The 69,934-nt window shown below is 50.2% G+C and overlaps 2 protein-coding genes across 7 annotated transcripts in view; one reads left to right on the top strand and one right to left on the bottom strand.

The window, feature by feature from the left end:
- VSX2 (visual system homeobox 2) overlaps positions 1–9,474 on the top strand; it is a 15,639-nt gene extending 6,165 nt beyond the window's left edge. The window contains exons 4-5 of the mRNA XM_046010352.1: positions 8,178–8,358; positions 9,149–9,474. Coding sequence (XP_045866308.1) covers positions 8,178–8,358; positions 9,149–9,474 — 507 coding nt within the window. The remainder of the gene's footprint in view (positions 1–8,177; positions 8,359–9,148) is intronic.
- Positions 9,475–21,069: 11,595 nt separating this feature from the next.
- Positions 21,070–37,427, bottom strand: ABCD4 (ATP binding cassette subfamily D member 4). 6 transcript variants are annotated; one of them, XR_006818749.1, is made up of 19 exons: positions 37,298–37,427; positions 33,584–33,702; positions 33,303–33,430; positions 31,819–31,958; positions 30,512–30,628; positions 30,002–30,127; positions 29,345–29,395; positions 27,848–27,942; positions 27,477–27,598; positions 27,286–27,377; positions 27,044–27,133; positions 24,944–25,152; positions 24,501–24,592; positions 23,954–23,990; positions 23,504–23,553; positions 22,816–22,868; positions 22,482–22,581; positions 21,720–21,835; positions 21,070–21,545 (listed from the first exon to the last, which is right to left on the bottom strand). XR_006818749.1 is itself a non-coding variant. In XM_046009026.1 (19 exons), exons 1-19 carry the CDS (start codon positions 37,333–37,335, stop codon positions 21,477–21,479), a joined length of 1,821 nt encoding a protein of 606 aa, XP_045864982.1. In that variant the 5' UTR covers positions 37,336–37,427; the 3' UTR covers positions 21,071–21,476. The 6 variants fall into 6 exon arrangements, 4 of the variants coding, with proteins under 4 accessions (XP_045864982.1, XP_045864985.1, XP_045864983.1 ...); XM_046009026.1 differs by having other exon boundaries at positions 21,071–21,545; positions 22,482–22,558; XR_006818750.1 differs by having other exon boundaries at positions 21,514–21,545; positions 22,482–22,538.
- Between the last annotated feature and the right edge of the window lie 32,507 nt (positions 37,428–69,934).

The raw sequence follows: 69,934 nt of genomic DNA, 5'->3' as shown, positions 1-69,934 counted from the left end.
AAGGTCACCTCCTCCCTTTCTGTCTACTCCCCACCACCTTCACTCACCTGAAACTCCTTCCTCTCACAATCAGACAGCTGGCCCTGCCCTGAGCTCCTGCTCCGGTCTGGCCTGGGATGTGGCTCCTTAAGCCCTTCTTCTCTCCTACAGAGTTTTTTTTTTTTTTTTTTTTTTTTTTTTTTTTAAGATTTAACTTGTTTATTTGACAGACAGAGATCACAAGTAGGCAGAAAGGCAGGCAGAGAGAGAGGAGGGGAAGCAGGCTCCCTGCTGAGCAGAGAGCCCGATGTGGGGCTCGATCCCAGGACCCAGGGATCATGACCCAAGCTGAATGCAGAGGCTTTAACTCATTGAGCCACCCAGGCGCCCCTTGTTTTTGTTTTTTAAGATTTTATTTTTTAAGTAATCTCTACACCTAACATGGGGCTTGATCTTACAACCCCCAGATCGAGAGTCGCATGTTCCTCTGACTGAGTCAATCAGGCACCCCTCTCCTAGAGACCTTTGCACCATAACCGACCACTGGTCCGAACTGGGATATTCTTGGCCTCAGGGCTCCCTTTCATCAGCAGCAAGACCTTTCCAAGGCCAGAAGCCCCCTCGCTAGGCAAGGGTGGGTCTGCTTAATGGTTTCTCTGGGAGATGAAGTCTGGTGATTTTCTAGGCAGGGCCTCCATGAGGCAGAAGAAACAGTGGGGTAGGAGGAACATTTCCAGAAGATTTGGGTTTGTCTTAACTGGATCACATCCTTGAGTGAAAGCTGTTTTCATCAGTAGAATTGTCCAGAGTGGTTTATGGCTAAGGCTGGGAAAATTGAGGGAGAGCAGGGTTCCCGGCTTCCTGAAACCCCTCCCAGTAAAGAAAAGCCCTTGGAGGTAGGATGTGTGTTGTGGGGAGAAGGAACCAGATAAGTTGTAGGTTGCTTTGTGTTCTCTCACTGGACAACCAGAGAACTGGAAATGAGACATGAGCTACTTTTCCAGAAGAGTCTTCCTCTCCCCTGGAAATCTATTAGGAATTTCAGCCAGTGGTTTTAGACATTGACACTAACAATAAGCTCAATTATTCATAAGCAGATTATCTCTTTGGTGCCTTATCCGTGGTGGCCTGGATCCATCAGCCCCCTACCCAACTGGGTTCCAGTGGGGTAAGCCTGGGGTGTTGATTCTGAATCCTGTGTTCATTCTGAATCAAGCCTGTGTGTCTGTGTGTCAGCCAAGGCCAATGCAGTCAATGTGCAATGGTAACCCCTACCTGGCCTGCGTTTGCACGAAGTTGGCTATTACAAGTGGCCAGGGTGGGGTGGAGGGCTGAGAGTCTCCTGCCGGTAGGTCTCCCACTGGCACTACTGACCAGTAGGAAGGAACAGCTGCTGCTTGCGTTGGGCTGTCTGAAAATCTGTTCGGCGGTGGCCGTGGTGGCGGTGGGTGGGGACGCGTGGAGGATTCTGGGGAAGGCTCTCGCTCAGCTGTTACTGCATTGCCACAAAAGCCTCAGTAGGCAGATGCCAGGCTTCTCTGAGTTGTCGGGGGGCAAGGGGTGGGCATCTGTCGGGTGGTGTCTGAAACTACAGGGGCCAGCAAGGAGGAGCTAGGGTGTGGAGTCAGTTGATTGCCCCGGGACTGTGAGGACTCTAGATCTAGGAGAACAGAGCCGAGAATCTCTTAGAGTCTTTGAGCACCACAGGGTTCTTTGGTTAAATGCTGCCTTCCAGGAGGTGTATGTGAGCTGTCACATAGCCTGGCCCAGGCAAAGTCTCCACGTGTTTCAGCGATAATCACAGTTATCATTTACAGAGCAGTTTCCACGTGCTAGGTGTTCTGAAAACACAACACCCATGGGAGAGGCAAGTAGGTACAGTGGTTAGGGATGCTGTTTCAAAGCCAGACACATCCTGGCTCCACCGTTCCTGGGACTGAGTGATTGGACAAGTGGACTTCACCCTGCAGAGCCCCTGATTTCTCACCTGTAAAATGGGGTGATGGTGAGCCCCGTCTTGGGTGCAGGTGCCGTAAAGCCTCGTGTCATGTATCCTGAGTGATGCCCGGCAGGTGCTCCTTGCTCACGCGACTTCAGTGCTGATCTCAGTTCTGGAGATGACCAAGGAAGCAGAAGGACAGCCCCTGGCCCAGGACCACACAGCTAGGTGGTGGGGGACGTGGGGCTCTAACTCAGGTCTGCCTCGAAAGAGCACATGTTCACCACCTGCCTCTTGAATCTGAAGCCTGTGTTTTGACTTGAAGCTGGGGGAGCAGAGATGGTTGGAGGCCGGCGGGGTGGGAGGTGGGGGACAACCTGTATCAAACCTTCATAAAGACACTTCCTGAGTTCCAGGCATTGTTCTAAAGAAAAAAAACCTCAAAAACTCACTCATAAAAAATTATTTTTTGAGTGGGCAAACTCTTGTACCTAAGCTCATGGCCTGGCTCCTCTGACTAGTGTTGTTCAAGTCGGCCACTCTTAAAGGGATGCCGGCCCAAGGATAGGGAACGAAGTTTGAAGGGATTCTATCCCAGAGGTTAGAGGAGATGCAGCCTGTCTCGGCCTGCAGTACTTAGTAGCATCACAGGGCTTTTTTGAAAAACCCACGCAGCGCCCCCCTGCCCAGCCATTCTGATCTCATTACTTTGGTGTAGAGTCCTTGACATCTGTGTATCTTTAAAACTCTCCAGTGATTGTGGACAGCTGGCATAAAAACCCTGCGTCAGAGACTCTGGAAAGGAGTTTCTGCATTTCATGTGTGTTCCTATGAGTGGAAGGAAGTGGAGTTTGGGGTGGGGGGCAGGGCGGGATGAGGGACAAGATGACCTGTCAGGTGTACAGGGAAGGATGCTGCCTGGGCGGCCAGGAAATGTGGGCAAAGCTGCCCCCTACTGGACGTCAGAGGCTGCAGCAAGGCCCCGCTTCTCTGAGCCTGAAGCCGAGACGCTGAAATATGGTGTCAGGAATGCTGAGTGCATGTGGAGTGTTAAGTCATTAAATCACCGCTGCAATGAGCTCTAATTAATCAGTTTCCAGCTGGAGGAGAGGAAGAAAGCTGGGTGAATGTGATGGGACCCGCCACATGGCTGACAGAGCCAGGCCTGGTGGTAGGAGGCAAGATCCGAAAGCAAGGCCTGGGGAGGCGAGGACCGGAATGTACAAAGAGCATTCGTCTTACGAGATGTCTTCTTGAGGGCGGCAATCCTGGGACGACCACAGAGGTTCTCCTGGGAGACCTTTGAGAGAAGGAGCCGGGGGTATGGTGTCCTGTGGCGATGCCAGGGTGGGAGCTTACAGGACAGGAGCTGTGTGATGACAAGAAAGGCCATCCATGGGCACAGCTGTAGCTGCTCTACCCACACCGAGAGCGAAACTGCTGGTAGGGTTGCCGGCTCTGCTCCCGGTGTGCTCTGGAGCAAGAGAGCACCTGTTTGGCGAGTACCCCTCCCCAGGTCCTGTCTGTCCTTGGAGACACAATCTCTTGGGACCCTCACTGCCAGCTGTGGAGGCTCCTGTCAGACCCGCTATGGACGGCCAGAGGCATTCTGAGTGCTTCTAGGGCGACACCTCCGAGGGGAAATGCAGGAACCCAGGCCCTGGGTTCCCAAGCTGGAAGATCTCACCTGGGAGTGCCAAACCCGGTGATGCTTGCTGTCCCTTTTGGGCTGCTTCTCAGGCACTTGGAGCCCTAAGCTGTAAGGCAGAGTTCTGGTCCTCCCTGTAGCCTTGACACAGGTTCTGCTCAGGAGTCCCAGGCCCAACTATCATGTGAGAGGGACAGTCTCCTCTAGAAAGTGGGCAGCCAGAAAAGGGAAGGCGCGAGAGACTGAGAGATCACCAAGACAGGGAGAGGCAGGGCAAGGATCTCCAGCCAAGGCCTTCTGGCTCCCGATCACAGCCAACTCGATGGGAGTCTGGGGCACCACTTGGGTGTTCTCGTGCATTTGAGCCTCAAGGGCCTGGGATACATTAGAAATGTGCTCATAGCAGCAGGGGTCTCCGTTTGGCCCTCGGGATACCTAAAGGGGAAACAGAGGCTAGCTGTATTAAAATCATGCATCTTAAAGGTTAGTTCTGTCTCTCTGCCCCTCTCCTGGAGTTATTATTATTTGTCAGTCCAGCCTTGCTAAAAGGCCTGCCGAGGAGGCCAGAGGGACAGGTAATGCTGTTGATTAACCTGCCCTCTGGGCCGACTCCCACTGGTTTTCTTTGCCTCCGCTGAAATAATAGTAAGTAGCACTTTTTGAACCTTCTATGTGATAAGTGTGGGTTCTAGGAACCTTCTAGGAAAGTTCTAGGGACTTTCACTTATTGCATTAATCCTCAGAACAACCCTGGAAAATAGACACTATTTTATGTTTGGAGAGACAGACTAAGAGAAGGCAAGGAACTTGTCCAAGATCACACAGCAATTTTTTTGCAGCTGGGAATCCAGTTCAGGACTCTCTCTGACTTCAGTGCTTCTTATAACCATCAAGTTCTGTACGTGCTAGTTGCTTCCAGGAAGAGAAGCGAAAGGCGGATATAAGGAGTGGTTAGGGTTAATGCTAATCCCTTGTCCACTTCCCTCCAAGGCACCAAGCCACAGCTTCCCTGCCAACTGTCCTAAAAAGAAATTGTTTTGGCTGTCCAGGTCTCCTCCATAAATTGGAGCAGCATCTGGTCTTCGCAGAGAGCCAAGCATTCCAAGAGCCCATAACCGAGGGTCTGCATGACTCCTGGTTTGAATGACCAGCTGGCACCAACTCCCCTGGGAATGTCTGCGGGCAAAGTCTGATCTCCAGACCAGTTATTCATGTGCCCAAATTAGGAGACCCAGGAAAATGGTTCTGTTTATGGACCCCAGAGAGCATCCGAATCCCAAGTCTGCACCCCCGTTCTTTAGTGTTCCAGTAAAGATGTGGTTTCCACATGAGAGCTCTGCCCTCCCTGACCCCCACCCCGCACCCCAAGCACCAATGTTCATGGAGTCCAGAGAAGCCAGGACAGCAGATCCTCCCAGGCATCCACACTGGGGCGAGTAGGGGATCTCTGCGTTTGTATACTCCGCAATCCTGTGTCCAGAATCCATTAATCCAAGCCATACAGAAAACACAGTTCTTTCCTGAGTGAGTCATCAGAACTCACAAGTGGCCAAACCCAGACCTGACTGTATGGTCTTTATCCCTTTTAGTGGGAATATGCATGTTTTGCCACAAAAATCAAGATGAGTGAGCTTGGCTATGGTGGGCTGCAGCTGAGTGTGACGTAATGTCGTATGCGCATCAATGCTCCCTTCTAAAATCCCGAATGTTGCAGAGTCTGGTCCCATGGGTTCCAGTTAAGGGGCGTAGGTCTTGCTATTTTACAATGCACTGTTTTCAAGCAGGAAGGTCATCTCCTGACCAGGAAGCAGATGTCTTACTTAGGTTCATAAAGAAAGCCTTCCCAACCCTCTGTGGTCACACTTGGTGCTGGGAATTCCATCCCCAAAGGCTTCCCGCTTTTGTATTCTCTGAGAGGTGGATGAAACCAGAAGTCACGTAGGTTTTTTTGTGGATCAGTCCTTCAGATTTTTCCTCTATGGGAGAAGGTAGCTTGTGACAAGTGGGTATTTATAGAGGGCCACCTAGTGCTACTGGGAAGGAAGATGGGACAGGACAGAGGTCTCAGACAAAACTCAGGCGCTGGGTTTGGAGAGCCTGAGGGACAGGCAGGTAGCGCTGGGGAGGCATCTAAACGCCGCGTGGAGACCGGCTGGGGCGATGGGACTGTTAACCCCGGCCCGCATCGCTCTTCGTCTCTGCTCTGTAGTCCCCGAGGTGCCAGACCCGGTGGTGGCAAAGGTGCAGCTCGCTGCAGGGGGCGCCACCCAGGGTGGACGGAGCGATCGTTTTCTATCGGAGGTGGCGAGGCCCGGGGAATCTTGGGGCGCGTCTCTCCCGTTTTTGTGGGTTCCTGGTTATTTACAAACGGAGACATTTCAAAACAGGGATACACACATTTCGGTCCCTTTAAAGGCGTGCGTGGACCGCGCGGTCTTAACGGAGCCGGGCAGAGGCGGTCTGCCACCGCGGAGCTCTTCGAGGGTCCTCGGGAGGCGAGGCGGGGCAGCCGGGGCGCCCCCTGCTGGAGGCGTCCGGCCGCGCTCAGTTGCACACTCGGGGTTGCCTGGAGCCGCTGGGGCTCTCACTGCGCCACATAGCGGCAGCGGCGGGAACGGCGGGGGCGCGTGGATCCGAACCCCCGCCCGGGCGTCCCCGCAGCAGAGGCAGCAAAGGGTTAAACTGTCAGCGGCGCGATGTTAAACAGGTGTCAAAGGCGCCCCATATATCTGCAGATTGAAATCAAATTCTTTGCCGTATAAAAAGATAAATTACCCAGGCGCTGCCGCGCGTCCCACTCATCACGCCAGCGCCAGACGGCAAGCAATTTTTTTTTTTAATGTGCTAACGACCTAATCAAGCAATCAAGTCGGAGAAGATTGCAGAGTGACCCGGGCAGCCATCTGCCGGCGAGCCCCGCATTCATTTCCCGCGCCCCCGCGCAGGGTGGGGGCCGGAGAGGGAGCTGCCGGGGGGAAGAGGGGGAAAAATCCTAAACAAATTAACACCCAATTTTCCCCGTCTAATTAGTTAAATGAGAAGTGTTTGGGGTCCCCCGGGGAGGGGGAGCGGCTCTCGGCGCGGCTCGCGCTGCCTCCCCAGCATTAATTAGTGCGGGTCAATGCCGCGGCTCCCGAGAGAGCAGCCGCTTTAATTTCCCGTGATATTTCAGTGCCTGAGGCCCATCGATTCAAACAGAAATTAACTTATTTTTCAATCAGCCCAGGGCTGCCCCTGGGGGTGACTCTTCTTTTGCCGCCTCCTGAATAGAGCTGGAGCAATTTTTCATCAAAAGCTGAAACCTCCGCCTCCGGGGGCGGGGGAGGGGCCCGGAGGGAAGGGGGCGGGAGACCCGGCCGAGGCGAGGGAATGGAAATCGCAGAGGAAACTAATAGATTTTCCCCGAACCCGCCTCTGTTCTCCCCCTCATCTCCCTACTTCCCGGGGCGCCTTGGGCGTCTCGCCATTCCGGAGGTCAGGGCCCGGAGGGGCTGCGAGGGGACGGGAGGGGGCCGCTGGTTGGGCCTGGGATCCTTCCAGAGGCACCGGTTTCTCGAAGGCCTTTCACCTGCCTGGGGGACAGTGCAGCTGCCCCTGGCGCTGGCTCCTGTCAGCTGCCCGAAGTCTCAGGAAAGCTGCTTTGGGAGACGGAGAAATCTCCCTTCCCCCAAGCATGGCAGGGACCGCTCCAAGCACGGGGCTGGAGAGCTGCGGACATCTCCAGGGTACCCCGGTGCCCTGCACCAGTCAGCTTTGGGGCCAGAGAAACATTCTCCAGGGTGTCCCCATGCAGGGGTGCAGGGTCCCCCACTGCCCCCTCCTAGGTCCCCATGCCCCTTTCTCTGCACACCAGAAGAATTTTGTCTTCCTTGCCAGACTGAGGGATGGCTGCCCAGATCCTCTGCATTATTATTCAGGGTTAGGTCCAGAACTGGGGGGAGCTGGTGAATGGAGGGCACTTAGAAAGGAGGGCTTATAAAGGAGGCTGACTTAGGCCTCCTGGGGGTGTCCCCCAGGGTTCCTGCTACCTGGATGCCATGCCCTTTGATGCCTGAGTCCACACTCACCTGGCTTCAAGGCCGGTTCCGCCCGTGGGGTTCTGGTGGAGAGGGATACCTGAACAAGATGCATGGCTAGTCCAGCCCCTGGAAGGAATGTGTCCCTCTGCAAGTCAAAAACGGGATTCTGTTTGTACGCTGGAGGTATGACCACTTTCAAGAGAGAGACCCGGGTGGGGCTTCTCGGCTGCAAACCAGGGACCATGCTGGGAACTGCCCATCTCAAGAGCCTGACCCAGAGGCCTCTGTCCCATCACCCTAGAACTGTTTTGATTTAAAAAAGAAAAAGAAAAAAAGGACCCATTTCACCCATCCCGTTCTTATAGGACTGGGTGACCTCCTTCTAGGCATTCTGAGCCTGGAGAATCCCCAGGGAGGTACCATGGGGCGGGGAAATTTAAAGGAGGGCACCCTGCTGGCGAAACTAGCAGTCCTGGGGATGCAGCCCTAGCAATCAAAGGAGTGGGAACCCGCACAGGGAGCCACCGGGGTAAGGGCCTGGCTTCAGTGCCCCTCAGAACGCACCCCTAGCCCTGTTCATCCTCACTTGCAGGTCTGGTTCCAGAACCGCAGGGCCAAGTGGAGGAAACGGGAGAAGTGCTGGGGCCGGAGCAGCGTCATGGCGGAGTACGGGCTCTATGGGGCCATGGTGCGGCACTCCATCCCCCTGCCAGAGTCCATCCTCAAGTCCGCCAAGGACGGCATCATGGACTCCTGTGCCCCATGGCTGCTGGGTAAGAGCCCGCACCCTCCTTGGGGCCCTGCCCCTGTGGTGAGGAAAGCGGGCTCCCTGGAGGAGGAGACAGAGCTCTGGAGCAGGGAGACCCGGCCACAACGGGCCGCCTAGCAGGACAGGCGCACTCCAGAGCAGGCCTCCTAGATCCGCTCAGGAGGCTCGGCGGGCAGGCTGGGCCCGGGGCTTGCTGTCATCTATGCCCTGGGCCCCTGGGTCCTTTTGTACTGTGAGAAGGTTGTGGCTGTTGGCCCAGGGTCTGTACCCTTCTCTTCCCTTGGCCAGAGGTGGGCTTGTGGTGAATGAAACAGCTTCTCTTGGGGGCCGGGGGGACCCCTCGGACCCTCTGGCCACCATGCTGGCTTTGCCCAAAGGACTTCTTCCTCCTGAAATCTCTCCACGTGCCATCTTCCCCCCACCTGCCCTCGGGGCCTATGTCTGACAGCGGCACCAGCTTATCTTGGGTTTCTAAGATCTAGAATCGCAGGCGGGAGGGAGGGGGGCACACGTGCAAGCTTGGGAAGGGGCAGAGCAGGCGCCGTGGCCGGGTGCGGGACCTGACGTGAAGAAGCCCTCGGCAGGCCTGGGGCCCAGCTGTGGTCTGCAGCCCCGGCCCCCGGCCACCCTCCCGCTGCCCCGGCCCCGGCCCCTGGGACTCGCGTGACTGCGGTGTGTGAAGTAAGGCTTTCTGCTCGTCCTTAATTCTGGCCTCTCTCTATCTTTGCCGTTTTCAGTTCAAGATGGCTTTCCCAGGCGCTTTTCTAAACCCGAATACCAACAATTCTTTTTAGGGATGCACAAAAAGTCGCTGGAGGCGGCCGCGGAGTCGGGGAGGAAGCCCGAGGTGGAGCGCCAGGCCCCGCCCAGACTGGACAAGATGGAGCCGGAGGAGCGGGGCCCCGACCCTCCAGCGGCCATGTCCCAGGAGGAACTGAGAGAGAACAGCATTGCCGCGCTCCGAGCCAGAGCTCAGGAGCACAGCACCAAAGTGCTGGGGACTGTGTCTGGGCCCGACAGCCTGGCTAGGCACGCCGTGGAGCCCGAGGAGGAGGAGGCCATGGACGAAGACAGGCCCACGGAGAAGCTGAGTCCGCCACAGCTGGAGGACATGGCTTAGATCAAGGGCTCCCGGATCCCGAGCCCCAGGACTCTGCTCTCCTCGGGGGCCTGTGGTGTTGGGAGGTTGTCTCGGAGGCAGGGCTCAGGCCTGGCCTCTGTCACCCTCCTCCTGCCCCACAGGACCCTCCCCTTGATCCCCCGGGCTGATTTCAGGCACAACTCAGTTCTGGCCAAGGGTTTGGGCCATGCTGAGACACCCCCTATCTAGTCTTGACCTCTCCGGCATCTTCCTCCTCATCCCAACATCCCTGCCTCAGAAGCCTTCTTGCTGCCCCAAACCATCCCCTCAAGCCACTTTCAGTCAACACCTTGGTGACTCTCAGTGTCCAGATCTACCCCTCACTCTCTGTTCTCTTGCTTGAAAGAGGCCCCCACCCCCGCCCAGCTCTATACCCGCTGTGGATTCTGCTCTGCCCAGACTCATTACCTGCCGCAACAGTACCGGGGGCTGAGGACCTGCGTTCTAGTTAGTATCAGTGTCCTGAGCTCCCCAGGCTCCAGCAAAACTGTACTCCTCGGCCTGTTCCCCCCTGAGGGCCTCCACAGTGTGGATATTACCCCCCTCCCCGACCTGTAGGCCCAGGCCCAGCCTCTGCCCCACCCCATCGAGGGGGCCCAGATTCTAGGTTAAACTTGGAAGGTGTCCTCCTGAGCCCCTCAGCCCCCCTCCATCTCGTGCCCTCCACAGTCACCCTCCAGAACCTGCCCACCCTCTCCACCCACCCCACCCCCCGGCCTGCCCCACCGCTCTCCCCAGCATGAGGCCACAGACAGTACCTGTAGAGTCCAGGGCCTGTGCCCTGCAGACAGCAGGCACCTGTCACAAATGCTGTGGTCGGGGCACTGTTGGGGAGGCCAGACTCTTACCCAGAGCTTCTGGGCCTGCGTTCTGGAGCATCCTGACTGCCCCCATATATTACCCACGACTCTGATTTGCTGTGCAAGACACCCTTCTAGAGCTTCTTGCTGTTCATTGGGGCACATGTGTCCTGCCTGTCCAACCTGATCTAGCCATTAAATGAGCACACAGGAAGCCACAGATCTTGGCTCGACTTGATCCAGGCCATCCCTCGGAGGTACAGCCTGGAGCGGGCCTGGGGTTATTACAGGCATCAAGGAGTGGCCACAAAAAGGGTACAAGAAAGAGCTCGAAGGAGAGCAAGGCAGGAGCCAGGATTAGACTCTAAGCAACAGGTACACACACCTGCCAGGTGTGTGCTGTGGCGTCTGTCCATGAGAATAGGACGGACACAGTGACCGTGGAGGAATGGGGGACTGGGGGCTTCTTCCTGTCTGCTGATGGGAGGAAATTCCACCTGGGATGTTCTCTCCGCCACTGCCCCCTCCACCCCCCAGGGCAGGCCTATGTCTCCCTCATGCCCTTGACATTTCCCTCTACTGTCCCACCCACCTTTGCAGGGAATACCTCGCAAGAGAAAGGCCTGAGACAGTGAGTTTGGATTTTAATTCCATATCAAAAGTTGATTTCTTCCTCATTCTGTTCATGGAACCCCCCTCTTCTTCTTGTCTTTGTCCCCTGTTGGTTTGAAGTGTTAGAGACTTTAGCCCCCGGTGTGTAAATACTGTACATAGAAGTGGGAAGAAAGAAACTTGATATTGAGGTGTTTGAAATATGGAAATGTAATAACTTCTAGGTATTCTAAACCTGTGATTTCTGTGCCATTTTCTGTAAAGATACAAGTAAGAATAAAATTGATGTAAAAACATCAGGGGAGGGATCCAGGAGTCCTCCGTGGGTGAGGACGGCGTATGGATGGGTAGCATAAAAAGTAAATCCATGAAGACATTTTTAAGTCAGAATTACCAGATTGCTCTTTTGACATGACTCCAACTGTAAAGGCATAGGGGCCTGTCTTTCTCCGCTGAGCTGACACCAACTTCCAATGACATTTGTCACTGTGATATGAGACCCTCCTCCACTGGAGACACAACTGAATTATCCCAGCCATGGAGCCCCTAAGTTATTACCTACGACTCCCCCCCGCTCCCCACCCAACAGATTAGCTAACCTTTCCCTCTGGCATAACTTAACTTATTAATAACCCTATTTCCTTCATGCCTCATCCCACCTTGGCCCCCGAGGGTCCGGACTCCCTCCTTTTGTGTCCACGTGTGCACTCTAGAATCTTGCCTACAGCTCAGACACAACCACCACCAGTGGGAAAGGCAGTGGTATCTGGAACTGAAGTCAAACAGACCTATGCCAAAAGCCTGTTAAAGAGAAGGGAAGTAAACAAGAGAAGGAGCGGGGAAGGACTGTAAGAAATTGCCAGCAGACAGCGGCGACCCATCGGCTCCATGGTGTGTTGGACGGAATTACAAAAGGAGAGGGAGGGAGCAGACCAGATGGGTTATATTTGAGCTTTGGGCTCAAGAAATCTCATAAGATTGTTTCAGATTGCCTCAGATGGGGAACGCCTTCTCAGAAGAGATTTTTCTGGCCGGCCATCATCGGAGGAGAGTGACAGGTGATCAGCAGTCCCCGTATATGTCACTGAGAGCTGATCTAATCCTTCTGGACCCAGAACCTGGACGGCCCATCTGGGACATCTCCAAGTGCCATGCAGTGAAAGGACAGGTCCAAGAACCTGGCTTCAAGTTCTGCCCACACATGCTCCCGTACGCCTTCCCTGAGCATGTCAGGTCCCCACAGGTGTCCTTGTTGGCTTAGCAATGCCCTTCCTCTCCACCCTGCCCATGGGCACCCCTCCAGGAGACACACTGACACTTCTCCCGCAAGTCCCTCCTCCTCCAGGGAGAGTTTATAAGCTCTGTTCTCCCCCAGCACCTGCGACATCCCACCATTAACGCATCGTGTGTATCATACTGTATGCTTGTAATTTACACGTCCATCTTCCTCACGAGACTGATTTCTTCAAGGGTGGGGATCATATCTTGTTCATCTTTTATTCCCAGCAAGCATCAAAGGGGCTGACAGTCTACTGTTGAGTGAAGGAATGAATGCTCTTCCTCTAACTTGTCCTTTCAGTGATTTAGAAACACTGATTGAGCATCTACTGTGTACCAGGCAGTGAGGCAAGGCACTGGGGATACAGTGGTCCCAAAGCATCTCACCTAGAAGGAAAGATAGACAGAATTCAAGTACGCACACAAGGAAAACACAAAATTGCACGTGTCCTAAGGCCTTGGAGGCATGAGATAGGGGCCGTGAAGTGTCCGTGGGACTTAAGTGAAGGCGTTGACCTCCATGCCTCTCTCCTGGGAATGATAACATCTGCCCCTCTGGTGTCCTTCCTCCAGGGAGGAAGCAGCAGGGATATTGGCCAAAGAGCCATGAAGGAAGGTAGCCACACCAACACAAACTTCTCAAGTCCGGCAGCCAACTTTGGCATCTGCACCCCTCGGTTACATCTGGGGGACGACTTGGACACTGAGGGACTTGGGAGATGACAACCGCCCCGGGGGTTGACCTTGGGAAGAGGCACGCTGCTTTCTGCAGGGGGACAGGCAAGCAAGCCCACAGGTAATCAGTGAAGGGAGAGCTGGGGGCGCTGCTAAGGGAACACATGGGCTGGGAAAGGAAGGGCTTGGCCAGCCACGAATCGAACAAAGGGAAATCTCCAGTGCTGCCTGCACCCCAGGAAAGACTTCTCCCCAAGGATCCCAGGACTCCGCACCTGGAAGGAGAGCTTTTTCCACGCTTCCCAGGCCCAACAGGCTGCCCGGAGAGGGCTGCACACGCCAGGAAGAGCAAGAGAGTGATGTAAGGGCAGGGGGACTGATGTATGGGGACTGCCAGCTGCTTGGAGCGGCTGAGCATGGCCAGGCATGGATAGATGACGAGTCTGCCTGGTGGCGGGAGGGGACAAGGGAAGGCAGGAGATCAGAGGGACCACGGGGATGGGTCCATCCAGCCTCCTCTGTCTTCTGTGCCCCCAGCTCACCTGGATCTCGGAGTCTTCCTCCTGCTCCCACCAGAGGGATAGTGCCTTCTCCTCCCCGACTCCCCTGGGGACCTAGGGCTGTGACACCTGGGTCACCAATGGTAGCAAAGGTACCATACTCGTGGGAGATGTGAATCATAGGGAAACCTGGTGAGGGGCTGATGGGAACTCTGTGCTACCTTCACGATTTTTCTATAAATCTAAAATCGTTGCAAAAAAATTACGTTCAGTTGAAAAAAAAAGATAAACTGGTTTGTTTTCTCGAGGGAAAATAACAGACGGCTTCTTTGGGTTAGAACAAGTGCCAGGGCTGCCCCTTTCCCTGCTTTACCCCAGGGCTCTGCTTACTGAATGTCCCTGTCCCCGATCTCCCCAAGATCACCCAGGCACCCAAGCCCCCCCTCTGGGGAGCTGAAACTGGGTCTTCTGTTCTTGCCTCAACTCAGGCAGCAACGACGTCTCTGGGTCCTCACAGCTGAGCAGGCCCAGCAGTGGTCTGCTCCCCTAACTTCTCACTCAGATCAATCCCTTCCCATGCCAACTCTTCTCAATGGGCCTCAGGCTCCTCCCCACTGAGCACCTCGCCTCTGAACAAGGGCCCCCCAGCTTTACCTGCAAGGCTCTGCTCCCACATTGGACTTCAGGGAGTCGGAGATAGGAAGGAGTCAGGGAGTGAGAAGTTGGCCTCCTGCTGAGCTGCAGAATGACAAAAGCTGTCTGTGTGCCCACAGCCTTGAGCCTTGATAACCACCTCTCAGCCTGGCCTGGTGCTCAGGAGGTCGGAGAACAAATGTGGGTCGACAGGGTGACCATGGTGAACCCATAAAATTTGCTCTATTTCCTCCATACAGCCCCGGTGAGAAGAGACCAGTAGACTGCCCAGAAGTAGAAACAAAGGATTAAAAACCAAATCTGGGCTCAGCCAACAGACCTTTGCTGTTGAGTTGACGATCCAGGAATTTGGCTGGTGGGCGCATTAATGAGCAAGCAGCTATTAAGACAAGTGCTGAGGGCACCTGGGCGGCTCAGTGGGTTAAGACCTCTGCCTTCCGCTCAGGTCATGATCCCAGGGTCCTGGGATCCAGCCCTGCATCCGGCTACCTGCTCAGTGGGAAGCCTGCTTCTCCTTCTTCCACTCCCCCTGCTGTGTTCCCTCTCTTGCTGTGTCTCTCCCTGTCAAATAAATTAAAAATATATATATATTTTTAAAAATAAAAAATAAAAATGTTTTTCCCAGGGGCACCTGGGTGGCTCAGTCAGGTCATGACCCCAGGGTCCTGGGATTGAGTCCTGCATGGGGGGAGGGGGCCCTCCTTGCTCAGCAGGGAGCCTTCTTCTTCCTGTCCCTCTGCCTGCTGGTCCACTTCTGATCTCTCTTTCTCTCTCTCTCTCTCTCTCACTTTCTCTATATGTCAAATAATAAAACCTTTTCAAAAATTAAAAAATAAAAATAAAATAAAAAATGTTTTTCTACCTTTTTTGGGGAGTGGGGGATTTGGGCGAAATTCTTGAGTTGAACCCTTATTCATTTCTAATCTTTCTTCTTTACTAATACAGACACTTAAAATCAAATCATACAGAGAGAGATATCACAAGTAGGCAGAGAAGGAGGCAGAGAGAGAGAGAAGCAGGCTCCCTGATGAGCAGAGAGCCCGATGCAGGACTCGATCCCAGGACCCTGAGATCATGACCTGAGCCGAAGGCAGAGGCTTTAACCCACTCAGCCACCCAGGCGCACCATCTCTAGGTGTTCTTAATCAGATTCTTTCCCACCAGTCTAGTCTACCATTTTCCTTTGTAAACTGTCAAGGGATCTATGATGTGAGTAATGGGATTACCTCTCAAGCCTGTGGCTTTTGTGCCTCCTTCCCCATGGCCGGGGGTCACCGTCCCACCAGTTCTCTGTTGGGATACCTCCCCCAATCCTGACATCCAGACACCTACTTGGGTTTGTTTCACTCAGTTCTTACTAACCTCCTCCTCCCACTGGCCCCTTTCCCTCCATCTCTGTCCTCTTTACTCAGAAATGCCAAGGAAGCCTTGGAGGAGGAAGTGATATGTGGTATGTGTTTGGTTAGGCAGAGAAATCATGAAAACATGAAGTGTATTTTCTCCCAGTCTTTATTTCTGGTCGGTTGCTGTTATGTGGAAACATGCATGTTCTCCCAAGGGCACACAGGCTGTGTATCTGGTACCATAGCCAGGTAGTTGGGGAGCAGTGGGGAAGGACTTACTCTTTTAGTAGTTAACTTGCTTTTAACTGAATTTTAAAATCCTCATGCGATTTTTAAATTTTAAAATGGACAGTTTAGAGGGCACCTGGCTGGTGCAGTCAGAGGAGCGAGAGACTCTTGGTCTTAGGGTTGAGTCCGAGCCCCACACTGGGTGTAGAGATTACTTAAAATGAATAAAATTGAAAAAATAATAAAATGGCCAGTTTACTACATTGCCTCATTATTCTCTTGATATATATATATATTTGCATTTTTTTCCTAAAGCATTTGAGAGCAAGCTGAGGACGTGATGTCCCATCACTCCTTAATACTCAGTGTATACACTTCCTTAAAATGAAGACACCTTCCTACATAACCACTATACAACCAATAAAATCAAGAAATTGACACTGATTCAATACTTCATCCAGGTTGGGGCGCCTGGGTGGCACAGTGGGTTAAAGCCTCTACCTTCCGCTCAGGTCATGAGCCCAGGGTCAATGGAGCCCCACGTTGGGCTCTGTGCTTAGCCGGGAGACTGCTTCCTCCTCTCTCTCTACCTGCCTCTCTGCCTACTTGTGATCTCTGTCTGTCAAATAAATAAATAAAATCTTTTAAAAAATTAAAAAAAAAAAAGATTCATTTGTGGGGCGCCTGGGTGGCTCAGTTGGTCAAGCGACTGCCTTTGGCTCAGGTCATGATCCTTGAGTTCCCTGATGGGAGTCCCTTATTGGGCTCCCTGCTGGGCGGGGAGTCTGCTTCTCCCGCTGACTTCTCTCCTCTCACGCTCTCTTTCTCTCTCTCAAATAAATAAATAAAATCTTAAAAAACAAAAAAAACAAAACTTCATCCAGTCCCCAGAACACTGAATTTTCCAACGACGCCCTTTCTAAGCGGTGGATCCAGTCCGGCACCACACGTTGGATTTAAGTTGCCAAGTCTCTGTGGTCCCCCTCGGGTGGGAACCGTCCTGGCTTTCCCTGCTTTCCGTGACTTTGACAGTTTTGAAGATTTCAGGCCAGTTTCTTGACGGCGTATCCTCAATTTGTGTCTGGTATTTCCTCGCGATGAGGTAGTAAAACCTGAAACGAATCGAGAGGAAGCGTCAGACACAGACTCACCACAGCCCCTTCCCAGCTCTGCTTTCCGCCCCCGCCGTCCCCCGCTGCCCTCCGTGGCCTGCGCAGGGGCCCAGCACGAGGGGCGTGGCGAGCAACCTACTTCCAAGCCCGCCTAGCGCCTCACCCCTGTATGCTCGACTGCGCATGCGCCTAGGGCTGGCGGTGGCCCTGTCCTTAGAACCGCAGGGACAGGGGGAGGACGAGATGAGACGCGGTGTGCAGAGTAAAGCAGCACCTCAGCGCACAAGCTACAGGATGAGGGGCCGCAAGGGCCCAGACAAGGCTGGGCAGGACAGACTCCTTTTGTTCCCTTCTCTGTTAGACATTTATGGAGCACCTACTGTGTGCCAGTGCTGTGTGACGAACGGAGCAGGCACAACCCCTCCCAGCCCCCGCGGAGTTTATGGCAGGAGACGGAGACAGAGGAATATGCCAGGCTTCCCTGAAGAAGGGGGGTGTTTTGTTGGACAGTTATCGAGAGCACCCTATGACTGAGCCTCCTGCTTGATGACCGGGCCTGATTCTGGCAGGACGCCAGAGTGGGTTTGGGATGGGGCTGGTCTCTGGAAGCGCAAGCCCAGGTAGAGGAGCAGAGCTCCCTGTAGAGGTGCCATAGGAGGCAGTGTGGGGAGCAAAGGCCAGGGTCTGACTCTGCCGCCGGCCTTCCTACCCTCAGTGCCCTCCCAGCCATCCTGAGCTCCTGGCTGCTGGACCAGTACTTGGAGGATTCCTGCCAGCCTCCAGCCTTGCCCTGCCAGAAGCAGCTGGTGGCCTTTGTACCTGGCAACCTGCCTGGCTTGGACCTGGAATGTTATGTCCACCTTTTCCAGAACCAACTCCAGTACCAGCTGTAACCCCAGATTACAGAGATGCCTTTGGCCCCGTGTCAAGCTGTAGCCCTCCAGTGAGAGCCGACTGGAGAGCTAGAACCAGCGCCAGTACCAGCTCCAGAGCTGGAGGCAGCCGCAGCCTGGATCCAGTGCTCGCTCTACCGTAGCTCCAGAGCTAGAGCCAGTAAGAGAGCCACCACCCAGAGAGAGTGAGCCCCGGCTCCAGCCCCAGCTCTACCATGAGGGCCAGAGCTTGAGTCAGCTGTCGGGCTAGAGCAAGGTTTGGGGGTACAGCCCATTCCTGGACGAGCTCTAGCACCAGTTACAAACCTAGAGCCAGTGAGCAGCTCCAACACCAGATCCAGCCCTAGTCAGTGCTAGGTGCAGACGGAGCTGTCCGCTTCAGCACCAGGGCCAGAGCCAGAACGAGCTCTCAGCTTTCCTTTGACGTTCTGAGCATACTTAAGACCGTTGGTTTAAAGCTTTGTCTAGTAAGAGTATCTGGACTTTCTCACAGATGGTTTCTGTCATTGCCATCCCCCCTCCCCAGCCGAGCCCTTTGAGTGGACAAGAATCCTGTTTCTTTTTATGATTTGCTTTTGTTGAAAACTGGACATTTGAATATAATATAGTAACTGGAAGCCAGTTCCTCCCCTTCCCCCAGAGCTTGCTGTTTTTTTAATTACTGAAGGCTGCAGCATCTTTTTGGTCACTTTCTCAAACTAGTTTTACAAGGACTGTCATCCTTGTCACATGTGGTCACTTAAAGTCTCTGTTCAGTCAGTATTTTGACAGAGATTTCCTTGAATACCAGGACCTCAAACAAACGAAACCTCCATCTCTTCCCAGCTTTCCAGACTGACTCTGTGCGGGGACTCTAACACTGTGCCAGCATAACTCTTTTAACTCTATCTTAGTCTTTACTTCCAGCTTGGACTGAGCCGAGAGGCCAGCCAGAAAGGAAAGCTCAGGATCTTCTCAGGTCTTTTCTGAGCGTGCATCCTGTCCAGGCCATGCATGCGGCTTTCTAAATTCCCTTGTATATGAGGTCACTTTTCAACACTCTGATGTCCTAAAGAAACTCTCTCCCTTATGTGAACACTGCCATGTTTTGATTACCATACCTTTGAAGTAATTTTTGAAATCTCCAAGTGTGAGTCCCCCAACTTGGTTCTTTTTCAAGATGATTTTGCCTATTTGAGATCACTTGCAGTTCTATATGAGTTTTAGGATCAACTTTCCCATTTCTGCAGAAATAGGCCAATGGGGTGTTGATAGGGATTGCACTACAACTCGATCACATGAGGTAGTATCGCTATGGTAAGCAGACATGTGATGGGGATGATAGAAGACCACTTTGCTGCTGTATTTCACAGTCCTCGCACTCCTCAGAAGGGTGACAAAAGGACAGACCGACGTTTCTGTGTACCATCGACTGGGTCTGTGTAGTTCTCTGATTGGTAGAATAAGATGGGAAATTATTTGCCTTGGTTGATTTGAAAACATTTAAAATAAGCATTTTGTCCTTATTCATACTGAGGACACATAACCAGACTTCTATGCAGGTGTGTACGGATTCGTCCAAAACTCTCAGTAGCCTCCATCTCTGAGATGAGTGATGGGCAAAGGCGGGGTCTGCCCCTAAGAACAGCTTTGTCCTGCCAGAGCTTCTGCAAGGGAGAGCCCTGGGCATTCAGAACGGGAACAGCACTCGAAACATGGCTGAGGCAGAGGAAAAGCAAATACCAACACCCCAAGTTAGGCACCAACTCGCTCTCCCGAGTCATCTGCTGGCAGCAGCCTCTGCAGGAAGGCTTGGGAGCTCGAGGGTCTAGTGAGGAGGAAGCAGGTCAGTAAGGCGATGCTGTCAACAGAAAGGCCGGGGGGAGCTTCCTATATTGAAAAAAAGTACAGAAATTAAACTGTTGGGGGGGGTGTCTATCCCACGCAGCCCCCGCAACATAACAGACACACACCCAAGGGGTGGGAGTCTGGGGTATCCTTAGTCCTGAGGGAGACAGTTTCCCCTTAACCCGAAAAAGAGCGTTCTTCAGTTAGAGGGGTCCGAGGCTGGGTGGTCCGCAGGGCTAGACGTGTTTGACTGAAGGCCAGAAGACCACCTGGGAGGATGCAGTTGGGAGACTCAAGGACGGGAGGGCTCTGGAGCAGATGCCAACCTTGATGGTCCCTCCCAGCACTGTGAGAGGGGTGGATACCGGCTGCAGGGCTGCCACGGGCCTTCGTGGACCTGATGTCCTGCAGGTCCCTCAGGAAGCTTCACCAGGGACCAGACCCATCGGACCCGGTCAGGTGGCCACCTGAGCTGTCTCAGCAAAGCACCCGGATGCACCGTGCTAGTACCCCGACACGGTGGAACTGAGGAACAGGCTCCAGGGCTTCGGGGCAGCCAAGCTGGCAGGGGAGGCACCCGCTGTGTAGACAGCACCTCCCCAGTTTCCCTTCCTGCGGTTTCCCACCCCACATCTGGCATGTTCAGCGGGACCCACAAGGCAGTAAATAACCTCAAGTCTTAGAGTGAGGAAATGATTTCCCCAGCAGTTCCCATTCCAGGTGTCTAACTTTATTAAGGAGAAAGTTCTCACTTGGGTGCCGGTATGGCTAACCCTCCCCACGACATCCCTTAACCTCCCTTTGTATAGAGAGCAAGCCTCAGGCTCAGACTCTCCAGGCACAGAATCAAACTGCAATTTCATAACATGGTTATGAACATGGTTCATTTTTACAGTTACATTCTATTTATATCAAGTAACTTCAAAAAAAAAATCAATTAGGTTTAAAGAGAGAGTTAATTTAAAATATACTAGCTAGGGCCACCTGCGTGGCTCAGATGGTTAAGTGTCTGCCTTCGGCTCAGGTCATGATCCCAGGGTCCTGGGACTGAGCCCTGTGTCAGGCTAGTCTGTTTCTCCCTCTGCCCCTGCTTGTATTCTCTCACTCTGTCAAAAAAATAAACAAAATCTTAAAAAAAAAAAAAAAAAAGGTATTTCACAGTGTGAGAAGTACAGAGATCTGGCAAAAATCATGAGCATGCTATCCTGACAACTCAACTCTGGGCAACATTGTTCTAGAATAAGGGCTTCGGGCTCAGTCGTTTTCCATCTCAAGTTTTTGTGCTTTCTGGGTTTTGTCTGTTCCCTCTGGTTGTTGCTGTTTCTTCACAAAGATTATTTTTGAAGGATCTCGGACCTTATTTTAGTTGACTGATGAGAAAGAGATTAATTTTTATTTTTACCTGGGTTAGAACAAGAAAAACAGAAGGGCCCTAGAGGTTAGTGACTCAGGTACAACCAGCAAAGGGAAACTACAGGTGTGGAGTGAAGTGAAAAACCAGGCGCAGAATGTTCCAGTACAGTGGAGAGTGCACCTCCTTCCCCTCAGGCTCCCAAATACAAGTCTGCAGATTCAATTTAAAAGGTCACTTTACAGTGGAAAAGAAAAAGGGAGAAAGTTACAATTTGTAAGAAATGTTTATTTTTTTACAAAAAGTTATAAAATTTAAATAGTCGATTAAAATTAAAAAAAATCTTGTACAAAAATGAAAGGATTTAAAAGATTTCTGGATCTTCAAGCCCAATATTCTTTCCACAATGACCCTACATTTCTCAAAGATCCCACATTTCAGGTTTTTGTTTAGAAAACACAATCTGAGGTCGTTTGTAAGCAATCAGCACTCCAAGTGCTGGGAGCTCTGGCTGAGGCAGCAAGAGGCGCCTGGCAGGACAGAGCACCCCACCGAGACCCACACCCCAGCCGGGCCCTTCTCCCAGCGCTCCCTACACAGGGCCCGGGAGGTGAGCCAGGGGTCTCCCTTGTTCCGCAGGCCTCCCAGGTCTCCCAGTCTCGGCCCCGCGCTCGGCACTTCTTCCCGTGCCCAGCCACACCCTTGGCTTCACTCTGCCTTGATTCTGGTCAGTTCCCATCTTCCTTCTCCACAGAGTTTCAGAACCAAGGAGTGAAACTGCAAGAGGCCAGCACAGATGCAGATGAGGCTGTGCCGGCCACACAACAGAAGGCTGTCCCTCCCCTGCCCTCTCCACACCCCGGCTCCCCATTTTGAAGGACCCCAGGCCCTGCCCCGGCCCAGCCTTTGGGCTCTTCCTCCTCCTCAGGCCACCTCCAGGAGCTTGGGTACCTTCTCGAGGCTCTGTCGATGCCCCACGCTGATGAAGGTCATGCCCAGCTGCTGGCCGATGCGGTAGAGCTCGCCCTCCACCTCCTCGGTCAGGGCACTGGTGGCTTCATCGAGCACTGCGGGCAGAATCCGGCGGGAAGAGATCAGCCCCTGGCCCTGGCCCACCTCTGCTTCTCCCAACCCGCTCACCTCCGGCTGGGACCCAGGGCGAGGCTGGCTGAAAGCTGCTCTGGCTTCCAGGGGCCCTGGGCTCCCATGGGGAGATTGTGGGGCGGAAGAGCAGAGGGCGAGGCCCCATCCACTTCCCAGCGGCGGGACGAAATCCCCCAGCTTCCCAGAGTCCGCGCCGGCAGAGCCTAGAACCATGCAGGCTGGGGCTTCTCAGCTCCCCCAAGGACAAGGCCGTCAGCCCCTGAAGAAGTTCACACCTGTCACCCCTCTGCCAGGCACAGCCGGGGGTGCTGCCCACTTATTACGGCAGAGGCTGAGGAGCATGAGAGCGCAAGCCTTCCAGGCCGGCTCCAGCTGCTGCCATCACAGAATGCTCGAGAACTGGTGGTGTGACGCGTCCACAGCTGCTCTGGGGACGGCACAGGGGCAGAGCCCTGCCACCCTCCCATGCAGGGACAGAGGTGGCTGGCCATGCACAGGGGTGCTCTCCAACCCGTCCGAATGCCCCGGCAGTGACACGCGCGCGCGCACACACACACACACACACGGGCACACAATACCAGGAGTGTGCATTTCCGGGGCACACCTCACCTGCATACTTGGGCTGTAAGTAGAAGAGACGGGCAAAGGAGAGCCTCTGCATCTCTCCTGGGGACAGAACGTCGTACCTGAGGAACAGGAAGGAGAGGACCCCCAGAGGAAGGAGGATGGGCCTGGCTTTTGCACAGAATGGGTCTAAGCAAGAAGAGGTTCTTGGGCAGAGAGGCTGGCCCGGGGACAAATGGACATCTCCCTCCCCTTTCAACCTCAGTCCAGCCCCGCCACTGCTCCAGAGGGCATGAACGTGCCCCTGACGGGCCAGCAAATACCCAGAACCCACTGTGTTTGGGGAGTTGGCTCTGGAGCACCCCGACTCCCTTCGTACCAGTTCCAATCGACCTGCTGGTCCAGACCCTCTGTCCTCGTCACCAGACTGGACTGTAACACACCCAGAGGGAATGCGGTCCGTGAGCGGGCCCACCCCTGCTCCCTTTCATCCCACCGCACACGCCTCTGAGACAGCGAGGGCCCTGCGGCGCACACGCCGTGGCAGGGGCTGTGCGACGGAGCCGCCCCCCAGCAGAGAGGACGAGCCCATCAACCACACTGTCTACACCTGCTGGAGCAGGATGACAAGAGAAAGCAGACTTCATTTTATTAACATTTTCAAGCTCAATACAGGAGCGCCTGGGTGGCTCGGTTGTTAAGCGTCTGCCTTCGGCTTCGGTCACGATCCCAGGGTCCTGGGATCAAGTCCCGCATCGGGCTCCCTACTCAGTGGGAAGCCTGCTTCTCCCTTTCCCACTCCCCTTGCTTGTGTTCCCTCTCCTCCGTCTCTCTGGTCAAATAAATAAAATCTTTTAATAAATAAATAAATAATAAAACTCAATGTAACAGTGCACCTCCTGTTGCCTGTCCCTGGTCAACTGCTCCCATCACCACTTTCTACTCCCATGGTCCAGGCGCACACTGCCAGTCCTGGGCCTGGGGCACTACGCCGGCTCTGCTGGACCAGCCCTTGTGGTCGGTGCTACCAGGTAGGCCTGGGTCTTGGGGTCCCTGCCCGCACTCACCAGGCCTGCCAACTCCAAGAACCTCAGGATCCGCTCATCATCAGTAGAACCTGCCAAACAGAGAAGGTTCTTCAAGAAGTCAGCTCCCTCTGGGCAGCCAGAAGAGACGGGGTACATCACGGAAGGGGGCAGGAGTGGGGGGGGCACCAGAATCTGGGCTAAGGCTCCACAGGGACAGGGTTACAGCCCCTCATACATGAGGGAAGGGCCCGGGGAAGGAGCAGTCCCTTCCCTTCCTCCAGTGGGTGTCTCTCCTCAAAGAGGGGAAGACAGAACAAGATGAGGTCAGGGTACAGCCCCCCAAAAAGTAAACACTTGAGAGAGGAGAAGAAAACAACCTGAAACCAGCACCTTTGCTGGAGCCTCTGCCAAAAGGCATTGGTGAGGCCCCAGCCAGGCAGAGCAGGGACGAGTTAGATGGGGGGACGCGCCCAAGGAGGGCCAGCTCACCTGAGTCTGGGTAGATTTCCTTCAGCGGGTAGATCACCTGATGAAACAAACCACGCAGGCCTAGGATGAGGGCCCATGAGAGGTGGTGCTGCACACAGCCTATCCTCCCCCAGCAACAGCCTTAGGAACGGCTGGGGGCCAGGCGCCTCTTCACCTGAGGACAGGGAGGAACACCCGGGCCGAGGGCCAGTGGGGGAGTCTGGGCCAGCAGACAGCGGGGCAGGGTCACTGAAACCTTCAGATGTGTGTCTGAGGGGAAAGAGTCTGTGAGCCTCCTAAGGACACAGCCTCCAGAATCCAGCCTGGGGGGCAACCAATGTATGTGATACTTGGTTTTGGCCCCCACGGGCTAACCTGCCTCCAGAAGCTGCTCTAACTATGGGGGCCCAATCCTCGGAGGGGAATAAAATGTTCTTAGAACCAGGGGGTTCCCGGGCAGGAGCCGTTCACTGCCCCACCTTCTGCCCCATAACTTTCCAGAGCTGCGACCTGTCACACTGCCAGAGGTCTCCATTACGGTAGAGGTAGGAGCAGGCCCCAGGCTCACCTGCTCCCGAAGGGTCCCATCAGTGAAGAATGGCTTTTGTGGCAGGAACAGCACCCCATGGGGTCCGAAGTCCGTCAGCATCTGCACCGAGCCTGCAGAACCCACAGAAACCTCCACTCTGAGATCTCCCAGAGAAAGTAACTGTCTCTCATTTCTTTCCCCAACAAAAAGGCCTGGATTTTGGGGCACCTGGGTGCTCAAGGCAGTTGTTAAGCATCTGCCTTCAGCTCAGGTCACGGTCCCAGAGTCCTGGGATCGAGCCCTGCGTCGGGCTCCCTGCTCAGCAAGAAGCCTGCTTCTCCCTCTCCCACCCCCGCACTTGTGTTCCCTCTCTTCCTGTCTCTCTGTCAAATAAATCTTTAAAAAAAAAAAAAAAAAAAGGCCTGGATATTTGTACGCACGCACGCACACCTGCATCCCACCAGGCCAAGGCTGGCTCTCACCCCGTGTGCTTGTCCAGAGGCCGCCGAGAACCCGAAGCAAGGAGGTCTTGCCCGTGCCCGTGTTGCCCGTGATGAGCAGGCTCTGCCCCTCGGAGATCTTCAGGCTCAGATCCCTGATTAAGGGCTTGCTGGAGGCCGGGGCGCAGATGGAGACCCGCTCGAGGAGAAAAGCTGTGTCCGTTGGCTCTGCGACTGGCCACTCTGGGGCTCTGCGGTCAGAAGACGAGGGGAGAGAAGTAGTGTCAGTCCTGCAGGGGGCAGGGTCTTCTCCCTGGGGGGGCCTCACCTCTGGACAGGGGGGTTGTTATGGGCTAAACTGTGTTCTCAGAATCACAGGCTGAAGTCTCGACCTCCGGTACCCCAAAAGTAACTGCAGTTGAAGAGAAGGTATTAAAGAAATGATTAAGTTAAAGTGAGGCCATCACGGTAGGGCTCTAACCCAATATAGCTGATGGCCTTCTAAGAAGAGACACACCAGGCATGCTCGTGCACAGAGAAAGAACCAGAAAAGGACACAGAGGGAAGATGGCCATCTGCAAGCGAAGGAGAGAGGCCTCAGGAGAAACCAACCCGAACAGCACCTTGATCTTGGCCTTGCAGCATCCAGAACTGTGAGAAAATAAATGTCTTGTGTGAGCCACCCGGCCTGGGGTATCTCATTATGGCAGCCCAGGCACACGAACACAGAGGGAGGGCTGAGGGCACCTAGTCTGTGCCAGGCTGTGCAAAGCCCCGCCGAGACTGACCTTAATCCGCTTTAACACCCATGGCTCACAAACAACGTCCCCACTTGGCAGATGAAGAAACCAAGTCAGGCGCCTAAGTAACTCACTCGGGGTCACGGAGCTGAAACTCTAGCTTTAACCCTGGGGGGTTTGCACAGCGCGTGTGACCAGCGGCTAGGACAGGACAGGCGTGGCGGTCGTAAAGGGACCTGGAGTTTCTGGCTCTGCACAGACGCCCTCTCCCCCGGACAACAGCAGCTCTGGTGTCACTGCGCCGGCTCCCCAGCCCCAGGCCCACGGCCGCGTGAAGGCTGAACTCTAAACGGGGGCAACGGTTCAGACTTTAGCCCCTCAGAAGGCAGTTGCGTGTAGGCCCCGGAACTCAGGCTGTTTCCATTTTTCCTTTTTTTTAAAGATTTATTTATTTACTTATCTCACAGACAGCGATCACAACTAGGCAGAGAGGCAGGCAGAGAGAGAGGAAGAAGCAGGCGCCCTGCCGAGCAGAGAGCCCAATGTGGGGCTCGATCCCAGGACCCTGGGATCATGACCTGAGCCGAAGGCAGAGGCTTTAACCCACTGAGCCACCCAGGCGCCCCAGGCTGTTTCCATTTTTGAAAGCTTATTCGGTGGCCACTGTCCAAGCACTTTCCATGGACCGTGACAGTTAAGCCTCACAACCACCCAGAGAGGATGGTCCCATTACTGTTCCCCTCAGAGAGATGAAGAAACTGAGACACAGAACAGTTGAGTAATTAGCGAGCAAGAAAGCAAAGACATGAAACAATCTTCAGTGCCCAGAAAGGTCAGAAACCTCACAACGCATCAAGGAGGCACAAGTAAAGGGGCGCCTGGGTGGCTCAGTCAGTTGAGCGTCTGCCTTCGGCTCAGATCATGATCTCAGGGTCCTGGGATCGAGCCCCGCATTGGGCTCCCTGCTCAGCAAGCCTGCTGCTCCCTCTGCCTCTGCCTCTGCCACTCCCCTCGTGTTCTCTCTTTCTCAAGCCAATAAATAAATAAATATAATCTTAAAAAAAAAAAAAAAAGACACAAAGACACATGTGGAGGTGAGCGAGGCCTGGGGAAGAGAGAACAGGCAGGCCCCGAGGAAAGGGGCAGGCAGCAGGGCTCAGTGGGAGGGAGACCACTCGGATTTCTGTTTTGTCATCTCGTGCCCAGGCGGGAGTGCCCCGGGCTTCCAGCAGCCGGGGGAAGGCGTAAATGACCACAACAGATGCCAGAACAGCCCCACCGCCTGCAGACACCTGCAGCGTGCCTGACACCAGGCAGACATGCCTGGCGTGGTGGGCTCTGCCGCCCAGCCAGGAAAGGACAAGGCTTCAGGCCGAAGCCAAGCTGCCTGCCCGGCACCCACCTGTCCGTGTCCCACTCGCTCTCGTCCGGGATCTCGCCAGCCCGCGACCTCAGGGACATGTCCAGCAGGGTCTCCTGAAGCTCCCCGATCCTGGGCAAGAAGTAAAAACCCGAGGTGGGTCTGGGGGCCCAGGGGAATGCGTCCTCCTTCCCTCACACCCACTGCCGCATGGCTTTTCTGTCCCTTCTCTCATTCAGCTCCTCCTCCCAGGGGCACCCGCTGTGCTCAGGACGCAGCCTCACCTGTGTGTGTAACCAGCCACATCGGAGAGGGTGCTGGAGAGGTCGATGAGCCCGCTGAAGCAGCTGATGAGGTAAATGCACACGAAGGCGTTCTGCACAGCACAGCGAGCCGTGAGCGCCGGCCTGGACGCCGAGGCCCCGGGCGCTGGGCAGAGGGGACGGCGTGAGGGGTCCCCGGGAGGGAGCCTCACCTTGCTGACCAGAGTGCTGAGCTCTGTGGGGCTCAGGTCTCCGTAGACACCACTGAAAATAGGGATGGCGATGACAACGTAACTCAGGATGCTGCCCAGATAGTCGAAGGTGTTGACGCCGACTGTAGGTGACAGAAACACCGAGGTTAGAGACTCGGGAACCACTGATGCGCTCTGAGGGAACACGATGCCAGACAGGACAAAGCTAGTCCCTGGGGCCTCGTTCTCCCGAGGACACTCCTGGCAAAAGCAGTGGCTCCCCATGGTTGATTCCTTCATCCCAGCAAACTGATTAGTGCAGAGAGAAAGCGGGGGAAGGGAAGACTATCCCGCTCCTGGGGTTCCTGCCTCCCTGGGCTCTGTCCACCTACTGTACAGCCAGAGCTCCTTGGTCATCAGCTCCCGCTGGGTCTGAAGGAGTCTCTGCAGCCTGCGGTCTGTCCTCACGTGCTCCACATGCCCAGCCCTGACGAGGAAGGGCTGGGATGTCGATGGGGCCCGCAGAGCCTCAGCCAGGCTCGGGGGGACCCTCCAGCCCTCACCACACTCTTCCTCTGGAGACCAAGCCCAACCAAGTGGTTTTCATCTCAGACCCTTTCTGCCCCAAGCTTCCATTCACGCCTTCACTTCCTCAGCACAGTATTGTCTGGGGAAAGAACATGAACTCTAGACTGGGCAGGCCTGGCTCAAATCCTGGCTCTGGCCAACTGCCAGCTGGGTGACACTGATTAGTTCCTTAAGCCTCAGAGTCTCAGTGTCTTGTTGTGTAAAATGGGGGCTAATCATACCTACAAAATAAGTTAGAGAATTTCTAAATAGAAAGTTCCAGACAGAAGAGGGGTCCTTAGTAAGTAACAGCTGTTGTTACTCATCAACTACACACGGAGCAGTTGCTCGGTGGCAGGCTCTGTGCTGGTTAGCCAGTGAGATAAACAAGGGGATGAAACAGTCCCTGTCCCTGAGCTCCCCAGGTTGGGGGGGCAGGCAGGCACACTGCATTCTGTACCTGGCACCTGGAAAGTGCCAGAGGGACAGAGAAGCCACAGAAGAACCCATCTGGACTCCAAGAAGCAACCTGCCTTCCCCAGAGCCCAGAACTTCATGAGAGGCTGCAAAAATCCAAATGCACTTGGCCCAGCACCAGCCCTAAACCAAAGCCCACCTCAGAGTCCTGGTATGCTTGGCGCCCCCAAGTGGCGGCAGCTGCAAACCGCAGCAAAGACACACAAGGGCAAAGGTCCAGGGCTATTAGTTCCAGGTGATCCAAGAGCAGTTTCCACACACCTCTGGGGCCTGAATTCTCTCTCTGGGGCCTAACGATGACTCCAGAGGCCTCACAGAAGGCAGGGCCCAAGGACCTACCCTGACGCTGAGGGAAGGAATGAGATTTCACAACGCTGCTGTTAGATCAGATACTTTGTTCTACTTGGACAGTGTTTGTGGGGACCGAGTCTCCTGATCTCCTGAGGCCTCCTTTCCCTCCCATCCTGCAGAGACAAAGGATCAGTCTTTGAGACTCTGATCGGCCACCAGGCACTGGCAGAAAGCCATTTTACAGAAGGAAAGTGAGGCAGAGGCAATGCTTTATAGTCATCACCAAGACAGGAAGCATTCACTCGTTTCATTCTTGGAACAAATTTACGCCCCCTCCTGGGCCACCAGAAGGAACAAGCAGCTTCAGAAGCAGATCCCTGGATCTAAGGATGAGTTAGATAAGGACAGGGAGACACGCGGGGTGACGGTCACAGCCAAGCGTAAGGATGCTCAGCCCCACGGCTCTGTGATGGCGGGAGGGCCGGACAATTGGTCTTTCCTTTTCTGTCGTCTCCACTATCAGCTCCGATGCGGCAGAAGGAAACCTGACTCACCTGAAAAAAGCAGCAGGCTCAGCATTCACCCGGATCTGCATGTGCTTGAACCTGGGCAGGCCAAAGGGAAACGTGTGCTGACGACGGGCGGTGCTGGCCCCTCTCCTTTCGGAGGCCTGGACCAAGACCTCCAGACCTGGCTCCACCTCGAAAAGGCCCAGCCCTTCCCCGAGCTGTCACAGGGCTGGAATCCCAGGGCCTGGGTGGGGTGGCAGGAGCCGTGCAGTCAGGGGAACCCCTCACCTCCTCAGAGGACAGGTGCATTCCTGCCCACACCACCTCCTCCCAGGGCCCAACCTGAAGCAGGAGGCCAAGAAGCACAGCGCAGGCGCCGGATCTACTGGCTGAGCCACGACAGGGAGGTTGGAACAGAAGCACAGGAGAAGGCCAAGGGACGATAATGGCCAACCAGACACGGTTCTCGGTGCTTCTCACCTAGAATCTCAATAATGCTCCTCACAATCCCCTCTGTGGACAACAGTACAATCCCCATTTTAAAGACGGGAAAACTAAAGTTTAACGAGGTTCAAGACCTCACCCAAGAGCACATGCCTTGTGACTAGCGCAGGCTGGGATTCGAATGAGGCGATCTTAGTCCAGACCCCCACTCCTTAACCATGATGCTCAACCCAGAAACCTCAAGCGAGGGGAACATACCTAAAATCCCCCTCCAGCTTCTCCTGCTGTACCAGCTGTGCCACGATGGGCCCCATCAACATTTTGTTCACCAGGGTTCCCAGGATGAAATACCCGAAGATGCTCACAGGCCCGAGCCAGCCCGTGCTGGAAGGCAGAGAGGGGAGGGCGGGGGGGTGTCACACATTGTCGCAGGTCTCAGCCCCGATACCTGTTCACTTTCAAGCAGCCCTCGTCCAATTTCAGCCAGCGGTCCTGTGGGACCTCTGCTCCTGTGTGGGGGCAGCTGGGACCTGGTCTAGGTTGTCAGGGTCCCAGAACCCCTGTGACACTGAAACGCCCCACGTCCAAAGGGAGGGGAGGGGCCTGAGCACAGGACAGAGGGAGCCTTCCTGGGCTGCAGGTGGGAGGGAGGGAGGACAGACCAGCCTCTTCTGGACCCTGACCTGGGGGAGGTGAGTGCGTGGGTGAAGGACCTGGGTGGGGAGAAACATCTGGCCGGTGGTGGAGTGGAGAGGGGAGAGGCTTCACCTTTGGAAGCACTGGTAGGTGTAGTAGATGAGGGTGAAGGGGGAGATGATGAGCTTGCTGGCCATGCTGCTGAGCTGCCGGCAGAACCGTTCCACGTCCTGGCTGATGCGCTGGTCCCTGCAGCCAACAACACAGAGCAACTGGACCAGGCAGCAGGGCAGAGGACGGCGAGAGCGGAGAGGTTACCTCTTACTCTGACCTTGCCTTTCGGCGCTGTTAGCCACGACCCCAGGGGGAAGATGGACTCAGACAAGCACTGGTTTTCCTAGAGGCACTAAGGCCCTTAGGAGCTTTAAACAGTGTTCTGAAGAGTTGTTTCTTGGGGCACCTCAGTTTACCCCTCAGGAAGAATAGCAAATGAAAGGGCCAGTACCCAGGGGTCCCGAGCCAGTTCTGAGTAGCACCTGAGAAAGACCAGAGTTAAAGAGCAGAGTTTCTGGATGAGCAGGAAAGCCATCCCCTCTCTCCAGCTCCTCCCAATCTCTTCTGCGAGCCTGAGTTTGCCCCCATTTTAGCTATCTGGCTGCAGAAGCTTCACAGGGGTTGAGTCATGGAGGAGCCTAGAAGAGAAAGATAAGAGGCAACAGGAATCCCAAGCATCTTCGCTGCAAAGCTCAGCTTAAGGCAAGAAAGGGCCTGGGGGTGGTGAGTGGAGAGGGACTGTCTGTGAGGAGAGACCCCGTGTGTCCCACTGCACCACCGGGGCCACACTGACTCCCACTTCCAATGAGAGTCATGACCTTGGACAAGTCACTTGCATTTTCTGGCCCTCGGTGTCCTCGCCTGTAAAATAACCAGCGCTGACACTGGGACACTTGCCACATGCCAGGTGCTGCGCAGGTGCACTGCGTGAATATCCTTTGAGATATTCTTGAGATAGGAACTATCATCCCCATTTTCCAGAAAGGGAAACTGAGGCTCCGTGAACGGAGGCCTATCAACTGGGAGGTGAAAGAATGAAGGTCTGAGTCTTACACTGAGCCCTGGGCAGCAATAATTTTGCATTGCTGCAAATCCAAGGGCTGGTTTGCTAGCAAGGACACTTTCTTTGGAGAGAAACCTGCAGCAGAGAGGTTGGGAAGCATAGGATATAAGATGGACAAAAGGGAGCCGCTCCTATCTTTTAGTTCCCTATTCTCAGCCCTGCAGCTGCTCGGGGGTGCCTCCATGGGGCTGCAGACCCCTTGAGATCATCCCCTATAGTGCTTATCACCATTTGCAGAGACCTGCGGATGATCTCAAGGGGCCTGCAGCAGGGACTCTCCAGGGCCCTGCAGAGGGTGGGGAGGCTGGAGAGGGGCGCCTACGGGTTATCGACGTCATCCCGCAGCACGTTGAGGGTGTAGTACAAGCGGCCTCGGAAGTAGAAGCGGTGAAGGTGTTCGGTGAGGTCCTTCCTCCAGCTCACGTACAGCAGGTTGCAGGTGAACTGGTCAAAGCTCTTCAGCTGCGCAGTGGGGGAAGCGAGAGGAAGTGAGAGAGCGGGAGGGATGGCTTCTGCTTGTCTCAGCGAGGCGCTCAGGGCTAAGAGAGCGTCTGCTGACCGGCCCCAGGCCACTCCGATTAGTCTCTGTCCACTCAGCACTTCTGCTGCGTTAAAGTGTCAAGTCAGGGGATTCTCCCCTCCCCCCCCATGCTCATTCCTTCACCAAGCACAGGCCTCTGGCCCCTTTCTATTGTACGGTCTTATCCTGAGAGCGGGTGAGCTTCTGGAAATTGGGGATGATATCTTTTTTTTTTTAAAGATTTTATTTATTTATTTGACAGAAAGAGATCACAAGTAGGCAGAGAGGCAGGCAGAGAGAGAGGAAGGGAAACAGGCTTCCTGCAGAGCAGAGAGCCCGCTGCGGGGCTCGATCCCAGGACCCTGAGATCATGACCTGAGCCAAAGGCAGAGGCTTAACCCACTGAGCCACCCAGGTGCCCCGGGGATGATATCTTCCATGCCATCTCTGTTCTCACTTTTCTTTTCCCCAAAACTTGGAAGGGAGCTCTATATACACAGGGGTTCACTGCCAGAAGACCCATCCAGACTGTGTAAGTGTGATGAGAAGGGGCTTCCCCGAGAAAACAGGCAGCATGGGCAGACAGAGCAGCAGGCTCGAGTCCTAGCGGAGGCCTGCCTCATGCCTCCCTCATTGTTCAGCACTGACGGAGTGCCTGCATGCTAAGTCCGAGGCAAAGACAACGAGCTCAGTCTAGCAAGGAAACAATTACAGGGTGTGAGGAGTGATACAGCAGAGGTTAACTCCAAGTATTAGCGAAGCAGAGAAGAGGGCAGGTGGAGGAAACAGGAAGAAGGTTAAGGAGGACAAGGGCAGAACCTGGAAAAGCGAGCAGGCATTAACCGCGTGAATGAGGGTGGGGACGGAGGCCATTTTGCAGGAAAGCAGCAGGTGCCAAGGCTGGGAGGTATGAGACAGCGCCAGGCTGAACCACGGCCTCAGCCCCACAGAGAAGCAAGAGCCCCCTGGCTGCTGATCCTAGTTTTCAATTGCTCAGAGCTCCCTAAGCAAGAATAATGGGATTGGAAGGGACAAGGTCATTTCTGCTAAAGGCTGACTTAAACCAGAACGTCATGGCCTAGTCCTGGGAGCTTGAAACATCCCAGGAATTGGGCCCAACAGCAAGATCAATGCCCTGCACAGGGTTTTGACCTCCAGTTCCCAGAAAGGGAGGGAACACACCCCACAGCCTGATTCCTGCTTCCTGCTTCCTGGTGGCTAAGTCCCAGTGGGCATCCTGCTCATGCTAGGCTGGAGAGGAAGACAAACACAGGGGAAGACCTTACCATGGAGTTGAGAACGATGAGCACCACAGCCAGGAACGTCAGGCTCTTAAACCCATCCAAGTCTTTGTTTCCCAGGACCCCATAGTACTGACTGGGGATCAAGCCAACCTGGTAGATCACCAGTTGTTCTGGGGTGGGGAGAGGGGTCCGAAGTCAGTGATGAAGGGGGAGAAAATGAAGCGAGAGGCTTCCCCTTGAGTCCTTGCCTTATCGACTCCCCAGAAAGAAGGGACCCCAAACCAGGGCTGCCCTACCCGGGTAGCTTGAGCTGACTCACTCACTCAATAGGGTGACGCACAATAGGGTCAGGAACATCAAGGCATTCTGTGATGACCAGGAGGGAAACAAAACCTTCTGTATTTGTAGGAACCGCTGGAGAAACCGCAGATCTAACCTGGGCCTGAAGAAGAGATGCGGGAGAAGCTGAGCGAGCCCTATGAGGGCAGTGAAGCCTTAGAGAGCAGTTAGCAGCTTGACCTACATCGTTCTGGGGAGGGGTCCAGGCCATGCAGGATGCATGGCCTCCCGATGCTGAGGGCAATAGGCCTGGAACAGACCAGGGAGAGAAAGGAATTTCTCTAAGTGGGTAAATGCTATCAAGGGTCATTTGCCAAAAATTGACAGCAAAGAAACATAGTTAATGAAGAAACTTTAGTCACATCCTCTTTATGGTCACAAACAGGACAAGAAAGCCCATCAAGGATTTTAAGGTCCTGGCTGAACCAATAACACAAGAAAAATAAATGAGGTAAAAGAATTAAAAAGGGAGAGATTAAATTGTCTTTATTTGCAGATAATGTGATCATTTACACAGTGAACAGCAGATCAATAGACAAATGCTGGGAATAAAAGGAGTTCAGCCAGATATAAGGTTAACACAAATATCAATAGTGTTCTATATCAACAATAACCAACTGGAAAATACAAAGAAAATAAGATGATTAAAACAGCGGTAAAATATCCAGGAATTAACTTTTAAAAATAATTTATAAGACTTTTTTTTTAAGTAGGCCCCCATACCCAGCATAGAGCCCAGTGTGGGGCTTGAGCTCACAATCCTGAGATCAAGGGTCAGAGACTTAACCGACTGAGCCAGCAGGGTGCCCCACATTTTTTTTTTAAAAGATTTTATTTTTAGGGGCCTTGGGTGGCTCAGTCAGCTAAGCCTCCGACTCTTGATTTCAGTTCAGGTCATGATCTCAGGGTCATGAGATCGATCGATCTATTTAATATACATATATTTTAAAGGTTTTATGTATTTATGAGAGAGAGCAAGATACCAAGTGGGGGAAGGGGCAGAGGGAGAAGCAGACTCCTCATGCCCAGCAGGGGGCTGACACCAGGCTCTCTCCACCCATCATGGGGTTCAAACTCACAACCCCGAGATCAAGAGTTGCTAACTCTACCGACTAAGCCAGCCAGTTGCTCCAGGATAAGACATTTTAGAAGGAGGGGTGCCTGGGTGGCTCAGTGGGTTAAAGTCTCTGCCTTCGGCTCAGGTCATGATCCCAGAGTCCTGGGATCCCAGGGTCCTGGGATCGAGCCCCGCAGCAGGCTCTCTGCTCAGCGGGGAGCCTGCTTCCTCCTCTCTCTCTGCCTGCCTCTCTGCCTACTTGTGATCTCTGTCTGTCAAATAAATAAATAAATAAAATCTTAAAAAAAAAAGACATTTTAGAAGGAAAACGAAAGCTCTATCATAGGATGCAAAAGACTTAGACAGAGCTGGCATGACTTAACATTATAAAGACCTCATTTCTAACAAAAATAGTCTATAACAAAAAAGCAGAGGAACTTTATATGAAAATATAAAGTCCCATGAGTAGCTGAGGGCAGCTGTGAAGAATGGGAAAGGAGCAATCGGAAACCCAAACCCGCCATTAGTAAGACAAATCAGGGGCGCCTGGGTGGCTCAGTCGGTTGGGCATCCAACTCTTGATTTCAGCTCAGGTCGTGATCTCAGGGTCATGAGACTGAGTCCATTGTCAGGCTCCGTGCTGAGCGTGGAGACTGCTTAAGATTCTCTCTCTCGCTTTCCCTCTGCTCCCTACCTCGTGCATGCACACATGCCCTTCTCTCTCTCCAACAAAAAAAAGACAAATCATATTGCAGAGCTGTGGTTTAAATACAGAAACAAAAAGACCAATGGGACAGAGACCAAAAAGAAAAAACAGACCTATGTTTACATGGGCACATGAAAGAGGTTAATCACAAGATAGGTGACAGTAATAAGAACAGTTGTCAATACTTATTAAGCACATACTATGTGCCCAGTACTGTTCAACACGTGTTTTACATGTATTAATTCATTTGCCTGTCACAACCCTAAGAGATGGAGACTATATCCTATTTTATGGATAAGAAACTGAAGCAAAAGAGGTTAAGTAACTTGTCCTGTCACCCACCTGGTAAGTGGCAGCTTCAGGGTTCGGACAAAGGCAGCCTAGCTTCAAGGATCTGAGCTCTTAATGATGCTTCACAGGCTCTCCAATTTTTAATTATTAGTTCATTACTTATTAGTTGAAAATGGTTAAGGAAAATTAAGGTCATTACCTCAAATCACTTAGAAAGATGAAATTTTAAAAACCCAAATGGATTAGAAATCTAAATGTGAAATTCTATTTAGTTAATAGAAGGAAATGCAGGGGTGCCTGGGTGGCTCAGTGGGTTAAGCCTCTGCCTTCGGCTCAGGTCATGATCTCAGGGTCCTGGGATCCAGTCCTGCACTGAGCTCTCTGCTCAGCAGGGAGCCCGCTTCCTCCTTTCTCTCTGCCTGCTGCCTGCTTGTGATCTCTGTCTGTCAAATAAATAAAATCTTAAAAAAAAAAAAATCTAGAGCATACGAGGGCACCTGGGTGGCTCAGTGGGTTAAGCCTCTGCCTTTGGTTCAGGTCATGGTCTCAGGGTCCTCAGATAGAGACCCGCATCCGCATCTCTGCTCAGTGGGGAAGCCTGCTTCCCTCTCTCTCTCTGCCTGCCTCTCTGCCTACTTGTGATCTCTCTCTGTCAAATAAATAAAAATCTTTAAAATCTAGAGCATACGAGGAATTCCTGCAAGTCAGGAAGATAGGAAATCCACGGATACAAAAAGGCAATTCAGAAAAGGGGAAACCCAAATGCTTAATACATGAAAACACAATGGGATGCCACCTTACAACCCATCAGACTGATAAAACATCAGAAAACCAAACAATACCAAACATTTCTGGAATGTGGGGAAGCCAGAACCTTTATGCAATACTGTTGGGAAGTATAAACTCAGATGACCTTTCCAGAAAACAATTCCACAGAATTAGGTATGACCTAGCATCCTACCTTGGGGTGGGATAATCCAGAAAAATATTACCCATATCCACAAGGAGACAAGCGCCAGCATATTTGTGGTGGTTAAAAACTGGAAGCAATCTAAGTGTCCATCACTAGGGGAATGTATAAGCAAAGTGCGATCCAAAGTACATAGGGTAGTATCATGCAGCCCTCAGAAACAGAAACTAGATCACTACTGAAGGCATGATCTCAAAAACACAACGTTGAGTAAAAAGGTGTTTGTTTTTTTTTTAATCACAGCATATTATCATTTATAGAAATTCAAAAACCACAATCTATCATTCAAGGTAACAGACACGCAAACTTATGTAAACTGGGCTGTACACTCGGCTGGGAGTCTGAGAACCGGGGAGAAACGGGTTGAGAATAAGGAACGAAGAGAGGAAGACAATAATGGAAAGCACAAGAGGGGCCCTGCGCTGGAACACAGCGTGCCAAATGAGGACGATTAACTCAATTCTGTGCACTTGGAGGTTCTTAGGAGGGGGATTCAAAAGCCATTTCCAAGGGAGAGGATCCCACAGCCAGAGTGCTGGGGGCTGCCTGGGATCGCTGGAGGCTGGGCGCCCCTTCCCGAGCTCCTCTTTCCCGGGGGCGGGGGCTCTTCAAGCCACACAGCCCCAGGGAAGGCACCCAGGGGCCCGGCTCTCCTCCCCAGCCGCCCTGCTCACCTGGCGCCAGCCCCGGCCGCAGTCCCCGGGACCGCCATGGGCCAACTGCCACGCTCCTCGGGAGGACTGCTGCCCCGGACTCCGCTGCGGGAAGAGCCCAAAGAGCACTTGGTTGGCCGAAGAGGGGCGGGCCCACGGCGACCACAGAGACGGGAGGCTAGAGAGGAAGGCGCCGGGCTACGAGGCCACTCCCGGAAGCGACCCATCCCTCGAAAAGAACCAGAGAGTGCTGAGTGTTAACGTTCTGTCGACCCTGCGCCTACAGCGCCCACTGCTGGATCTAGGAGGTTTCCTTTTTGACAAGAACAGCCGAGAAAAATGGGATTATTTTATGACAAGTATTTCAGACGCGGAATGTAGATGTTTCATACATTCTCCCACAGAAGCCACCGTGATCTTTTAACCACACAAATCAGGCTTCCGGATTGCAGTTAGAATAAAGTCCAAATGTTTCCATGGCATAAGTGATGGCGCCTTTCCCTTAAATTTTCGTTGAGTGGCCACTGTTTCCATCTCAGGGTCTTTGCAAGGGCAGTAGTCTTGGCCGGGAGCTTTTCCATGGATGGCTTGTTCTCAAAATTAGTTCTAATGTCACCCGGTCGCCCAACCTCGAATATGCCATCCTGCCTGCATCATTCCCGATTGTATTACACCTTGTTTAAAAATAATCTCTGCACCCAGCGTGAAGCTCAAAGTCAGGACCCCAAGATCAAGAGTTGCATGCTGGGGCACCTGGGTGCCTTAGTCGGTTAAGTGTCGGCCTTCCACCCAGGTCATTATCCCAGGGCCCTGGGATGGAGTCTAGCATCTGGCTCCCTGCTCATCTGGGAGTTGCTTCTCCCTCTCCCTCTGTCACTCCCCCGGCTCATGTGCCCTGGTGCTCTCTCTCCCTGTCTCAAATAAATAAATAAAATCTTTAAAAAAAAAAAAAAAAAAAAAAAAAAAAAAAAGAGTTGCATGCTCTACCAACCGAGCCAGCCAGGTGTCCCACTTTTATTTTCTCCATGATAATTATCACTGTCTGAAGCCATCTTATTTCCTTGCATATTGTTTGTCTTTCCCTCTGAGAATAAAATTTGAGCAGGGACTCTCTGTCTTGCTCGTAGCTGTATTCCCAGTACCTAGAACACTGCCAGTATTTAGTAAGTGCTTAGTAAATATTTGTTAAATGTTGGAGAATGCAATGCTTATCATCTGATTACTGTGCCTAAAGGGAGATGGGAAATAATTCAGAGAACAAGCAGCTTGCAAGAAATACCATGTGATTTCACTCATATGTGTAATTTAGGAAACAAAACAAAAGAGCAAAGAAAAAAAAAGAGAGAGGCAAACCAAGAAACAGGCTCTTAACAATAGAGAACAAACTGATGGTTACCAGAGGGGAGGTGGGTGGGGGTTTGGGTTAAACAGGTGATGGGGATTAAGGTGTGCACTTATCTGTCCTGATGAGCAGTAGGTGATGTAGGGAATTGTTGAATCACTGTATTGTACACCTGGTACTAGCGTAGCACTGTAAATAGGGACGCTTGAGTGGCTCAGTCGTTAAGCGTCTGCCTTCCTCTGGGGTCATGATCCCAGGGTCGTGGGATCCAGTCCCACATCAGGCTCCCTGCTCAGAGGGGAGCCTGCTTCTCCCTCTGCCTGCCTGTCCTTGTGCTTGTGCTCTCTCTCTCTCTCTGACAAATAAATAAACTCTTTAAAAAAAACATTGTAAATAAATGCACACAAAGAAAGAAATCAAGCAGCATGATCCCCCCGGGGCCCTAAGTTTGAATCTGGATGTACCTCTCCACCTTCCTTTGATCCCCGTTTTTTTTTTTTTAAGATTTTATTTATTTATTTGACACAGAGAGAGAGAGATCACAAGTAGGCAGAGCAGCAGGCGGGGGGTGGGGTGGGGATGGGGGTAGAAGCAGGTTCCCTGCTGAGCAGAGAACCGGATGCAGGGCTCGATCCCAGGACCCTGAGACCATGACCTGAGCCGAAGGCCCCGGACTAACCCACTGAGCCACCCAGGACCCCCCACTTTTTTTTAAGATTTTAAAAATTTATTTGAGAGAGAGAGAGAGAGAGAGCACAAGCAGGGGGTGGGGAGAAGGAGAAGCAGACTCCCCACTGAGCAAGGAGCCTGATGGAGTGCTTAGTCCCACGACCCTGGGATCATGACCCAGGCCAAAGGCAGAGGCTTAACTGACTGAGTCATCCAGGCGTCCCTCTTCCTTCAACTCTTATTAAGCGTCAACTATATGCCAAACAAGACACATGTATCACCTGTCTTCATGGAGCTGTCCATCTAGCTGGGAAGGCCAACCTGTTGACAATTACAGTTGTCTTCATGAAGACAAAGGTACCTATGTCAAGTTTTCACAACCATGACAGCGTTGACTTTTGGGGCCTGATAATTCTTTGTTGGGGGAGTAGGGAGGCTATTGTGTGTATTGTAGGATACTGAGTGGAATCCCTGGCTTCCACCCACTGGCTTCCAGCAGCACTCTCCCCGACCCAGTTGTGCAACCACTAATGTCTCCAGACATTGCCAAATATCCCTTGGTGGGAGGGTGTGGGGAGGAACAAAAATCCCAGCCTTGCCCAGCCCCAGCATTTTGAGAACCACTGCCCCAGAGCCTCAGTGGGTGCCATCCAACTCATGGGGGAGGGAAGTCCAAACTTTGTGCAGGAGATAACTGAGCATTTCTCAGCGATGGCATGAGCTGGACTTACTCCCAAGTGTGATTTCCAGAGTATGTCTTTGTCACTTTGAAAATCAAATAAACATGTCGGGATGCAATCTCTGAAAAATTAATAAGTCAATCAAAGTATTAAGGCAAGCAACCTCACCTGGCTAGGGCAATTCCGGTTTCCAGCTCTTGCCACCTTTTACCCTCAAAAGTGTCCTGCTTTGGAGTATGGTGGCATTACTGTCCCAGGGTCCCTCAACACTATGTGTTACTTTAAACTTTTAAAAAAGTATTGTTCCAACACCGACTGGATTTAAATACGATCTCAACTACGAAAACATAGATATAAATATCTGCATAGGAAAAACTATAATGAAGCATAACAAAATCATTCATTAATATATTAGTTTACATTTCTAAATTATCTACCAGATAATTTCCAACTCTTTAAGCTGGCAGTGGGGATAGCGGAAAACCTGCCAAAATACCTAAAAAAAATTTTTTTAAGTTTTAAATTTTTATTTATTTATTTATTTATTTATTAAGATTTTATTTATCCATTTGACAGAGAGAGATCACAAGTAGGCAGAGAGGCAGGGAGAGAGAGAGGGGAAAGCAGGCTCCCTGCTGAGCAGAGAGCTGATGCCGGGCTCATCTCAGGACTCTGAGATCATGACCTGAGCGGAAGGCAGAGGCTTAAGCCACTGAGCCACCCAGGCGCCCTACCTAAAAATTTTTAAAAATAATTCCTAAATATCAAATATACTGTGTTCAAATTTCTAGTTGTCTCACAGATGTGATTTTTTTTTTTAACAGCTAAAAAAAAACCCAGCTGTTTAAAAAAAAAAATCAGGATCCAGGACCGCGTGGCTGGCACAGTCAGTTGAGCCTCTGACTCTTGGTTTCTGCTCAGGTCGAAATCTCAGGATCATGGGTTGAGCATCATGTGGGGCTCTGTGCTCAGCCCGGAGTCTGCTTGGGATTCTTTCCCTCTGCCTCTCCCCCGCTTCTACCCCTTCACCCTGCATGTGAGCACACTCACTCTCTATCTCAAATAAATAAATAAATAAAATCTTAAAAAAAAAATCAGGATCCAAATGAAGTCTGCACCTGGCATCTTTGGAGACTCTTTTAGTCCACAGTCTCCTCTCCGCCACCTTAGGCAAGCTTCCTAGCTGCTTTAAATTCTTGTTCCTGCTCTGATCCAGTCCCTACATGGCAGATGCGAATCTGCAAAAATGTAAACGAGATCAACACCTCACTTAAACTCTTCAGTACTTCGAAAGGCATTAGCACCCCCCACCCCACCAAAAGAAGGCTCTAGGGCCTTGGCCCCACCCACCACTCCAACTTCTGTTAATTTCTACTCTTCCTTCCATCCCCAGTGCAACGTCTCTTCCCCAGAAGGTCCTCCCCTGACCACCCTCTCTAAAGAAAGCCTCCATTATTCCCTCCCACAGCACTCCATTTTCTCCCCCATAGCATTTCTTGCACATGGTTGTTATATTTTCATCCTGTGTTTACTTCGTTAACGTCTCTCTCCACAGACTGTCTGCCACATGAAAGCATAGACCATGTCTGTGTGTGTGCCATGACTCTGTCTCCATTGTCCCAATGCACTCAGGAAGGACACAGTAACTATTTGTTGAACAAACATGAGCTAGTCGACCTCACAGAGCACACAGGTCAGTGTCTCGGCTCATTCTCTTTTCATCTAGCACTGAGCTTCCCCTTTTCTAGCTACTGGACTTCTGGGCTACTTCCTCATTCTCATACACAGACAAGGGGAGAACACATCGGTGAAATAAAACAATGGGATGTAATTTGGCAATGACTACCAAATTTTAAACAATGCAGTGGTTTCACTTCCCAGACTTCTCTTATAAATATATTTACCCAAGAGCACAAAGGGTTAATCACAAGGGCGTTTCTGCAGCCTGGTAGGTAAAAGTCAAGTCCAGAAGCAACCAGAATGCATATCAAAGGAGGAGAGGTTAGATAAAGACAATCACTTGGTAGAATACACTTTGCAGCTCTTAACCTGGAGGAGAGCTGTGTCCTCACAGATGGTTAAGAACCGGGACTTCAGACCCAGGTCCCATGGGTTCAAATTCCCGTTCCACCACCTAATATCTGTGTGACCTTGGGAAAGTTGCCTCAGTTTCCTTATCTGTGATCTGTGAAATGGAATGATTGAGGGTTGTTGTGGGGCATGGTAAGTTAATACATGTGAACTATCTAAACAGTACGTGGCAATGAGAGTTATACTATATACAATGTATAGTAACACAGGAAAAATGCCCATGCTATGTTGTTTAGTTTATTTTTAATTAACTAGGTTTTTTTTTTTTTTCCCTTAGGTTTGTTTTTGTTAGTCATCTCTATACTCAGCGTGGGGCTCGAATTCACAACACTGAGATCAGGAGTCACATGCTCTACTAACTGAGCCAGCCAGGTGCCCCAATTAACTATATATATACATATATATTTTTTAATATATGATATATATATTTTTTATTTTTTTATTTTTGACAGAGAGAGAGAGAGAGAGATCATAGGCAGGCAGAGAGAGAAAGGCAGAGAGAGAGAGGGAGCAGGCTCCCTGTGGAGCAGAGAGCCCGATGCGGGGCTCCATCCCAGGACCCTGAGATCATGACCTAGGCCAAAGGCAGAGGCTTAACCCACTGAGCCACCCAGGCACCCCACCAATTAAGTATATTTTTAATTGAAAAATTTAAACTGAACACCTTCTATGTGCCAGGCACTAGTTAGCACGTGACTCTTGATCTCAGTGTTGTGAGTTCGAGCTCCACACTAAGTGTAGAGATTACTAAAAGGAAAGAAAAAAAATTTTTAAACGCACAGCAAAAAAAATTCACACAGGATGATATGGTAAATAATTAAAAATAAATCTGTCTCCCATCCCAGAGACAGCCACTGTTCATGGTTTCTTAGGAATTTTTCCAGAAATGTTTTATATATATATATAAACTTATATGTGTGATTATTCTTCTCTCTCTCACACACACACATACACATACCCATCTTTTCCTTTTAAAAACTCTGTCTTACAGCTTGCTTTTTACATTTTTAAAAAAGATTTTGTTTATTTATTGAAAGAGAGAGAGAGAGCACACACATGAACAGGTGGAGGGGGAAAGGGAGAGAGAGCGTCCCAGGGGCGCCGGGGTGGCTCAGTGGGTTCAGCCTCTGCCTTCGGCTCAGGTCATGATCCCAGGGCCCTGGGATCAAGCCCCACATCAGGCTCTCTGCTCATCGGGGAGCCTGCTTCCCCCTCTCTCTCTCTGCCTACTTCTGATCTCTGTCAAATAAATAAGATCTTAAAAAAAAAAAAAAAAAAAGAGAATCCCAAGGAGACTTCCCCCTGAGCATGGACCCCTACACAGAGCTCAATCTTACGACCCTGAGATCCTGATCTGAGCCGAAATCAGGAGTCCACCGATTAACTGACTGAGCCGCCCAGGCGCCCTAGTTTTTTATGCTTTACCGTGTAGCTTGGAGACTGTTCCATACCATACTTACCGATCTCATTTTTCCCCCCTGTGAAATATGCCACCTAAAGAGAACTATTAATCCAGTTCCCTACTGGTGGACATTTTAGTGGGCTGTAGTGTCTTGCTAATAAACAGACTCCAGTAATGAACATCCTTGGATATAGCCAAAATATGGTTAAGTTTAAAAGAAGTCAAAGTCCATGTTTTATTTTATTCTAAGATTTTATTTATTTGACAGACAGAGATCGCATGTAGGCAGAGAGGCAGGCAGAGAGAGAGGAGGAAGCAGGCTCCCTGCCGAGCAGAGAGCCCGACACAGGGCTGGATCCCAGAACCCCGGGATCACGACCTGAGCCGAAGGCAGAGGCTTTAACCCACTGAACCACCCAGGAACCCCCATATTTTATTTTTATAATGCATGTTTGTGTGTGTCTAAGTATACACCCATTGAAAATAATTGGAATCTGTAGAAATTAGGAATGCAAGGAATAGAAAGAACAAAAGAGCCAGCATGTTTAACGTGGATTTAAAAAAAAGTGTCACCCACACAATAAAACCTTCCCAAAAGTTGTCTCCCAATATAGAAACAATCTCTTCACCTTCTCTCAACTCTCGATTCACACCTTGGTTATAGACAGAATATTCCTTCCTCTTGCTCCTGCCTGCCTGCCTAGTGATCCTCCTGTCCTGCATGACTCAGTCCAGCACCTGGCACATAGAAGGTGTTCAGTAAACACTTTTGGAATTAAGTTAATCCTCTAACCCCCAGTTTCCCTGTATATTTGGGAAAGCGAAGCTGCAGTTCACAGCCATCATGAGAAATTACCGAGCGGTGTGAATGTTCTTGAAAAAGACAAAACAGGTGCCTGGGCGGCTCAGAGGGTTAAGTATCTGCCTTAAGCTCAGTTCATGATCTGAGTCCATGGGTCTCCCTGCTCCACGGGGGGTCTGCTTCTCCCTTTCCCTCTGCTTCTGCCTGCTGCTCCCACTGCTTATGTGGGTTCTCTCTCTGTCAAATAAATACAATCTTAAAAAAGACAAAGATGAAACAGTGTATAAAAATACTCAAGAATAATCACTTAATCTGAAATGTATCCTATGGGCTGACAAGGTCAAAATACCTGCTGTGTAGCCGGTTCAAAGGCCCGAGGCAGCTTCCCCGTGTGACACCAGCATGTTCAATTTGCTTCCAGACAAAAAGAGGACAGAGCAGGAGGAATAGAGTTGTTAGCTGAGCAGAGCCCTGCTGTCATGTCTTCTAGATTCGAAACCATGTGGGCTTGTTCCCAATCCAGAAGTAAATCATTTTTGAAAGGTTCTGCCCCCTGAGTTGCATGTCTGTTAAAAAGTTGGAGCCTTGGGGTGCCTGAGTGGCTCAATCCTTAAGGGTCTGCTTTCAGCTCAGGTCATGATCCCAGGGTCCTGGGGTTAAGCCCTGAATCAGACTCTGCTCTGCAAAGGAGACTGCGTCTCTCTCTCCCAGTCCCCTTGCTCGTGTTCCCTCTCTCACTGTATCTCTCTCTGTCAAATAAATAAATAACATCTTAAAAAAAAAAACACCCAAAGATTAAAAGAAAAAATGTTAGGGGCGCCTGGGTGGCTCAGTGGGTTAAGCCTCTGCCTTCGGCTCAGGTCATGATCCCAGGGTCCTGGGATCGAGCCCCACATCAGGCTCTCTGCTCAGTAGGGAGTCGGCTTCTGTCTCTGCCTCTGCCCCGGCTCATGTGCTCTCTCTCTTGCTCACTCTGTGTCTCTCAAATAAATAAATAAAATCTTAAAAAAAAAAAAAAAGTTAAAGGATAATTCATTCAGGGGTGCCTGGCTAATTCAGTCGGTAAAGCATGCAACTCTTGGTCTCAGGGTCATGAGCTCAAGTTCCACACTGGGCATGGAGCCTATTTTGAGTAAATAAATAAATAAATAAATAAATAAAGATTACTTCTGGTTGCTGCTATATGGAGAAGGAGGAGCTGGAATGGAGGTAGGGAAACCAGTGAGGAGGTTATCTGGTAGGAGGGAATAATGGTTGAAACTAGGGAATGGTAGCTGTGGAGACATGGTTCTCAACCAAGGTGATTTTGTCCCACCCTGTCCATCCCCTACTACCCAGGCCAGGGACATTTGGTGACAGCTGGAGACATTTTTGGTTGTCACAACCAGGAAGATGCTACTAGCAGATATCTACTGGGGAAAGACCAGATGCTGCCGAGCATCCAGCAACAAAACACAGGCCAGCTCTCAGAACAAAGAGTTGCCTAATCCAGAACATCCGAAGTATGGAAGCTAAGGAAACCTTGCCTCAGAGGAAGTGAGAAGTATCCGATGTGGGATGCCCTTTGAAACTGGAATGCATAGGGCGCCTGGGTGGCTCAGTTAGTTGGGCGACTGCCTTCAGCTCTGGTCATGATCCTGGAGTCCCAGGATCGAGTCCCACCTCAGCTTCGTGGGGAGTCTGCTTCTCCCTCTGACCTTCTCCCCTCTCATGTTCTCTCTCTCACTCTCTATCTCTCAAATAAATAAATAAAATCTTAAGAAAAAAAAGAAATTAGAATGGACAGAATTTTAGTTTGGGTGTGAGGAATGAGAGAAAGAGGAATCAAGAGTGATTCTAAGGCTTTTGGCCTGGACAACTGAGTGAATGAGGGTACTATTTACTGGGATGGGAAACTCTGAAGGAAGAACAGATTCTGGGTAGGGACAGGTGGTAAGTCTTGAGTCTGTTTACGGATGGGCTGAATCAAAGATGCCTACTGGACACCCATGGTGATGTTACACAGGCAATTGGCTGTTTAGGCTTTAGTTCAGGAGAGATATGAATGGGTGCTATCAATGTGGGAATCATCAGAAAAAAGGTGGGATTTTTTTTAATTTTTTATTTATTTCTTATAAGGTGGGATTTTAAATCAGTAGATTATAAGAGATCACCTAAGAAGTGACTATAGACAGAGAAGGACTGAGCCCTGTGGACTTTCACATCTAGGAGTAGGACCAGGACAGGAGGAGGAAGAGGCAGCCAAGGAGATGGGGAAGCAGCAGCAGGGAAGGAGGAGGAGAAAACCAGGTGAGTGTGGTGTCCTGGGAGCCAAGGGAAGCAAGCACTACCAGCTGCATCGAATACTGCTATGGGGTTACAGAGACAGAAACAGAATTGCCCACTGGAACTGCATTGTGAAGGTTAGCAGCAGCCTTGCCAAAGGCAGGTTCCATGGAGAGAGTTCAGGAGAGAGGAGGTGAGAAAGTAGAAATAGGCAATTAGCAATAGGTAGTTCTGAGTTGTGCCATAAAAAAAAAAAAAAAAAAAGGAACAGACTATGTACCAATAGTCAGAAGAGGATCGGAGGTCAAGGATGGAAAGATAATACAATGCATTTGTAGGCTGAAGGAAAGATCTAGAAGAGAAGGGGAAATTGTCAATGTGGACCTCCATTGCATCCTTACTACTTTTCAGGAACTGTGTTAGGCATTTTATATGGATTCCTTAATTGTACACCAAACCAATGAGGAAGATAATGTTGTCATCCTCATTTCCCAGAAGACAAATTGAGGCACGGAGAGGATGGCTTAGTACCTAGCCACGGTCTCATGACCAGTAAGTGGTGGAACTTGTATATAACCAAGAGGTCTGACTCTGGAGCCCTTGTGTTCATTTTCTCCTTCATCTGAATTTATCTCTTATGGCAAGATATAACCACTGGCTAAAATTTGTGTCTGTTATCCTGTGTTATATCCCTTCAGAGGAAAACAAAACTATGGACCCTTCATAATTTTTTTTTTTTAAGATTTTATTTATTTAGTTGACAGAAATGCAGGTAGAGAGGGAACACTAGCAGGGGGAGTGAGAGAGGGAGAAGAAGGCTTCCTGTGGAGCAGGGAGCCCAATGAGAGCCTTGATCCCAGGATCCTGGGATCATGACCTGAGATTCCCAGGCGCCCCACTATGGACCCTTCAAGACTTGGCTAAAGCGAATCTTCTGGAATTTGTATCTGACTGCTCCCACCCCGACTCCCTCTGTTTCGGACCAAATATCTATCACCCACCACCCACCTAATGCGTCTGTTTACTTACCAGTCTGTGCTCCTCAAGGGCAAGGGCTGCGTCTAATTCATCTTTCTATCTCTGGCTGGGAGGACAGGCCCTCCAGCTGTAAATATTTGTCAAGGAGTTGAATGGATGGATGACTGAAGGAATGTGAAGAGTTACTGGGAATGTTGGCAACCACAAGACCACAGAATATGGGCATCTAAACTTGCAAGCTGGGTACATACCGAAATGCTCTCAAAATTTGGAGCACAGGGGCGCCTGGGTGGCTCAGTGGGTTAAGCCTCTGCCTTCAGCTCAGGTCATGATCTCAGGGTCTTGGGATCGAGCCCCGCATCGGGCTGTCTGCTCAGCAGGGAGTCTGCTTCACCCTCTCTCTCTCTGCCTGCCTCTGCCTACTTGTGATCTCTGTCTGTCAAATAAATAAATAAAATATTAAAAAAATATATTCAGGGGCGCCTGGGTGGCTCAGTGGGTTGAGCCACTGCCTTTGGCTCAGGTCATGATCTCAGGGTCCTGGGATCGAGCCCTGCATTCAGCTCTCTGTTCAGCGGGGAGCCTGCTTCCTCCTCTCTCTCTGCCTGCCTCTCTGCCTACTTGTGATCTCTGTCTGTCAAATAAATAAATAAATAATCTTAAAAAAAAAAAAAGACTTCTTAAAAAAAAAATTCAGAGTGCAGAGGACTCCCTGAGGAGTGGGGGCTCGTGGCTGAGGGTGCTTCCTAGGGATGTAACCGCCCCCAGACCCTTTACTCAGCATGTCTGAGGCGGAGCCCAAAACTTGGTATGAGAAGGTGCTTCCCTTTTCAAAGAATCCCATGTGCGTACTTTGTGGTCTTACCACTGGTCGGCGCCAGGCAATCAGGAGACTTGGATTCCAGTTCACATTCCCCACTTACCGTGCGTGTGGATAGAGTTGCCAGATAAAATGCTGCATATGTAATCTTTGAGGTCTGCTATATGAAAGAATTACTCGTTTATATGAAATTCAAATTTCACTGGGCCCCTATGTGTTTATTTGCCAATCTGGCAACATTCCAACTGGGTGACCTTGGCCAAGCTATCTAATAACCCCTTCGATCTTCAGGATCCTTATCTTTAAAATGGAGACATTTTTGAGCTTTCTTCATGGTCATGAGGATTAAATGAGGTCTTTAAAGCACTTTGTCAGCAGATGGCACATGCTAAGCGCCCGATAAATGAGTTAGAATTTACAACATTTATTTTAATTTCCTTCTCCCCCAGAGCATTAAAATATAATCTATCAAATTAGATTTACACACAACTTCTCAGAAATGCATCAGGTAAATGGTCAGTTAATGTGAGTCTGGGCAAATGGCTGGGATGGGGACGTATGGAGAGATCTAGTCAGCCCTGACCCCCAAAGAGAGGGTTAATGGAGGACCTCCACAGTCTCATTCAGCTGCTAATTTCTCAGTCAGATCTTGGAGTTTTCCCAAATCAGCCAGCCAGTAAAAGAAAGATGTGATCCTTCCAGAAACCAGTAGGTGGGAGTGTGTACATTTGGGTATTCGGCAGGATCCGTCAAAGGACACCACAGCCTTTTCCCGTTTGTTTAAAGAACAATGGAGGGTTTGAGAAAGCTCTGGGCAGGGCACTGTCAAGGGGAGAGTCACTGCGGCCCCCCAAAACTGCCAACCAAATCACCCTATAGAGGACCCGCCCTTATGGGCAGATTTGGGCGTACACCGTGTAGAAAGAAAAACCAGCCTCTGTATGTTGAAAGACAGCAAAAAGCCCAAAGCGAGGCACCTGGCCGGCTTAGTGGGTAGAAGACTCCCTCTTGGTCTCGGGGTTGTTGTGAGTTCAAGCCCCACATGGGGTGTGGAGAGGACTTAAAAATAAAATCTTAAAAAAAAAAAATCTTAAAAAAAAAAAAAACCAAAGCAAGTGACAGGACAAAAGAAAAAAATCTGCAGACTGTATTAACAAAGAACTTCAGAATGTATAAAGGTGTTCCACCAATCATAACCAAAGACCCAAAAAAAGCCCATAAAACCCTAAAAGAAAAGTGAATGTCCTGGATGCCAGGGTGGCTCAGTAGTTAAGCATCTGCCTTCGGTTCAGGTCATGATCCCAGGGTCCTGGGATTGAGCCTCACTTAGGGCTCCTTGCTTCTCTCTCTCCCATTCCCTCTGCTTGTGTTCCCTCTCTAGCTGCATTTCTCTCTGTCAACTAAATAAATATAATCTTTAAAAAAAAAAAGAAAAGAAGAAAAGAGAAAGATGGATGGCAGATTTGAACAGACAACTCACATAAGATATGCAAATGGCCAATATACATACAAAAAAAGATTAATCTGTCTAGCAACAGGGAAACAAGACTGCAGGGAAGTTCCGCCTTATTTTCCTAGGATTATTATGAGGAATAACTTAGTATTCATTGAGCATCTATCCTGTGCCAAGAATTGTGCTAAGAGCTTTCTAAACATTAACTCAGCGTTTAATTTGTGCAAGAACCTTGAGAGGGAAGAACAAAGGGAATTTCCATTCTACCTACAGAACACTCAGGCTTGGAAAGGTTTGTGATTTGCGTTGAACACAGTCAGCTGGGACGGTCAGAGCAGGGTTCGGACTCAGGTTTGTGTGGTTCCAAGTCCTTCCTCTCCCCACACTGCTTTTTCTAAGACTTCAGTCCAAGCAACATCTAATGCTTGAATGTGGTGTTTTGGAGAAGGCCCTGGAAGCCAGAGAGGAGCAGACAAAGAAAAACAAACAAAAACCTCAGAAAATCAAACGGGCTTGGGAGGAGGCCTGGCCAAGCAGCGTTCTTTGGCAGAGGGAGCAAAGCTGGGATTTGGGACCAGGCGAGAGGGGCGGTTGGAGGCCAACTGGGGGGTGGGGAACCAGTTCACGGCCGCATTCAAAGCAGGATGGAGTCTGGCTGGCCTGAAGGTTCACAGCCTTAGAGGGAGAACCTGAGGAATCTGTTTGTCAGTCCACGGCATGCTGAGTTGCAATTCTTATTTCTAAACCTTCCTGGCCAGAGTCCGCATCTCCCTCCCCCATCCTCGCACCTGCTGGCAGCAGGGGGGCTCCGATGAATGGACAAGTTCCACGGATTCTTGCCCCTTCCCCCACCTTTTACATAGCCAAGACCAGGGACAAAAGGCGCCTGGGGTCTGGGGCTCCCTCCTTGGGCTCTTGCCAGCTCCGGAGAGTGCCAGACAGCTGGAGCCATGCTCCGCGCCGCACCATTTACATTTTTTACAGTTTCCCCACTGCCAACGCCACTCCCCTCTTTCCCACTGGGCCACGGCCAGGGCCACGGGTCCACGAGACCCCCGGACCCTCATCCCAGTTGAGGGTACTTGCCTGGAGGTTCAGGGTACTTGCTGGGGAAATAGCCACAGGGACACCAGGTTCAGGTCCCCAGGCTAGAATGCGTTGGAAGGAGCAGGCCAGTTGTCCAAGGACAGGACGTCCCACGAAGCAGCCGCCTGCTAGTAGCCTCCCTGTTCTCACCAGCATCTCGGTTCCAGGCCCCACGTGCGGACCGCCCTGGAGGATGTTGGTCCTTATATTTTTGCTAGGCTTCCTAATCTGCTCATAAATGCAGCCACTATTTATTAAGAACTGGGACCGGCACTGAGTGCCTTTATATCTGGTCCCTCCGGTAAATCCCAAAACAACCCCAGATGACATGAGTATGGGCCCCATTTTCCAGGTGAGGCAAGGGCTCAGAGGCGAGGCTTGCCCCAAGCCTCCACGCAGGGGCAGTCAGCTACCAGCAGCAGCGCAAGATATGAGCCCAGGTCTTTCCCCCTACTCCCTACCCCCTACCCCATACCTTGAGTGTAAGTCTGAGGATGCTCCGAGAACCCCTACCTCACATTCTCCTGCACAACTCCTCAGACTCTACTGTTTACATGTTTACCAACTAGCTTCAAAATCAGGCCATCATCCTGACCCTTCCTGGGGCCTCAGGACTGACCCCACCTGAGCACCCCTTGCCCTCCTAAGATGGCCTCCTGAAGAGCCCACATTTTGTTTCAAATACTAGGTCAGCAGGGCAGGCCAGGAAAAGGGACAGTTCTTCCTCACCTCGGTGAGAAGCCCTGTCAAGATTCAAGCATGGCTCTCGGATTTGCTCCCGCTGGGACCCTCCTTCATTTCTTTAAGGCCATGCCTCTGTGGACAGGGCCTAGCTTCAGTCAAAATGAGTGCTGGTTCATTCTCACTGCCATGTTCCACCTCTTCTGATAGTTCACCAAGTGCCTCCAGCTTCCTAGGTCACGGGCCAACACATCAAAAGACACCCTGAGGGGAGAGGAAGGATGACTCTGCACCCTGGCCCCCTCCTGCCTCCCACGGAGGAGCTGAAGTACAGCCCTGGATGTGGTGGCCGGCAGTAGCCATGCCAGCCCTCAGCCTCACAGGGCCAAGGATCCCGTCCTCAGAAGCCACTTCAGTCACAGTAAGTCCACGTATGCACGGAGCAAAAGACAACATGAGGTGCTTCCTTTGTTCATGGGCCGAAACACAGAAATAAATACATTAAGTGTATAAATACTTACCTACATATTAGGTTCTTTGACTAAGCGATTTCACCTCATGAATCTTACAGAAATGTTTGCACAATATGTGCAAATATGTCTCCTGCACATTGTTTATAACACAGAATTACTGGAAACAACCTAAATGTCCAATTTCAAGGGATTGCTTAAATACATGAATATAATCCCTATGATAAAATATTCTGTAGCTGGCGCGCCTGCGTGGCTCAGATGGTTGAGCGCCTGACTCTTGGTTTGGACTCAGGTCAGGATCTTAGCGTTGTGGGATTGAGCCCTGCCTCCTCCTCTGGCTTGGGATCCTTTCCTTCTTCTTCTTCCCCTTCTGCCTCTCCCTGACTCATACTCGTGCTTGTGTGCACTCTCCCTCTCAAAAAAAAAAAAAAATATATATATATATATATATATACACACACATATATAGATATACATATCTATATCAATATCGATATATATATATTCTGCAGCTATTAAATGTGTGAAGTAATAGGGGCACCTGGTTGGCTCACTCAGTAGAGCATGTGACTTTTTTTTTTTTAAGATTCCATTTACTTATTTGAGAGAGAGAGAGTATGAGAGAGAGAGAGAGAGAGAGAGCAGGCATGAGAAGGGGGAGGGTCAGAGGGAGAAGCAAAAGCAGACTCCCTGCCAAACAGGGAGAGACTCCATCCCGGGACTCCAGGATCATGACCTGAGCCGAAGGCAGTCGCTCAACCAACTGAGCCACCCAGGTGCCCAAGCATGTGACTCTTGATCTCAGAGTGGGCAGTTTGAGCCCCATAGTGGGTACAGAGATTACTAAATAAAGTCTTTATATATATATATATACACACACACACACACACACACATATATATATATATAATGCCTGGGAATAAAAAAAAAATCCAGAGGCCCAGGTTGTACTCCAGATTATATCACAATTTCTTGGGGTGGGAGGGTGACACCTCTTTTTTAACCTCTTCAGGTGATTCCTGCGAGTGGCCAACTTGGGAAATACCACCTTAAAGAAACAGAAGATAGGGGGCGCCTCGGTGGCTCAGCCTGGGTGGCTCAGCGGGTTAAAGCCTCTGCCTTCTGCTCCGGTTGTGATCTTGTGATCTTGTGATCTCGGGATTCCGGAATTGAGCCCAGCATTGGGCTCTCTGCTCAGGGGGGAGCCTGCTTCCTCCTCTCTCTCTCTCTCTGCCTACTTGTGATCTCTGTCTGTCAAATAAATAAATAAAAGCTTAAAAACAAACAAACAAACAAAACCCGGAAGGAAGGAAAGGTTGACAAAGGAAAATGCGGTTGTAAATGCTTCACAAGAAATTTAAACAGATACTACATGCCCTTCTTCTGGAAAAAGAAAGGGTCTGGGTCACCCCGAATTGTTCCTACACTTCTGTCAGCATAGCCCTTAACGATACCAAACTTTCTGATGGCACCCGAAGTATTCTAGAAGTTGATCACTTGACTTCTGGAGATCAAGTCTCCAAGGGCAGAAATGAAAGAAAAAGTCCATGTTGCTGCCGCATTCCAGAGGCCACGAGCTGCCCCCTCGTTAGCACACTTGGCGCACAGATAAAGCGCTTTGCACAGAGCTCGACGCAGTAGAGGCACTCAGAAACCGGTATTATTCATTTTCAGGAACAGAAGGAGAGATGAGCCCTGAGGACCCGGCAGTTGGACATTCTATCGCACTATCCTCCCAAAGGAGTCCCAGCAGCAAACATTGACCTCTCTCTCTCTCTTTTTTCAAGTAATCGCTCCACCCAACGTGGGGCTTGAACGCAAGACCCTGAGATCAAGAGTCGGAGGCTCTACTAACTGAGCCAGCGGGGTGCCCCCACACCGTCACTTCTTAGGGACATTTGAGGCTGGGCGATAACTGTGATGAGCTCTCCCTGTACCACCGGAGGAAGGGGCTGCGGGACCAAAGTCATCTGGGGTCACTCTGCTTAGAGGTGATAGAACGCTTTCAGAGATTGTGCCAAAATGTGGTTCTGGAAGACCTGACGTGGAGCCCACACCATGAAGGAAAAGGAGACTTTATCTCTGAGCCCAAGGGAAGCGTCAGAGGCTTTGGGCATTTGCTGGGCATTGCAGATGGATCCCCGCAGAGGACCCCTCCCATTTTCCACTCCCAAACCTTCCCTTCCCTCCTCCCTCAAAACAGGTGCTGCTTAACCTGGGGTTCACAGCTGTTTCCCGGCCTGGCAGCCAAGTGGATCTTCCCACCTCAGAGACTGGGTCTGGGTCTTACTCTTTTTCCCTTCTCTTAAAAAAGGAAGATGCCCTTGGGCATTGTCTGTTGTCTCTTCTTACCCTTTTCACACCCCTCGAATTGAACTGGCAAAAACAGGGCTTTACTGACCGCCCCCCAACACACACACACCGTGAGACCCAGCAGCATGGGGAGCACATCGGTCCCAGAGGGTCTGTCTTGGGTCATCCATGGCTCCCTCCACTTGGAATCCCTGCTCTGTCATCCGTGTCTCGTGGGCAGGGTGGCTCCCATGACACCTTCTCCAGGAACCCTCCACAGGTCTCAGCTTCTGGGTCCTCCTGGCCCTTGCACACCTTTACTGCGTGGCTTACCATAGTCTGTACTTGGTTATAGCTGTGGGTATGTGTGTCTCCCGGACTAGACCGAGCATTTGCATGAAGACAGAAACAATCTTTTGCTTATCTTTGTATTCTTCAGGCACTGAACACAGTGACTGGCATATTAAAAATATATTTATGTAGTTGTTTTCTTGTACTCTTTCCAAAAAAAGATTTGAAGTCTCTTACTTAAAATACCTATACAATTGCAGAAATGGGGCTGAAGAAATATGAGGGTAAGGCAATCCTAGCATGAGAGCCAATAAAAATCATAAAAATAATGACAATACCAGGGCACCTGGTTTGGTTGTTTGGTTGAGCGTCTGACTCTTGATTTTGGTTCAGGTCCTGATCTCAGGGTCGTGCGCTCTGTAGGGAGTCTGCTGCTCTCTCTCCACTCCCCCTCTGTCCCTCCCCTCACTCCTGCTTTCTTTAAAAAAAAAAAAAATCTTAAAAAAATAATAACAATATAAATAATATTTGAGTGCTTAGCAGATGCTGAGTACTGTTCTAATTGATTTATTATTTTTATTATTTTTTAAAGATTTTATTTTATTTGACAGGCAGAGATCACAAGTAGGCAGAGGGGGTGCCTGGGTGGCTCAGTGGCTTAAAGCCTCTGCCTCCGGCTCAGGTCATGATCTCGGGGTCCTGGGATCGAGCCCCGCATCGGGCTCTCTGTTTGGCGGCGAGCCTGCTTCCTCCTCTCTCCCTCTCTGCCTGCCTCTCTGCTTACTTGTGATCTCTGTCTGTCAAATAAGTAAATCTTTAAAAACCAAAACAAAACAAAACAAGTAGGCAGAGAAGCAGGCAGAGAGAGGAGGAAGCAGGCTCCCTGCTGAGCAGAGAGCCAGACAAGCTCACAGGCTCCATCCCAGGACCCTGGGATCACGACAGGAGCCGAAGGCAGAGGCTTTAACCTGCTGAGCCACCCAGGTGCCCCTATTAATTTTAATATTTAAAAAAGTTTTTTTAAAGTAAACTTGAACTCACAACCCCTGAGATTAAGGGTGCTATGCTCGCTCTATCCACTGAGCCAGCCAGGCATCCTTGTTCTAACTGCTTTAGATGCTGGGGCACCTGGCTGGCTCAGCTGCTAGAACTATGACTCTTGATCTTGGGGTTGTGAGTTTGAGCCCCACGTTGGGTATAGAGATTACTTAAAAATAAAATTTCTAAAAATTGCTTTATGGGGCACCTGGGTGACTCGGTTGAGCATCCAACTCTTGATCCCAACTTAGGTCTTGATCCCAGGGTCGTGGGGCTGAACACTGCACTGGGTGTTTTTGCTTATGAACCATTCGTGTGCACTGATGAACTAATACAATAGTACGTACATTATAAGTTTTTATTTGTTTATTTATCTGACAGAGAGAAAGAGAGAGAACACTAGCAGGGAGAGCAACAGGCAGAAGGAGAGGGAGAAGCAGCCCCCTCCAGCACCCCTCTCTCTCCAGCAGAGAGCCTGATGCGGGGGCTGGGGGGGGGTAGGCGGATGTTGGAGGGGGCTTCATCCCAAGACCCTGGGATCACGACCTGAGGTGGGGGCAGACAGACCCTTAACCGACTAAGCCACCCAGGCACCCCTAGTATGTGCATTATATAATACAAAAATAAAAATCGAAAAGAAAGAAAAATACAGATACACAAATTCTGAGGATCATCTTGCATCCTCCCTCCGGTGGACACAGGGACCCTCTTGAGTTCCCAGTCTGAGCCTCTGTGAAGGTCCAAAGCATGGCACAGAGAAAGCATTTCGGTGACAGCAGTTCTAGAATAATGTGGCCCAAGTTTGCTCCTCTCTGATTGGCCCGTTTGACCTAATCGTAATTGTTTGATCTAGTAATAACTAGATATTTAAGATTTCATTTTTAACCAATCTTTACACCCAAACTGTGGGGCTTGAACCCCCAACCCTGAGATCAAGAGTTCCGGGATCTAACAACTGAGCCAGCCAGCACCCCTAGTAAGAACTATTTTATTATTTTTTAAAGATTTTATTTATTTATTTGACAGAGATCACAAGTAGGCAGAGAGGCAGGCAGAGGGAGAAGGAGAAGCAGGCTTCCTTCTGAGGCAGGAAGAGGGAGAAGGAGAAGCAGGCTCCCTGCTGAGCAGAGAGCCCGGTGCGGGGCTCGATCCCAGAACCCTGGGATTATGACCTGAGCCGAAGGCAGGGGCTTTAACCCACTGAGCCATCCAGGTGCCCCAAGATTCATTTATTTATTTGAGAGAGAGAGAAAGAGAAAAAATGCAGGGGTGGGGGATAGAGGGAGAGGGAGAGAAGCAGACTCCTCACTGAGCAGGGAGCTGGTATAGGGTTGGATCTCAGGAACCTGAGATCGTTACCTGAGCCAAAATCAAGAGTCAGAGACTCAACAACCGAGCCACCCACAAGCCCCTAAAGCCACCACTTTTAATCTAAATCTCTACAGCCTCAGAAATTCTGAATACAGTGGCATCTGGCTGATTTGGTAGAGCATGAGACGCTTGATCTTGGGTCATGAGTTTGAGCCCCACAGTGGGCACCGAGTTTACTGAAATAAGAAAAAAAGAAAAATTCTTTAAAAAATTATTTATTTATGTATTTATTTATTTGAGAGAGACACAGCAAGAGAGGGAACACAAGCGGGGGGAGCAGGAGAGGGAGAAGGAAGCTTCCCACTGAGCAAGCAGCCCGATGTGGGGCTCATCCTGGGATCATGATCGGGCCGAAGGCAGATGCCCAACAACTGAGCCACCCAGGCGCACCAGAAATTCTGAATATAGATGGCTCTAACCAGTAGTTTCTCCTCTTTTCCAAATCTTTTTATTTAGAAAAAGAATGTGCTCTTGAGATGCCTGGGTGGCTCAGTGGGTTAAGCGTCTGCCTTCTACTCAGGTCATGATCCTAGGGTCCGGGGATGGAGTCCCACATCGGGCTCCTTGCTCAGCGGTGAGCCTGCTTCTCCCTCTGCCTGCCACTCCTCTTGCTTGTGCTCTGTCTCTCTCTGACAAATAAATAAATAAATAAAGTCTTTTTAAAAAAAGGTATTGTGGTAAAAAGTGCTTACTGAACTGAAGTGAGCAAATTAAAAAAGGCACCTCTTCCCACAAACATGCTCACCAGGATTTCTCCCTATTAGTTTCTCTTTAATGTTTTCCAGACTTCTTTGTCCCCAAGACCTATAGATACATATCGATTAGATAGATTTTTGCAAAAATGGGATCAGAAAATACATTTACTCTGAATTCCCTTTTTAACTTGGCTATCTTTCCAGGTGGGTTTATGCAGCTCTATTTACACATTAGAAAAAAGTATCACAACTGATAACTTACTCCTTTCTTCTTAAAATATTCTCTCTTGAGGGACACCTGGGTGGCTCAGTAGGTTAAGCACCTGCCTTTGGCTCAGGTTACGATCCCAGGGTTTTGGGATCGAGCCCCGCATTGGGCTCCCTGCTCAGCACAGAGCCTGCATCCCCCTCTCCTCTGCCGTTCCCCCTGCTTTTGTACTCTCTGTCAAATAAATAAATAAAATCTTTTCTTTTTTTTTTATAAATAAAATCTTTAAAAAAATTTTTTTCTCTCTTGATTTTTCCTTTGCTTCTTTGTTTCTCCTCTCCAGCAGACTCTGTGGGGGTGGTACCTTTTCTTTCTTTCCTCTCGTTCCTCCTATCTTCCTCCATTATCTGTTATCCCTTCCACTCCCTTGGCTTTAGATCTTATCTACAAACCAACAACTCCCAGACTTGCTCTTTACCTGGAACTTGGCAATTTTCCATATTTTCAATTTGCTTTGTTGTTAGTTTTAAGCCTGTTCAAAAACACACTCGGAGGATGTGTGTTTGTATTTGCTCGTACTCACAAAAAGGAACTCAGGAAGGAAACTAATGAAAGTGCTTACCTGAGTGGAGTGGTGGGAGTGGAGGGAATTGGAAATAAACTAACCAAAACCAAGGGCACGCGGTTTGAGATTAAGAACAGACTGATTGGGTGACCTTGGGTTCATCCTCTTTTCAGCTGAAACAGAGGCCATAGAAGAAATGCGATGAACTCGCCGGGGAGGGACAGCGGGGCCAGGCTGTTCTAGTTGGGTACCTGAGCTTCTCCCTTTGGGGTCAGGGGAGGGGCTGTTATATACCAGGCTTCTTTGCTCTCCTGGTAAATTGGTAAATTCGTAAATTCGCTAAGGACCAGCTGCGGCGTGAAGCCCGTCACCAAGGGCACCTAGCAAAAGCCCTGCAAACGAAGTAAGCGTCAACCCCTGTGGCCAGTGACCTTGCCCACCAGGCACCTTTCCAACACTGTCCTGTCTGCCCCGCGCCTGAATGGGAATGCTGCTTGTGGCTAAGTTTCCTTCCTCTCTGCTCTGATAAAGTGATGCTCCCACTCCCCAACTCTAAATATTTCACTTCTTCTATTATAAAACTTATGAAATACACCAAAATTGAGAGACTAGCATAATGAATCACCCAGAATGAATGGTAAAACAAACCCGATTCAGTAATAATTATCAGTACTTTGACGTTTGTAGCTCACCCTTTTCTCTTCTCTCCCTCCAATTTTTAAACAGCAAATACCTGAGGTCCTATCATTTCCTGCCTCAGTTCTTACACATCTATCTGGAAATTTAGGACATATTTTACTCTTATCACTTTGTACAAATTAACATTAATTTCTTCATGTATGCTAAGCCACAGTCTATATCAAACTTACCACCAAAATAAATGACCTTATTGATTAATTTTTAAAAAGATTTTATTTATTTCTCAGAAAGAGAACACAAGCAGGGGGAGTGGCAGGCAGAGGGAGAAGCAGGATCCCTGCTGAGTAAGGAGCACAGTACAAGGCTTGATCTGGAATCATGCCTGGAGCCAAAGGCAGACTTTTAACCAATGGAACACGCAAGCGTCCCAGGTGTCCCATGACTTTATTTATTTATTTTTTAAGATGTTATTTATTTATTTGACAGAGAGAAAGAGAGCAGATGAGAGAGAACACAAGCAGGTAGAGTAGCAGGCTGAGGGAGAGGGAGAAGCAGGGGTCGCCTGACGCAGGGCTCGAACCCAGGACCCAGCGATCATGACTTGAACCAAAGGCAGACGCTTAACCAGCTGAACCACCCAGGAGCCCCAGTAAATGACTTTAAAGCTATAGATAATTCCAGATTGGAGCTGCAAAGGAAACCAGAGAAGCCAGCAACAGCCTCACAGCCTGCTTGGCACAGGTCTCTGAGCAAGTTCAGTGTCCAGGAGTGAGGGGCTCAAAAAACACTTGTTCCTTTCCTTGGTAATAGCAAGTAAGGACCACTCTTCTGGAGGACTCTGTGTGTCCCCACCTGGGCTGGGGCTTCTGACTGCAAGAGACTACCTTAGCCCTTTCTGTGTCTTCCACAGCACTGAACACAATATCTACAGAGTGTAGATGCTCTATCCATTGTGATTTGAATTGATAATCGTATCTCCCTGGTATTAAATGTTTCCGCACAGCCAAGGAGTGACATGACTGTTTAATTCAGTCATTGGGCTAAAGTGGATATCGTTCCCATTTCACAGATGAGGAGACTGGGGGTCAGCCCTTAACTAGGAAGTAGAGGAACTCAGAGTCAACTCAGATTGGCCAGACTCCAGAGTCTGAGTTGTTATGTGTCCTTTGGTAATGCCAAGGGACTCTGGGCAGAGGCAGAGAAGGGGTAGAAGGGAAGAGTGGTAGGGAGGAAGGGGGGAGAAGAGAAGGAACAAAGAAAAAAGAAAGGAAACCAGGAGATTAGGACTCTAGGAGTCCTAGAGTAACTGTCAGCCGTTGGATGTAAGGTCTTCGTGTATAGTAAACACAGTAATAAGTAGGGCGGTGCATGTGGAATGCGTGAGAAGATTTTTGAGCCTCAACCCGTGGACTCTAGAGTTGAGAGGTCAGTAGACATCCCCATGTCTTCAGGGCTAGCCCAGGACCCGGCCTGTGTTAGGAGCTCAGATCTCTGCCAGTGCATGAGTGAACATATGAGTAAATGAACAACGGAATAAAGAAATGATTGAATGAATGATGGACTAATATATCAGTTATTTAGTAAGGCACCAAGTGGATAAATTAATTGAATGGAGAGGGATGAATTCTTTAAATCTCTGTAGAGAATGAGTACTACAGCTAAATGGAATAGGAGGGTTGTTGGCTGAACCTTTATCATTGGACCTGTGCTAAGAATTTCCTAAGCCGTTTTTCATTTAATCCTTGTAGTAAGCTCTCCAGTATTATTCTTATCATTTTTTAAGTGAGGAATCAGGCCTGGAGAGAGAAAAAAACTTGTTCAGCTGCACACAAGGCAGAGCTGGAATTTCAACCAAACCTTCACACCGCACAGCTCAGGCTGCTCACCGCCCAGCCAGCGCTCAACAGATGCTCAATTATTTTTTGTAGGTGATGTAAATACAGGTGACACCTCCCCACACACACTTATACAAGCCCTGGACAGCTATACATTTAAACCCAGTTAATTACTTATCTCATTATTTAAAGGAAGCTTTTCTATTGTATGTCCCTTTATAAGTGAAGGATTACCCCCGACTCATCTACTTCCTAAATCAGTCTCCAGATTTTTGTTCCAAGCAAGGTACATATTAACTAAAGATGTCTACTTGTAGGATTTGGTTTAATTATTGCTGGGAATCTGGGATTTTTGGTGTTTGGACATCTGATGACTAAGATTTCAATTCTGTAATACCTAATTTTAACAGTTTAAATAAAGGTAAATTAAAATTTACCAAATCTAGAATTCATTAAAGAAAAGCAGGTATGGTCAGTATATGTAAACATAAAGAGATTTCTTCAGGATAAAAACTACCATAAGCAAAGTCCAATTATGAACCACAAAATCAGAAATAACATTAAAAAAAAAAGATTTTATTTATTTATTTCACAGAGAGAAAGAGGGAGAGAGAGAGAACAAGCAGGGGGAGTGGCAGGCAAAGGGAGAGGGAGAATCAAGCTACCTGCTGAGCAGAGAGCCCAAGGTAGGGCTTGAACCCAGGATGCTGGGATCATGACCTAAGCCGAAAGCAGACGTTTAACTGACTGAGCCACCCAGGCGTCCCTATTTTTTTTTTTTTTTATCTATTAAAACTTTTTTTTTAAGATTTTATTTTTAAGTATCCCTACATCCAACTTGGGGCTCAAACTCACAACCCCAAGATCAAGAGTCAAGTGCTTTACTGACTGAACGAACCAGGTGCTCCCAAAAAAGACATTTTTTGCTGGGCAGCGTTGGTGGTATAGTGGTGAGCATAGCTGCCTTCCAAAAAAGACATTTTTTGTAATTCCTACCATGGACCAAAGGTGATCTTTATACAAAATTCTCATAAACAGTAAAAGAAAAAAAGGTTTATAATCAATAGCAAAATAGGTAAAGGATATTTATAGGGAACAAAATGTAAATTGTTCAAAAATATATGAAAAATGCCTTCTCTTACTCATAATGGAAAAATGTAAATTAAAACCATATGGAGGAAGTAATTTTTCATCTATTAAACTGGTAAAGATAAAAAAGTAGCTAAAGCTAAAGCTAAAGCTGGCTAAGGGGTAGGGAGACTGCACTCTCACACTTCGTTCTGGGGGCAATAAATTGGTACAACTTCTAGGGAGGGAAATTTTTTTTTATAATTTTTTATTTTTTTATTAACATATAATGTCTTTTTAGCCCCAGGGGTACAGGTCTGTGAATCGCCAGGTTTACACACTTCACAGCACTCACCATAGCACATACCCTCCCCAATGTCCATAACCCCACCACCCTCTCCCCACGCACCCCCCTCCCAACCCTCAGTTTGTCTTGTGAGATTAAGAGTCTCTTATGCTTTGTCTCCCTCCTGATCCCATCTTGTTTCATTTATTCTTTTCCTACCCCCCCACGTTGCCTCTCAACTTCCTCATATCAGGGAGATCATATGAAAATTGTCTTTTCTCCGATTGACTTATTTCACTCAGCATAATACCCTCTAGTTCCATCCACATCGTCGCAAATGGCAAGACTGCATTTCTTTTGATGGCTGCATAGTATTTAGGGAGGGAAATTCGGAAAATCTATACAGATTATGACAGCGCACTTTGGAAGGATAGCTATACCCACACACACGCAAGATTTCCCATTGAAGCTTGGTTTAAGAGCAAAAGATAGAAATGACCTTAAGTTTCAATGGTCGAGGACTGGAGAGGACATTATATTAATTCATAAAACGGGGTTCCTGCCCCATCTGCATATGTACTAGTGCATTTACTACCGGCCACACGTGGTTATAGAACATTTGAAACGTGGCCAGGCCTACGTGAGATTTGCTTCAAGTGGAAAACACGCTGACTTTTGAAGACTTGCTACAAAGAAAGAATGCGAAGTCTTTCATTAATAAATCTTGATATCAAAACTAATTTTTATGTTGATTTCCTGTCAAAGTGGCAATATTTCAGATATGCTGGTTTAAATAAAATATTTTGTTAAAATTAATTTCACCTGTCCAGTTCAATGATCCCTCTGTCCATTCAATTAAAGTCTTCTAACTACCTTTAATGTGGCCCCTAGAAAATGTAAAAGTATTACATGTGCCTCTCATTACATTTTGTTGGACATTGGTGACTCTCTCGATGCAAAAATAAAGGGAGAGAAGCAAGGTGTGTAAGAGGGTTTAGCATACTACCATTTGAGTTTCAAAGAAAGGGAAAAAAGCACTGTCTCAGAGATTTGCTTGTTTATGCATATTTCTGGAATGGTACCCTAGAAACAACATTGGCTGCTTCTGGAGAGGGAAACTGTAGATGGGGCTGAAATCTGAATCGTGGATTCCTGAACCAAAATTTACATGCACTTTGAATAATATGTTATTTTTTATATATATAAAATAGAATATATATTAGTCAAAAGTAGTTTAAAACTGTTGAACATAGAACCAAAATATGCATCGAAAGATCAGAAATTTATATGTGTTGTAAATGCACAGAAAAAGAACTGGCAGATAAGCATAGTGAAGAGAATGTGTTAGGGACTGAAAGGGAAGACTTGCTCAATTTACTCTATTTTTTACTCTGTACCATTTGGATCTTTTGGAAAGAGAATATTTAATTTGTGTAAGTCTAAGAAAAAAAAAAACTAGGAAGAAATATACCAAGACGTTCACAATAGCTGTGTTTAGATAATGAGATTATAGGTAACTTTTTGTTCTTTCTACTTTAAAAAGTTTCCCAATTATTCTAAATTTTCCCAATTAGTCTATAAAAAAGGACTCGTACCTTGGTGATGGAAGCACCAACAAACCTTTTTAAAAACTACTTTTAAAGATTCCATTAGCCTTTTAAAGGATTTAAAATTACCTTCATTGCTTTTTAAAATGATAGCAAGGAAGGTTAGACTCCTTATAAAATGTCAACCCAGAAGGATAATTCGGAAAAGTATCCAACTCCTACTACAAGATAACCACTATTCTCTGAAACTTTTAAAATGCTACATTTATCTTAAGAACGTAAAAATGATTTCAAATTAGCTGGAGAGGCTGAGGACTGCAACAGACTCGCTCTGTGCCAAGCACCGTCCTGAATGCTTTAAATTGATCCCCTTGAATCCATGCCGCTGCTCTGCGGGAAAGGTTGTGCCCCAGTAACCTTTAAATCAGGGCTCCAAGGGTTGAAACAACTCGCCTAAGGCCATACTCTAGTAAAGGGGCAGGGTTGGCATTCAAATCCAAGTCCAGGGCACGTCTAAGCCGCTGCCTCGGGCGGCTGCCATCATGATGGGTGGGGCTGGTGTGATTCTGATCCAGGGACTGGACTTGAGCTCACATCGGGTGGCCCCCTCCTCCTCCTCCTCCTGTGCTCCTGGGAACGGGGCGTTCAATAAAGGATTTTTGATCTAGGTGGTAAGTGTAGGGCTCATGATTGGTAGAGGAGGAAATGATCACTGTGAGCTGGGCATAAGCCACACTGGGGGCAGGGGATCTGCGGGTGGGGGTGCCATTTGACAGCGGTAGCCAGGGGTCAGGCCACAGAAGGGAGGTGGGTGGAATGAAGCCCGGGAGGGCAGCGGCTAGCCCCAGCACTCCAAAGGGTTAAAGCCGGGCAGGAAAGCCCCTGGGGGGAGCTACCACCAAAGGCGGCAATCCCGCGGCCTTCACCTCCCCCACCAGCTGGGACTAGACGGGCGGATAGGACTGGTTCCTCTGGGATTATCTGAGGCCCCTGGGCTGAGATGAGCTGCAGGAGGGACGGAAGCCCAGGTATCGCACGCCCCCGCCTTCCCGTGGGGCTCGGAAAACTAGGTGTCTTGGGATATAGGCGCCCTGGCCCGGGACAGAAGCAGTTTTGGCCCGGGCAGACTTGCAGAGTAAGAGGTGTTGAGCCCAGGCCCTTGGGGGATGCTCAGAGAAAGGTGGGAATGGAGCCCTTGGAGAAAGTGGGGCCTTTCTGGAAGGAAAAGGGGCCTGCGGCAAGGTGGGGGAAGTGAGCTCTCCAGCCTCCCCGTCCAGCAGCCCCCCCACCCCCCCTGCAGGATGGGGAGCTGCCCCAGGAAGAGAAGCATCTTGGAGGCTCCTTAAGACCCAAAGTCTACCCAGTCACCCAAGGCCAGTTTCTGGGCTCCAGCTCTGCTCCCCCACCCCTACCCTCGAGCCAGGCCGTTGACTTTCTTTCTCCAGGTCTTTGTATCTGAACCTCCCCAACCCCTCCCCTCCCAACTCTTTGGAAATCTTTCAGCTTGCTTTCAAGTTTTCCCAGGGCAGTTTGGGGTCTGTTTCAGAGCTAGGTCTGGGCGCTTTAACGCCCCCAGCTGGGTAGAGTGGACCAGACAATAGCTGCTATCACTTTACCATTGGAAGTGACCCCCGAATTTGCACTTCTTTCATCTTGGGACCAGAGCACTTGAGGGTGGGCGATTTCCTGGGGGGAGTGGCTTCAGCGGCTTCTCCACCGGCCAGTTGGCTGTAGACGGTCCATGCTCCATGGTCCACTACAGATACGAAGCCAGTTCTGGAGTGAGAGTGGCGCTCGGCTGGGGACGCTGACGCAGGGTCACTTAAATGTCCCAAGCTGGAAGCTGGAGAAAGAAGTGGACGCCCCCGGGGCTCTGGGCCACCCTCGAGGTCAGTAAACTAGGAAGTTTCCTCCAAATTAGGAACGGTGGGTGCCCTGTGCGACTTGGAGGCCCCAGGGGAGTGAGGACTGGCCTTGGGACAGTAAAGGGCCCAAGGGTCAAGGAGGGACTCCGCGAGGATGCTGCAGGCCTGTGTGTCTGCCGGCCGCTGTGTGTGGGTGGGTGGGGGTGTGTGTGTGTGGAAGGGGGAAGTGAGGCATTGTTTCGAGTTCTTTCTCCCCACCCCCACCTCCAGCCCCATCCCCACCCCCGCCCGCCGGCCTATCTCCCCTCCCCACCCTACTCAATTGTCCGTCTTCGGCCCCTCCCCAGCCTCTCAGCGCTTCAGGGGTTGGGTCCCTTGACTCAGAAGCCCCGGGCCGGCCAGTTCTCTTCTTCCCAGCCACCCGCTGGCTTTCCTGGCATCCTGAGGGGCGACCGTTGGCCTGTGCTGCTTCCCCTCGTGGGCCAGACTGACCCTTCTCCTACCTCTCCAGACACGTGGTCCACAAGAGCAACTACATTTGGGAACTCCCGAACTCCCCAGGCGTGGTTGACTTGGTGGCCTCAGGCCCACTGGGGATCCCCCAGGCACTCCTGTTACCCGTCCTTGGGAATTCACAGCCGATGGACTCGCCTGCCACCAGTCAGCCCCCATGGCCGCCCCTGCCCTGCCGGGTCTCCTGGAAACCAGGGAGGGAGCCAAGATGGCTGGCGCTCCCTCGAGCCAGGGACCTAGCGTGGGCAGCTGGGAGGGCAGACCCGAGAGGCGCCGAGCCAGGCCAGGTGAGATGCCAGCCGGTTTACCGTGGTCTTATTGGGTCTTGCTGAGGGTTGAGGCCCGTGTGGCAGGCACTGCGTCCTACTTGTTGGGCCTAGTTGAGAGATGGCCTCGCCTACCTAATGAGGGATGGCGAGAAGAGGGGGAATGGGGAGGACATGGGGTCCTTGGTGAGCAAATCCAGAGCCCAGGAGAAGGCTGGCAGAGAAGGAGTTTGTTGTAGAGGCCAGAAGAGACTTAAAGCAGTATTGTATTAGCAGGTTCATTGGCCTGCCTTTCCCTTGCCCTGCCTAGAACCCTGGCTGACCCCTTCTAAAATGGAAGGGCCAGAGTCCAGACCTGGGTTCGAGACCCCATCTGCTTGAAATAAGGAGACGGAGGAAGGAGGAAAGCTGGCTTTGGTGAAGGCAAGGCTTGGCGTCTTTTGGCAGAGTTGCCCTGTCCATTTATTCCTCGGCTCCAGAGCCCTTCCTAAGTGCTAAGGTAGATGCTGGCTGGCTGCTTTTTGGATGCCCTGTTTTACCTCCTTCCAACCTCAAGCCAGGAGATCCTGTATAATCGGGCTTGTCTCCTTGGTTTCTTGCCTTTTCCAATCTCTTCTAAGAGCTGTGGGGGCCAGGGAGGCCAGCTGAACAAAGCCCATAGATGAGCTCTCGCTTTTTTTGCACTCCTGCTATGAATGCACCTGGCAGTTGCCAACTCTGCTTTGCATTGCGCTTCCGGGGAGCTGCAGTTGAAAAGACTGTTGCACCTGAACCGCATCAACCACTTGTCTACTTAAGGATGATTGGCTTCCCCGCACAGCCCCTGGCCTTTTCCCCACTGTCTGTTCTCCTGTTCTCCGGTAGTCCAGACCTCCTTGGATGGATGTGGGGTGTGGGGCTCCAGGGAGCTGCTTTTTCTCCGTAAGCTTTCGAGAAAAGCAGAAGTGGGGTATTACCTACTCACCCCTCCTTTCACCTCTTTGGGGGAAAAGGAAAGAATGAGATAAGGTGGAGTGGAGCTGGGTGGGACTGGGACGAGGACCGGGACTGGACCGGGAAGAGTAGGTTGGGTGGGACAGGGTAGGGCGGGGTGCGGTGGGGTTTGTGCAGAAGGAAGTACGGTATATCTGGACGTTTTGTTGGAAGATACCCGGATACTGCTGCAGGAAGTCAGGCAAGTCCTTTCTGGACCTCAATTTCCCTTATCTGTGAAATGGCCAGGTTTGTTTCAATGCTCCAAGAATCCAAGTGTTTCTGGATCCTTCAGCTGATAAGCATTTTGGGTGATGTATTCCCCAGGGTGGTGGAATTACAGTGTTTAGGAGGGGCAGTCTGGAGTCACAGTGCTTGATTTTACAGCTTTAATAGCTGTGTGGTCTTGGGAAAGTTATGTGATTGAACCCTCCAGCCTCCATTTCTCCAGGTGTGAACTCAGAATAGCCATCCTGGCAGTGGTGCAGGTGTGATGGAGTTGTGGTTCACGTGGAGGGGAGATGAGAACCACATATAGACAAAATTACCTCTAAAAAGCCTGGAATCCAAGCACTTGGTCCTGGTGAAGCCCAGAGGAGCTTGTCATCACCCGAGGGAACACGATGCTTTGCTCTCAGGAAAGAGACAGGAGTGGCAGGGCAGGAGGAATCACCCAACAGTTTAAATTCATTGTCCCCTCATTTTTTTTTCTGAGATTTTGGTTGAATTACCTACTTAAATGCACGGAGTAAACAGTAAATAAGTGGTGACTGTTTTCATAATTTTGTTTGCGAAGTATCTAGCAAGTGGTACAGGTGATCTGCTGGTGACATGGAAGGAAAACCAGCATCTTTGTTGGCTGCCAGAATGAAAAGGCTGTTCTGTGTGGCATGTTTTTCAGGGCTCAACTTTTTTTTTTTTTTTAAAGATTTTTTATTTATTTGACAGACAGAGATCACAAGTAGGCAGAGAGGCAGGCAGAGAGAGAGAAGGAAGCAGGCTCCCTGCAGAGCAGAGAACCCGATGCAGGGCTAGATCCCAGGACCCTGGAATCATGACCTGAGCCGAAGGCAGAGGCTTTAACCCACTGAGCCACCCAGGCCCCATCAACTTTTTTTTTATTTAAGATTTTATTTATTTATTTGACACTGTTTAGAAAGATCGAGGGAGAGATCAGAAACAGAGGGAGTGGCAGAGGGAGAAGGAGCTCCCAGATCCTGACCCAAGCAGACGCCCCAGGGCTCTATGTTTAAATCAAATGTGGAAGCATGCTCTCTTCACCAAGGACTGCTGTGACACTGTTTATCTCCTGAGCCCATTGAAAATGAATTTTTTTTTTAAAGTGAACATAAAGTACATTCAGGAGGAATAGATTGAAAGCCCAACTCCAGGGTCAAGTGATACGGCAAAAATAGAAAATCAGGGCGAGGTAAGATCAGATTTGTCACAGCATATGAGTTAAAAAATCTGCAGCCAAGGCGCGCCTGGGTGGCTCAGTGGGTTAAGTCTCTACCTTTGGGTCAGGTCTTGATCTCAGGGTCCTGGGATTGAGTCCTTCATCCGGCTCTCTGCTCGGCAGGGAGCCGGCTTCCTCCTATCTCTGCCTACTTGTGATCTCTCTCTGTCAAATAAATAAAAATTTAAAAAAAAAATCTGCAACCAAGAAGTTTTACCCAAAGGTGATTCTAGTTTTTAAGAAATTTATTTATTTATTAAAAAGATTTTATTTATTTATTTGAGAGACAGTGAGCGAGAGTTGAGAGGGGAGAAGGTCAGAGGGAGAAGTGGACTCCCTGCAGAGCTGGGAGCCTAATGTGGGACTTGATTCTGGGACTCCAGGATCACAACCCAAGTCAAAAGCAGTGGCTTAACCAACTGAGACGCCCAGGTGCCCAAGAAATTGTTATTATTATTATTTTAGGATTATATTTATTTATTTGACAGAGAGATCCCAAGTAGGCAGGCAGGCAGAGAGCGAGCATGGGAGCAGGCTCCCTATCAAGCAGAGAACCCAATTCGGGGCTCAATCCCGGGACCCTGAGATCATGACCTGAGCCGAAGGCAGAGGCTTTACCCCACTGAGCCACCCAGGTGCCCCAAAATTATTTTTTAAAGTAGTCTCTCTGGCCAACATGGGGCTCAAATTCATGACCCCCGAGATCAAGAGTCTCCAGCTCTACTGATTGAGCCAGCCAGGTGCCCCTGATTACTAATTTTTGAAAAGCTTTCTTTTTTGTAATTATCAGGTAAAATTCTCTTAGTGCTTTACAAACCTTTTTTTCAAAACTTTCCTGAACCCTGATTTACACTTCAGCCCGTCCCCTGTGAGTGTGCGGTTAGGTTGGTGAGCTGACGAATGTATACACCCAAACACAGTATTTAAACCTCAGGCTCATCTCAAACAACTTATTGAATCCTGAAAACAAAGCTCTGAGAGAGGACAACGGTCTTCTTTTTAATTTATG

The sequence above is a fragment of the Meles meles genome, chromosome 6 (assembly GCF_922984935.1).
Source record: "Meles meles chromosome 6, mMelMel3.1 paternal haplotype, whole genome shotgun sequence".
In the NCBI taxonomy this organism is placed as follows: Eukaryota; Metazoa; Chordata; class Mammalia; order Carnivora; family Mustelidae; genus Meles; species Meles meles.
The sequence above is the reverse complement of the archived record's forward strand: the minus strand, read 5'-3'. Positions and strand labels throughout refer to the sequence as shown.

What these genes read in the sequence shown, in the direction of transcription:
- ABCD4 (XM_046009026.1), bottom strand. Translation starts at nt 37,335, where the DNA reads ATGGCGGTCCCGGGGACTGCGGCCGGGGCTGGCGCCAG. An exon ending in CCTCTGGACAAGCACACGGG is followed by an intron (nt 24,593 to 24,943) that starts GTGAGAGCCAGC and finishes TGGGTTCTGCAG; the next exon opens with GCTCGGTGCAGATGCTGACG. An exon ending in TCTTGGAGTTGGCAGGCCTG is followed by an intron (nt 22,869 to 23,503) that starts GTGAGTGCGGGC and finishes GGTGTGTTACAG; the next exon opens with TCCAGTCTGGTGACGAGGAC.